A 71,845-nucleotide genomic window follows, 5' to 3' on the forward strand; every position below is an offset into this window, starting at 1 on the left:
ATGTAGTGGAGTCCCCCAAAGAAGGGGACGGAGAAACTGTATTAGGAAGGGAAGAAATAGAATCATACGTGAGAGATCCATTCTTGTGTCTTTATTTTCTGCAACCATACTGTCCATGCGTCAGACCGAATAGGCTCACTGAGGCCAAGTTCTTTGACCCATCCTCTACAAATAATATATTGTGGGTTGCGCTTTGGGCCAAGTCCTGATCAATAGAATTTGGGCCAGGAAAATCGTGCAACTACAATTGGCGCCGTCTGTGGGAAGAACTAGGGCATCAGCTAGCACGACGGTCAAGCATGGCAGAACTAGGTCCACACCAGGAGAATCCTCACCAGGCTAACTCCCAACAGACACAACCTGCCGAGTCCCAGAGGCAAAATAACCCCGTCAACCTAGGCCACAGGGGAAATCGTGAGGGAAGTGTGCATACTATCCGGACAAGCCAGAGTGACACTCAGATAGGTAGTCACGTGTCCTAGAGGCGAAATAGTCACCAGGCCATGCAGCGAGAGATAGATGATCTGAAGAGGAAGCTACGATGGGCACAGCGAAGACGATCTCCTTCAGACTCAGACGAGTCCTCTAATGCGGAAGATGTGAGTTACCGACGGAGGTCAATGACCCCCCCAAGTGAAACCTTTTCCTACGAAAAGGAACCACGCCCTGTGCGGAAGTATGAGAGCACATCCAGCAAAGGTTCAGGGAACGATGCCATGAAGAAGGCGTTGGACCAGGTTTCAAGGTCCCCCTTCACGTATAGAATTGAAGGGGCTAAGCTGCCTCGACGTTTCAACCAACCGGCATTCGCCATCTATAACGGTCGAGCAGACCCGGTAGAGCATGTGAGTCAATTTAACCAAAAGATGGCGATCTACTCGCAAAATGAAGCCCTTATGTGTAAAATCTTCCCGTCCAGCTTGGGATCAATGGCGATGAGGTGGTTCAACAGCCTGAAGACAAATTCCATAAGCTCATACAAGCAGCTCACTCGGGATTTCTGCTCCCGCTTTATCACCAACACCAGAGTCCCCAGGCCCCTCGGTTCGCTATTGTCCTTATCCATGCACGAGGGAGAGACTCTGAAAGCATACTCAGATAGGTACTGGGAAGTGTATAACGACCTGGATGACAACCATGATGCTGTCGCTATCAGCACATTCAAAAGCGGGCTCCCCACCGACCATGGCTTAAGGAAATCCCTCACTGGTAAACCGGTTGCCAACATTGATTAGTTGAGGGATAGGATCGACAAGTACAAAAGAGTGGAGGAAGATCAGCTGCAGGGGAGGGGAAAGGAGAAGGTTATCCCCCCCAAAGCAAATGATTTCAGGACGGAACGGCACAACCCTGGTCAGCCGAGGAGAGATTTTTCGCGGCAGGCTGGGCAGAGCAGCCCGCAAACAGTGAATGCCGTATTCAGAGAGCCAGTACAGCAGGTACTGGAGAAAGTAAGGGATGAGCCCTATTTCAGGTGGCCGGGAAAGATGGCTGGAGACCCTTCCAAACGTAACCAAAACCTGTACTGCCACTATCATCAGGACCATGGGCATACTACTGAGGACTGCAGGAATCTACGGAATCATTTAGATCAGTTGGTCTGAGAAGGAAAGTTACGTCACCTGCTGCACCCATCGAGTGGCCATCCCGGCCAAGCAACACAAGAGCCTCGAAAGGACGTGTCCTTAAGACCCCCCACTGGGACGATACATGTCATCCTCGCTGCACCAGGAAGAACGGGGCCGCCCATCCCCAGGGTGTTAGCTGTTGATCGGCTCCCCTCCGAGGGCAGGCAAAGGGAACCCAAAAGGTCAAAAAAGGGAAGCTCTTTGATACTGGGATTCTCGGATGAGGATAAGAGAGGAACTATTCAACCTCACGATGATGCCTTGGTGGTCACGCTGAGGATTGGGGGCTTCGACGTGAAAAGGGTGATGGTGGATTCGGGAAGTGCAGTAGAGATAATGTATCCTGATCTATACAAGGGGCTGAACCTGAAGCCAGAAGATTTGGCAGCTTATGACTCCCCCCTTCTCAGCTTCGAGGGAAGGATGGTTACGCCAAAGGGGCAAATCCGACTACCCGTACAGACTGGGGCGGAGGTGGTGGAGGTGAATTTTATCGTGGTTGACGCTTATTCACCCTACACCGCAATAGTTGCAAGGCCATGGATCCATGCCCTAGAGGCCGTGACCTCCACACTTCACCAAAAAGTAAAATACCCATCCAGAGGACGAGTAGAAGAGATCCGAGGAGATCAGGCCGTATCCAGGCAGTGTATGGTGGCCGCCGTCTTACATCGGCCCCATGCCGAGTCCTCGGCCCCTGAAAGTTTATAGCAATCAGCCGCCTCGGCAGAGCAAGGCGATGGGCTGGCCGAGGAGATAAGGTGTGAAAGTTTAGATCGGATCGCTGTGAACGACGACCCAGAGAAGTTCTTTCAGGTCGGCTCTGAATTACCTTCTCAGGAAAAAGAGGAGCTGGTCAGATTTCTCAGAGAAAATGTCGACGTGTTCGCATGGGACGCCTACGACGCCCCGGGAGTTGATCCCAGTCTTATTTGTCACCACCTGAACGTCAACCCCTCTTCAGCTCCGAAGAAACAGCCACCCCGACGTCCTTCGAAGGAACACGCTAGTGCCGTAAGAGACGAAGTGGCGAAATTGAAAAGGGCAGGGGCTATCAAAGAGGTCTTCTATCCCGAATGGTTGGCAAACACGGTGGTGGTAAGAAAGAAGACAGGGAAGTGGAGGGTCTGCGTGGACTTCACGGACCTAAACAAGGCGTGCCCGAAGGACCCATTCCCCCTACCCCGAATCGACCGATTGGTGGATGCAACCGTGGGCCACCCTCGAATGAGCTTCCTGGACGCCTTCCAGGGCTATCATCAGATACCCCTTGCGCTGGATGACCAAGAGAAAACGGCTTTCATGACGCCCATCGGAAACTATCATTATAAGGTGATGCCGTTTGGGCTGAAGAACGCAGGCTCAACTTACCAAAGGATGATGACTCGGATGTTCGAGCCACAGCTGGGCAAGATCATTGAGGTTTATATAGACGATATGGTTGTAAAGAGCAAAAGGGTTTCCGAGCACGTGAATGACCCCGGAGTAATCTTCGCTATCTTAAGAGAGCATCGGTTGCGGCTGAATGCTTCCAAATGTTCATTCGGGGTCGGGTCTGGGAAATTCCTGGGGTACATGGTCACCCACAGGGGAATAGAAATAAGCCCCGACCAAATCAAAGCCATTAACAGCCTACAGGTTCCTCGGAATCCGAAGGAAGTGCAGAAGCTCACTGGTATGATTGCAGCGTTAAACTGGTTCATATCGCGATCAGCGGACCGATGTCGACCTTTTTACCTCCTGATAAACAAATGGAAAGGATTTGAATGGTCGGAGGATTGCGTTCGTACTTTCCAGCAGCTTAAGGAATACTTGTCACGACCACCCATCATGTCCAGCCCTGAGGCAGATGAGGTGTTGTTTGCGTACATCGCTGTAGCTCCCCATGCTGTGAGCCTGGTACTGGTACGGGATGATAATGGGGTGCAGCGACCGGTTTACTATATGAGCAAATCCTTGCATGAGGCTGAGGTGAGATACCTACCTCTAGAAAAGGCAATTCTGGCGATAGTGCACGCAACCCGGAAGCTTCCTCATTACTTTCAGGCGCATACGGTCATCGTTCTAACTCAACTTCCCCTTCGAGCAGTACTTCGAAGCGCTGACTATACAGGAAGGATCGCCATGTGGAGTGCGCTCTTGGGAGCCTTTGATATTAAATATATGCCCAGATCCTCCGTCAAAGGACAGGTCCTCGCAGCCTTTGATATTAAATATATGCCCAGATCCTCCGTCAAAGGACAGGTCCTCGCAGACTTGGTGGCGGAGTTTGCTGAGCCCTCTATAGAAACAATAACCGAGAAGAAAGACGGGGATGAGGAAAAATAACCGAGAAGAAAGACGGGGATGGAAAATGGTGCGGTTTCAGCAGTTGGGACCATGCAATGGAAGGTCTACGTGGATGGCGCAGCTAACCAGAGAGGGTCAGGAGTGGGGATAGTTTTAACATCCCCGGACGGTGCTGTCATTGAAAAATCATTGAGGCTCGGATTTTCGGCCACGAACAATGAAGCCGAATACGAAGCCTTACTTCAAGGGATGACGATGGTTCAAAGATTGGGCGGTAGAATAATAGAAGCGTTCTCGGACTCCAGACTGGTGGTCGGACAAGTGATGGGTGATCTGGAAGCTGGAGACACCAGGATGCAAGAGTATCTGGGACAAGTCAAGCGGCTACAGGCGAATTTTGAATCCTTCAATCTGACGCATATCTCCAGGAGTGCAAACACCCATGTAGACTCGCTGGCCACTCTCGCCACGTCCTCGGAGCATAATCTGCCGCGAATGATCCTGGTTGAAGATCTAGCCCAGGCAAGCCCCATCAGCAGAAGCCTGGCCAGAGTCCATCAGATCAGAAAGAGTCACAGCTGGATGGACCCCATAAAGAACTTCCTTCAAAACGATGTCTTGCCGGAGGAAAAATTGGAAGCCGAGAAGATACGAAGGAATGCTTCTCGGTTTTGGCTATTAGAGGACCACAAACTATATCGACGTTCTTACTCTGGACCGTACCTACTTTGCGTACATCTAGAAGAATCAGAATCTCTACTTGAGGAGTTACACGAGGGGATTTGTGGAAGTCATACCGGAGGAAGGTCGCTGGCACACAGGGCACTCACTCAAGGGTATTGGTGGCCGAACATGCAAAGAGAGGCCCAAGAATACGCTAAGAAGTGCGACCAGTGCCAAAGATTCGCCCCGAATATCCACCAACCCGGAGGGGTTCTCAACCCCCTCTCTAGCCCATGGCCGTTCGCACAATGGGGCCTTGATATAGTTGGACCTTTCCCCAAAGCTGCGGGGAACAAACGATACATAATAGTTGGAACTGATTACTTCACTAAATGGGTGGAAACTGAACCCTTGGCCAACATTAGGGACGTGGATGCCCAAAAATTCATCTGGAAGAACATCATCACCCACTTCGGGACTCCGCGTACACTAGTTTCCGACAATGGTCTGCAGTTCGACAGTAAGAACTTTAGGGAGTATTGCCGCGAGCTTGGGATCATTAACTGATATTCCACCCCTGCCTATCCCCAAGGAAATGGGCAGGTTGAGGCCGTGAATAAGGTCATAGTAAACGGACTGAAGAAAAGGCTGGATGAGGCAAAGGGGAGATGGGTAGAAGAGTTCCCACACGTTCTATGGACCTATCGGACAATGCCACGGCGGTCAACCGGTGAGACCCCCTTTCATTGACTTATGGGGCAGAGGCCGTGCTCCCAATCGAGAACAACTTTCCCACGCTAAGATCTATCTCGTTTACCCCAGACGGTAACGATGAGTTGTTGGGAAGAAGTCTAGACTTAGCCGAGGAAAGAAGGGAAAAAGCAACAATTCATATGGCCTATTATCACCAGAAGCTGAGGCAGGGATATGATGCCAATGTTAAACTACGACCCCTCGGTCCAGGTGATCTCGTGATGAGGAAGGTTCTCGGCAGCGCAAGAACCCCTCTTGGGGCAAGTTGGGGCTCAATTGGGAAGGACCGTTCCGTATAACTTCCGTAGCCGGGATAGGCGCCTATTATCTAGAAGATTTGGATGAAAAAGCCGTACCTCGACCATGGAATGTAAATAACCTCAGAAGATATTATTATTAATGAAAATGGCTTCGCCCACATTTTGTTTCGTGACTATCCACTGCTTGCTGGTCTACATGACAATTTTTATAAGTTTTAAACAGAACCTAAGTCCTGCATGGCTCCTCGGACCACAGACTTAGGGGAAATTAATACTTAAGGCAACTATTCATAGTTTTAAACAGAACCTAAGTCCTACATGGCTCCTCGGACCACAGACTTAGGGGAAATTATTACTTATGATAGATTGGGAGATTATTACTTAAAGAAAATCATTTTAATGCATGCGCGCAGTCTGGCACCATCGCAAACCTCAAATGCGCAGCCCAAAAACCCATTTTATTTTGACCGTTTATCTGTATCTACATCGTTGCAAATGTTTAAAGAAGAGCGCTACTGACATGCATACATAATAGGCAAAACGAACATTTTATATTAATATTCCGAGTACATTAGAAAGAGATGTCCTTACAAAAGAATGGAAAAATAGGACGACTCTCAGTCAAAAAAAAAAAGAAAAAGGAAAGAGTACAAAGATCAAAAGCCTAGCAGGCTAAGCCTTAACAGAAGGATCTTCTTTCTGCTCGGGTTGAGGAGGAGGAACCTCGATGGTAGAGTCTGCGACGGGATCCTTCGCCATATCAGGCACAAGGACAGCATCAGGCACCGCCAGGTCTTGCTCTAAAGCCACTTGGGCGTCATCAGGCTTCTCTCGGATCTCCCGAGGATAGAAGATGTTCTCGGGCAGTCTTAGTGCCGAATCTGCAGGAACTCCTGCAGCATCGAGAGCATGAGCCCATGAAATACTTCAGTAATCCCTGCACACCTCGGGGATCTACTCGGATAGCCTGGCCTCCGTCTCTTCGGCCCCTAGCTGGCGAGCAGCATTCTTCTCAGCCTCTGTAGCCTCTCGGATCAGCTGGGCCTCCTTTTTGACCAGCCGCAGCTCATCCTCGACTTTTTGCAGAGCAGTCTTGAGATCTTGCACTGCCTGCCTCTCGGTGGCGAGGTTAATCTGTGTCAAGTACAGCTCTTTGCGCTGGTCCTCCGCCTGCGTCTCGGCACTCTTCAAACCAGCCTCTGCACTTTTGCGCCGTTTCTCCGACTCCTTGAACTCGTCCGTAAGTTTAAGGTGATCGTGCTGGAGGGACCCCAAGGTTTTCTCCATCTCCGCCCGAGCTTGGGTCTCGGCCTCAGCCCGATTACGGTTACCTCGGCAGAATTCCTCAGCCACGAATACCTGCTGAGTAATCTACGGGCGAAACGAGAGTGCTTTAAAAAAAAATCTAACAAGGTCAAATAAATTAATGAAACAGTAGAAGGATTACTTACCATCGCGAGATCCCTTTTAAGGGATAGGAAGATCTCGGGCTGAGAAAATCGCCTATAAGCCTCCATGTCCTGAGGAAGGAGTAGGGGTTGCTCTAAGGCCTCGGCCACGTACCCTGCCCGGCCTCGGTTGTACTCTCGGACCGAAGCATTGTAAGGGATGGCAACCCCATCCAGCTCCAACTTGGGGCTCTATATGTGTGGGGTAGCACGTACCTCCGCAAGGCTCTCCTCGTCCCGACTCTCCGAGGAATTGCCCCTTCTGCTCCTTGGTGCCCGAGTAGTCTTTTGCTACTTGGTCGGCTGCGCAACCACCTCACCCTCCTCAGGAGTGTCAACCGGCCTCTTTTTCTTCAGGTCCGGATTAGCCTTAAGGCCAGGTTCCGAAATGTCCTGAGGGACCACAGGAGGAAGGGTTTTGACTTGTGATGGAGGTGGTCCCTTCGATGACTGACCTTTCCCTCGGGAGGCCATCAGCTCCTTTAGAGATTTTCCCTTTCCTGCTATGGGCTCTGTCTCTTCGTCCGAAGTATCGTCCGAGCAGATAACGATGGAAGGAATGCCAACTGCAGAATGTCGGTCCCGCTCTCCTTCAGGATCGGAAAGTCCCACCAAAGGGGCTTGCTGAACTTCCTCCTCAAAATAAAACTCGTCTATCTCTTCTTCAAGGGAAAGACGAGATGATTCGGCTTCCTTTTCAACCTGAACGGCAACACCAGGCTCGTTTGGCGGAGGTAGCTGCTCTGCTAAGTAGGGATTTCTAACACCGGGCAACACAACTGGTGGCAGATCGTGTTCAGCTAGGAACCCGTCCTTGGACACGTCAATCCTAGCCAACCTCGGACTGCCCGCCCTTATAACGTGACCGATAGCCTGGAAAGAGCTGCTCAGGGGTTGGTAGCCCAGAACCAGATGGGCCGCACGTAACTGTCAGTCCTCGGAAATGTAAATCTCCGACCTAAGAAGGTAGTTCAACGCTGGCACGTTCACAAAGTTTAGCCGAGGAGCGACGTGAACTTTATCTGTAAACAATCAAGGAAAGTGGGGTTAGTTCACAAAATTTTCCAATTACAAAGAAAGCAAGAAAAATAAACCCTCAATACTAAATCCTTTCCCAAAAAGGACCGATCCTAAAAACGCCGCACCTGGGTTTCCTGCCCGAGTTGGACAATGAATACCGTCGAACCACTCCCCAGAAGCAATAAGGAAGTCATTCTTCACTGTCTTATTGGATATTGGGAGATAAGAGATCAACCTAACGTCCTCGTTCCGGGATTTAAGATAATACCCATCATCCCCGAGGCGGTGACATTCGTACAGATAAGCCACATCATGCCAAGTAAGGCCTAGGTTCATCCGCTCGTCTAAGATATCTACACAGCCTAGTATCTTGAACATATTCGGGGCACACTGATACGGCGTCAACCTATGGTTGAACAAGTATTCTCTTGTGATCCTACGCATAGGAAGTGTCATCCCTCCCTCTATGAAAGCAATCATGGGGATAACGACTTTTCCCTCACCTCTATCTGTCAATACTCTTTCAAGAGGACAGTACTGCAGCCCAACCCCCGGGGGAATGTGGTATTTAGCCCTAAAGGCCTCCATGGCGGCTGGAGTTTTTACTAATTCCTCAAATCTACCCATCTGAACTGAACTGAGGAAGCGAAAGTAAAGACTGAGAAGAAAAGTAGAGTTCGAGGAGGGAATTGAAACAGCGAGATGAACGAAATGTACTGGTACCTTCACAAAACGTTCAATGAGACGCCTGGGAATCTCTCATGGACGAAACGCTTCACAAAAACGGCTACGGTGGCGTAACGGACACAAGTGTTCGTATATCTCTGGGGTTCGATGGAGTTCTCTGGAAGCCTCTGAGGTTTATGAAATGCAGATAAAAAGAAGAAACTGAACCCCTATGACGTCTTATATAGCTAGGAGGAGAGAGAAAAGATCACCCTTGCCTAAAAATACGAGAAAAAACGATAGCCGTTCGATCTACGCCACACCATTGGATGAGGGAACATAACGCCTCCAGAAGTTAATGGCCGCGCCTCGTAAATTGTAGCGCGTCAAAAGTAACGGTCCGCACGCGCGCCGCACGCTTTCTTTATTTCCATCCTCTCCCAAACATCAAAACCCCGTTTTTCTCCTCGGAAAGAGATAGAAACCGGAGTTTTGAGGGGCTATTGTAGGGCCCGGCCCAGAAATAGTGGGCTATTCCAAATTCAGGCCCGTCCGAGGAGCGTCCTGTCCGAAGAGAAACCACATATGAAGCATTACCCAATCCCAATAAACGCCAAGGAAACCTGTTCGAGGAGTAACTCCTCCTCGGACATCACGAAGCCCAGACGAGGAACTCTCCCCAGCCATTTCAGTTTATCCTCCCAACATATAAAATGAATAAAATCCAAAAATATCTTATGGAGAGCTACCACCACATTAATTGCGCCCCAACCACCCTCTTGGCCGCATTAATGAGGAAAAGACCCCTGAACAGTACCGCCTTGGCCTCTGCAACTCACAAAAGGAGAGATGAGGGCGTCTGATGGGACAGGTACTCAAGTAGATGCTTAGATGATCAACAAGTGTAAGGTTGAGATGAGAGGAGGGGAACTATATAATGTAGTGGAGTCCCCCAAAGAAAGGGACGGAGAAACTGTATTAGGAAGGGAAGAAATAGAATCATACGTGAGAGATCCATTCTTGTGTCTTTATTTTCTGCAACCATACTGTCCATGCGTCAGACCGAATAGGCTCACTGAGGCCAAGTTCTTTGACCCATCCTCTACAAATAATATATTGTGGGTTGCGCTTTGGGCCAAGGCCTGATCAATAGAATTTGGGCCAGGAAAATCGTGCAACTACAATGCCCCTCTTGCCAAGATAAATATGCTATAGAAAAAGAGAAATGATATATCTATAAAATTTTCACAACATTTTTACAACAAATCCTAAGTGGCAAGTTATTACGGGTTGTTATTGTTTGGGTAAAAAGTAATCTTAGTGTTAAGTTCAAATTTGAACCAATAATAATAACCATCTATGATTTGTTGTAAAAATATTATGAACGTAGCACCTCTCATAAAAAAAATTGTCCAAAAAAGGGTCATCAAAGATGAGGAGCTTCAAACGCTTATATTCAAGAGAATAAAATAACCTACACATATATTTAACAAAAAATTTATAGCACGTTCTCTATTAAAAAGAACATAAACAAGCTCCATCAATTGATTAATCCTCAAATCTCAAAAACCCATTTATCTCACTTTTCTAACTTCAAAAATCAAACGAGACCTATGATGGCAGAATAACTCTCACAAATGAAGTTAGATCCTTTCCCTGAGCATCTTTCTCCCTCAATTGTTGAAGTCTCTTATCACGCTTGTAATTCCTCTTTTTTTTTTTTTTTTCCTTGCAGTAAAAGTTTTCAATATAAAAAAAGAAAAGAAAAAGAAAAATCATTTTGAGTAAAAACCATTTTCTAACTAGTTCTCTAATTAAGCTCCAAAACTAAATGGAACCTTCAATTCACACCAAGATAAGTATAAACCAGCCACTAACAAGCTGACACGTGGCATATATTATAACTAACTCATTTACACTAAACTACCTATAGTTTTATCCTATACAAGTAAGCTACTGTAGTTTAAAACTACTGTTGAGTGTTGACTAGTTTTGCTTAATTTCCTTATTCTTCTTTTCTTCTTGGCTGTGATCTAGAGCATGATTAAGCTTTCTCTTGCACGTTATTTTCAATTCTCTGATACAAAGCATTTATGATGTGTAATTTCTCTCTCTCTCTCCAGACTTTGGGCCGACTCTTTCTTTGTCGACCAAGGAACAAACTGGTAGCCACCAGTCATTCTTAGAGTTGGTGTCGAGTTCGGCTCCCAAGCTTAATTTGACATGTATCTTAAAGAGTTGTTGTGAATCTTGTTATTGAATAACATTACTTTTATTTGAATTTATCATTGACACACATTTTAGTATATATCAATCATAATAAGTCATGTCAACAATTGTGTAATAAATTGTAAAAAATATTGTATGCCTAGACTTATTTGTTAACATTCCGGATCTTGTCTAATAAAAATTCCAATTTCTCACATAAGAAAGAGACAAACACGGATAGAAAGAGGGGAAAAAAAAAAAATCAACCAATGGATCAAATTCAAGGGAGAAAAATTCTTAGAAATTCAACAAGATAGCGGAGGAGGGGAATAAAAGGTCAAAATTGAGTGCAACTCAAATGGAAGAGGTAAGGTAGTGTTCAACTACGACGGGGACACCAAGTCACACCATCAATATCCTCAATCATGTCCTCAAAATAACAAGATAATAGAACAAAAAAACCAACTATGATTCAACTACTTGCCACAAATATGATAATTCTCTACAAATTCAGAACAAACTAAAAAATATTCATGAACAATTTAATAAAAAAAATATTAATATAAGTAATAGTATCAACACATAATTGCTAATGATTCTAACCAAAATCAATTGGTTGGGTAAAATTGTGAAGTTTTCATTTTATATTGTTCTTAAGCAATGCTTTCCATTGCGTATAGTTGGAGACTTTTCCTCACACATTTATTTTTATTATGCCATAATATATTATTAGTTCCTTAAGTTTGCTAAGTTTGTGTTTTTGGTCTCTCAAGTTTCAAGTGAGTACTATTAGTCATTCTATAACTGTTGCTAATCTCAATGTTTACATGGCTAATCGAACAATGATGTGGCGTATTTTTAAGTGACATGACAATTTTTGATTAAAAATTTACACCTCTTTTAAAACATTCCTGTGGAAGAATGAAGCTACTTGGATGATTAGGATAAATTTGACAGGCATATTGAAAGAGATTTTCTTCATTAAGGTTTTACTTAATCCACATGTTTCTCTTGCTAACCAAATAGTGCCATTTCAATGCCAGAATTGTTGGGTGTACATGTGTGAGTAAAGTTCCATATTGAATAATAATGAAAAGAGTGAATGATTAATATAAGTTATATAACACATGAATTAAGCCCAAACTCACATAACATAGTGGTGTCCTATATGTTATATGCCTCTCTTGAATGCAGCTTGAATGTACTTCCACTACCTAGGATTCTCAAGGTGATGGTCATTTCGATGGTCTTTTTGCTTCCATTGTAAAATAAAGACTAAGGGTGCGTTTGATACACTGAATGTAGATTACATTAGGAATAGTAATCTTTATTACTGGGAATAGAAGACATTGTAATGGAATAAGTATTACTATTCATAAGTTTGGTTATTACATATGGAAAGCTTGTAAAAGATGATGTATAAGGAAACTTTATATTTTTTGAAATATATTAATTTTAAAACCTATTATATATACTAAGGAATAACTATTACGTCAATTTTAAAGAGGAATAGTTATTCTTCAATTTAAAGAATAGTTATTCCAATGTAATAACTAATCCATGTAATAAATATGCAATCAAATGACTGAATTGCTATTACACATGAATAACTATTCCATTATAGGAGTTATTACAGCATACCAAACGTACCCTAATACGAAAGGCAAATTTATAAATATATAAATATATATATATATATATATATATTTACATTTATTTATTTATATAAAAAAAACATGCACACTCAAACATAAATATAAACATTAATATATGCATATACGCATTACACAAACTAATTTACTAAATTCAACAATTGATAATTTTAGAAATAGAAAACAGCTAAATGAATAAATATTTATGTACGAAAATTCATGGAAAATAAAAAAGTTGTTGAACTTTGAAATGTAATTCTAATTTTTTTTTGAATTTGTGTATATTTCTTTTGTATGGCATATTTATGTCATTGGGTTGCGTATATGTAACAATTGAATTAATCTAAAAAATTTCAAATAACAACTTTTACGGAAATTTATTTTATTTTTTGATAAATCAAGTTGTGGTGTAAAATTATTTAGTATTTATAGAAAATTTTAGGTATTTTAATAGATTTTGTCTGAATCTTACAGATATAGTTACCCCAAAATCATTAATTTTTTTATTAGTATTTTATTAAAATTTAAAACCATTAATTCTTAATTATTTATTTAGACCTTTAGCTAGTCATATCTATGTAAGAATTAGGAAGCAGATTATTTAGGCATTTTGTTAGATTTTGTCCGGGTCTTATGGATATAGTTACCCCAAAACCATCTTTTTTTTTTTTTTTTTATTAGGCATTTTTTTATAATTTTTTTTATACTAGTATCTTTTGAAATTTAAAATTATCAATTCTTAGTTATTTATTCAAACTTATTAGCCAGCTATATCTATATAAGAACTGGGAAGAAAAAACAATACCAAAAGAATAAATCTCATTTTATGTTTTATTTGTATTAAAGTTGTCAATTTCTTAGGGGCAAGTACATTACGTTTTCTCTTCAAAAAAAAAAGTACATTATGTTTTACAGTTATTGTCTAATGAATGTTAGTGAAGGTGCAACTTACTAATAACATATGTATATACATTGACACATACAAGCACACCCAAACATAAACATAAATATTTACATATATATATATATATATATAAACTAACATACTAAATTCAACAATTAATAATTTTATAGAACATAGAATAGCTAAATGAACATATATTTATGTTATTAGCTTAAATTTAAAAGTTTATATACAAAAATTCATGAAGAACAACAAAGTTAATGAGTTTTAAAAGAAAATTCTAAAGATAATTTATTTTTTTATTTGAGTATTTTCTTTTGGATGGCATATTTATATCTTTGGGTTGTGTATGTAATAACAATTGAATGAATGTTATGAATTTTTACCCATCAAAATTTTATGGAAATTTATTTATTTGATATAAATCAATTGATGGTGGGAATTATTAGGTATTTATAGAAAATTATTATATTTTTTCCTGGCTCTTATAAACATTAACATAGATACCCTCCAAAACCATCAATCGTTTTTATTGATTTTTTGTTTCTTTTGAAATTTAAAATCATCAAATTTTAATTATTGATATAAACCTATTAGCTAGCTATACCTATATAGGAACTAAGAAGAAAATTATTTATGCTAAAAAATTACTAGGTATTTTGATTGATTTTATGCTTATGATATACCCAGAAATTCACATAAATTGTCATAGTGTAGAAATCACAATTGAATACCTGTAACTTGAGAATATTGGTCCTCCCCAAAAGGGGGAAAATTATAACTATACTCCAATTCAACACTAGTCCTACTTCATTTATAAGAATAAACATATGAACAAATTATATTGACAATGCAATGCATATACTTTCCTTGCACTGATATCTCATTATAGCTATGTCTTGTTGTAGTCATTTGAATCGGCAGGGCAACTCCAAATCTTTTCCACATCTAGAACTTCAAATGTTTTTATTGTTTTTATTTATTTTTTTATTATTATGAAGTTTCCCACTAGGTAGAAAAAATGCGTGTCAAAGATGACAACAATGCGCCTAGAATCTAGATTTTGTAATAAAGATGGATTCTTTTCAATTTGTTAGAGTCAAGTATAGTACCTTTTTATAATTCCTATCTAATTAATGCTAGTGTGAGTCCAACTTACCAATAACTTTTTTTTAGAGAAAGTTTCAATTTATGATGTCTACTTCAGATGATAACTCTTTATTATCAAATCAAGATACCAATCAATTTTTGATGTAGGCAGGGATTGAATCGCAGATATTTTATACAACTATCAGAGACTTTACCAGTTAAGCTAATTGGAACCCACAACTTACCAATAATTGTATACACACACATGCACATCCAAACACACACATAAACATTAACATATGTATATACATAAACTAAAACATTAAATTCAGAATTTAATAATTTTATAGAAATATAAAAAAGCTAAATGAATAAATATTTATGTTAATAAATTAAAATTAAAATTTTATATTAAAAATGTCACGAAGAAGAATAAATTTAAATGTATAACGTGTGTAACATCGGAAAACAACTTTAGCATGTTTAACAAGTTGCCAGAAAATTACCTGGTGGGAAGGTTAATTCAAACATAATTTAAGATTGAAAATTCTAAGTGTTGTTATAAGTTGTTGCTGCCTGGTAGTTTGAAGCTGTTGTCTCCCATATTTTAGGATTTTATGGATAACCATAAAATCAGAGAGAAAAACAGCTTGAAACTCTCTGGTAGCAATTGCTCATAACCAAAACTCAGAATTTCACCCTTAAGGACATGTCCATGGTGGCTTATGGTCTTCCCTGTGTCAAATTGAGGGGGTTGAGACACCAGATAACCCCTCAAAGCACACGCAGTTGGCTACATTATTAATTGAACCTAGAATTGCACAATGAAAATGCAAAAACAACTGAAACCACACCTATAAAAACAATCTTCATATTTGATATTCATTCATTGAAATTGTCAAAATAGCCTTGATGTTCTTCTAGAGCAGAAATGATGATCACCTTCTCTAGCAGTGGAATAAAGGGTCCAAACCTGGCTAATATCTAAAAGTAATTACAAATTAAGGACTTTGAATGGTACAGGAATAAATACTTGTCTAACTCCAAGAGACAGAGGAAGGGTGGAAAAAAAGAACTGGAGATAACAACATGCTCAAAGGCTTTGAAGTAGCTTTAAAGTCTCATCAATATGCTTTTCAGGTTGGAACTGATTGTTGTAGATAAGTTGAACCACCCCATTTTTGTCAAGAACATAAGTCTCTCTTCCGGGCAATGTTCCAAATAGATCTGATGGCACTCCCCAATCTTTCCTCACTTTGTTCCCCTCGTCACTTAGCAAAGTGTAAGGAAGCCTAAATTTCTTTGCAAAAGCCTACAAACATTAATTTAAACCTTCATTGTCAACTGCAGTCATGATTAGCTACGATTACAAGATTATAAATATCACAATAACTCAATGGTAGGATGAACTATATTTTCAAAAAGCTTAATTATTCTTGAAATTGCAAAAGCTTACTAAGACTAATTTATAAGTATCTGTGATTAAAAAAAAAAAATTACATCCATTGAAAAAGGAACCAAGCTTCAATATGATTACCCAATTATATGTTGAAAGAAAGAGTTGATAATTTGTACAATATCACAACATAAGTAGAGGTAGTCAAGTCCCGTTCCGCCACTTGCTGCATACATACATTACATGGCTAATAGATAAAAGGACATTGCATGAAGCATACCTATTATTGGTGGGCAAGATGCCAAGATAGTACATAAGTAAAACAAATACAGAGCTATAATGCCACCAAAATAAGAGTTACATATAATTAATTGGAGCTAAAAATTGTACAATTAGATTAAAGAAATTGGTGTAAGATTGCCTATCAAGACCTCTCCCAAATCTTCTGGCAAAAAATGAGAGCTTTGTGCACTGGGTAAGACGTCTAGGAATTGTACAATTAGATTAAAGAAGACTATACGCAAGGGTATCTAATATATATATATATACTATAGTAGAATTGAGGTGTATACATACCACATTAAATATGTATAGCAGCTGTAACTCATTCTGGCTAGAAGTACCAGAAAATACAGGCAAAAAGGATTCTTCTGCTGTTAAACTTAAAGCTATCGCTCTATGTGAGAAGGTTATTGTATTACCTTGTGAGATGATGGATCGTCGCCGCTAATCCCAACAACCTGAGCTCCTGCTTTCTTAAATTTCTCGTAAGAATCCCTGAAAGCACAAGCCTGTCGGAGTATAATAGTAATCTGTTAGTTCCTGCCTGCATAACCTTAAGGCCCTCTTTAATAGCAATTGGGTGACAAATATGTCTATGTGAAACTATTCCCATAAAAGTAACAACTCAAAAAACATATATCATAGTATGTAGTAATAATAATAATAGCTAGTAAGAAATGTAATACTAGCAGAGGAAAAAAAAAGGACCTGTTTGGTGCAGCCAGGGCTCTCATCAGCTGGGTAGAAATAGACCACAGTTGGCTTGCCTTTAAAGTTGGAGAGGCTCACATTTTTTCCATCCTGATCTTTCAATGTGAATGATGGTGGGGCCGTACCTTTGTTCACCTTTCAGGAAACACAAAAACTCATAGTCGTAGGTGATAATAAAGACAATAACTCTTAATTATTACAAATTGACTAGCTGTGGCATTGGCACCACAATTTTATATTGTAAATTAATGTACCTTGGCAAAAATGGATCCCTTCACTGAAGAAGAAGAAGATGGGATTGACAAGGATGAAGAATAAGAGACCTTTAGGCCATAGAACTGAGATTGTGATGAATTGGAGACAATTGGAAGGTTATGAGAGAACAATGAGTGTCTAGGACTAAGAGTTTGAGTGGAAAGTAGAGAGGGAATAGAGTGCTTTGGGAGAGTAAGTGAAGCCATGGATCGGATAGAGAAAGCAATGAATGAAGGGTTCTCTTATATATGAGTGAGCCACTCCCACTTCCTTTGCTCTTCTAGTTTAGTTTTGCGTTGGTGCTTATTTGGGAAAAATAGGGATTAGAAATAGATTGGCTTCTGCCTTCTGGGGTGGACAATTGCTAACCATTAACCGACATCCTTCTCAAAAAATTTGTTTGTCGGCCAAGCTGGTAATTAGCTTTTTATTTTTATTGGTTTAAAATCTAAACACACAACTATTTTGACACGACTTTGTTTGTCGGCCAAATTAGCTTTTTATTTTTATTGGTTTAAAATCTAAGCACACAATTGTTTTGACGCGACAACAGGTTTGACCGGAAAATATGAATAGTGAAAAAGTGATAATTGAGAAAGTAATAAGTAGCTAGTCATACTCATAATCTCTTATATTATAATTGTGACAAAAGTTGTGGTATTTGAAAAACTGTGTTTATTAATTGTTTTAATGGCTTCCTTGTTTCTTTATTTCACTGTTTTGTGAAAAATAATAAGATCAAAAATCAAAAAAGAAGGGTGTCATTGAGTAGATACAAGTCTCTTAGAAAATGGGATTTCAAAATCAAAATGGTTAAATTTAACCATAATTTAACAAATTAAGGACTTTGAATGGTACAAGAATAAATACTTGTCTAACTCCAAGAGACAGAGGAAGGGGGCATAAAAAGAATTGAATAGATAACAACTGGCTCAAAGGCTTTGAAGTAGCTTTAAAGTCTCATCAATGTGCTTTTCGGGTTGGAACTGATTGTTGTAGATAAGTTGAACCACTCCATTCTTGTCAAGAACATAAGTCTGTCTTCCGGGCAGTGTTCCAAATAGATCTGATGGCACTCCCCAATCTTTCCTCACCTTGTTCCCCTCGTCACTTAGCAAAGTGAAAGGAAGCCTATATTTCTTTGCAAAAGCCTACAAACATTAATTTAAACCTTCATTGTCAACTTCAATCATGATTAGCTACGATTACAAGATTATAAATACCACAATAACTCAATGGTATGATGAACTATATTTTCAAAAAGCTTAATTTGTCTTGAAATTGCAAAAGCTTACTAAGACTAATTTATAAGGATCTGTGATAAAAAAAATTACATCCATTGAAAAAGGAACCAAGCTTCAATATGATTACCCAATTATATGTTGGAAAAAAGAGTTGATAATTTGTACAATATCACGACATAACTAGAGGTAATTGTTGAATTGGGCCCGTGTGTGGCTTGAATTGCCACAAGCCCAAGTCAAGTCTAAATTCCCTTTAGTTGACCAAATCCTATTTGTAATAGGAAACCTTTTTTGCTTCTGCCGACTTTAACATATGCATATATATATTTTGTATTAAGTGCAGCCGTGAGAATATATGGAGAGAAATCCTAATTAACCTAGTGTGTAGCCACATGAGAGAAAATAGAGAAAAGAGAGACAGCAAACTTCTATTCTTATTTTTTATGTGAGAGAGTGTTAGGGTGTAATTGGGATTTGGGTTTCTTGAGAGTGTTCTTGTGCACTATTGTATTTTTCCTGATAATAGTGAAATCCCTGCAACTCCGTGGACGTAGGCAAATTGCCGAACCACGTAAATATTGTCTTGTGCATGTGATTATTTTCTTTGACGTGTGTTTTCTCTATTTGTTTTGTTTCTCACAGGTTGGGATTTTGGTTAAATTCCCTACAACTGGTATCAGAGCCTAGGGTTAGGTTTGAGTGGGAGCAATGGCAGAGGAAGCAGGAAAGGCGTCTGGAATAGAAAAGTTTGATGGCACAGACTTCGCATATTGGAGGATGCAGATTGAAGATTATCTCTATGGGAGGAAATTGCATCTGCCTCTTTTGGGGACAAAACCTGAGGCGATGAAGGCTGAGGAATGGGCTCTTCTTGACAGACAGGTACTAGGAGTTATCAGGTTAACTCTGTCTAGGTCTGTTGCACACAATGTTGTAAAGGAGAAGACCACAGCAGATCTGATGAAGGCTTTGTCTGGTATGTATGAAAAGCCGTCAGCAAACAATAAGGTGCACTTGATGAAGAAACTGTTCAATCTGAAGATGGCAGAGAATGCATCAGTAGCACAACATCTGAATGAATTTAATACTATCACAAATCAATTGTCGTCTGTAGAAATTGATTTTGATGATGAGATTCGTGCTCTGATCATCTTGGCTTCTTTGCCAAACAGTTGGGAGGCAATGAGGATGGCAGTAAGCAATTCTACAGGAAAGGAAAAACTCAAGTACAATGATATACGAGATTTAATTCTGGCTGAGGAGATTCGCAGAAGAGATGCAGGTGAATCCTCAGGATCTGGTTCTGCCCTAAACCTTGAGACAAGAGGCAGAGGTAATAACAGAAATTCAAATCGGGGCAGATCAAAATCCAGAAATTCTAATCGGAACAGAAGTAAATCTAGATCAGGTCAACAAGTACAATGCTGGAATTGTGGGAAAACAGGTCACTTTAGGAATCAATGCAAAAGTCCTAAGAAGAAGAATGAAGATGATTCTGCTAATGCTGTAACAGAAGAGGTACATGATGCATTACTTCTTGCAGTAGACAGTCCACTTGATGATTGGGTTTTGGATTCAGGAGCTTCGTTTCATACCACTCCACACCGAGAAATCATACAGAATTATGTTGCAGGTGATTTTGGTAAGGTGTATTTGGCTGATGGTTTAGCCTTGGATGTTGTGGGTATGGGAGATGTTCGAATATTGTTGCCCAATGGGTCTATTTGGTTACTTGAGAAGATTCGACATATTCCTGACCTGAGGAGGAATCTGATTTCTGTTGGACAACTTGATGATGAAGGACATGCAATACTATTTGTTGGTGGTACTTGGAAGGTTACAAAGGGAGCTAGGGTATTGGCTCGTGGAAAGAAGACTGGTACTCTGTACATGACCTCAAGTCCAAGAGACACAATTGCAGTTGCTAATGCAAGTATTGATACAAGCCTATGACACCGCAGACTTGGTCATATGAGTGAGAAAGGGATGAAGATGCTGCTGTCAAAAGGAAAACTACCAGAATTGAAGTCCATTGATTTTGACATGTGTGAAAGTTGCATCTTAGGAAAGCAGAAAAATGTGAGCTTCTTGAAAACTGGCAGGACACCGAAGGCTGGAAAATTGGAGTTAGTACACACTGATTTGTGGGGGCCTTCTCCAGTTGCATCCCTTGGAGGTTCAAGGTACTACATCACTTTTATTGATGACTCAAGCAGAAAGGTATGGGTTTATTTTTTGAAAAATAAATCTGATGTATTTGAAACCTTTAAGAAGTGGATGGCTATGGTTGAGACAGAAACAGGTTTAAAAGTAAAATGTTTGAGGTCAGATAATGGAGGAGAGTACATTGATGGAGGGTTTAGTGAGTATTGTGCTGCACAGGGAATTAGGATGGAGAAGACCATTCCTGGGACACCACAGCAGAATGGTGTGGCTGAGCGCATGAACAGAACTCTCAATGAGCGTGCTAGGAGTATGAGGTTGCATTCTGGACTGCCAAAAACTTTTTGGGCTGATGCTGTTAGCACTGCAGCTTACCTGATAAACCGAGGACCTTCAGTTCCCATGGAGTTCAGACTTCCTGAGGAGGTTTGGAGCGGTAAAGAGGTAAAGTTTTCACACTTAAAAGTTTTTGGTAGTGTTTCTTATGTTCATATTGATTCTGATGCTCGTAGTAAACTTGATGCAAAGTCTAAAATATGTTTTTTCATTGGCTATGGTGATGAGAAATTTGGCTATAGGTTTTGGGATGAACAAAACAGGAAAATCATCAGAAGTAGAAATGTGATATTTAATGAACAGGTTGTGTATAAGGACAGGTCAACCGTAGTGTCAGATATTACAGGGATAGATCAAAAGAAATCTGAGTTTGTCAACTTAGATGAATTGACTGAAGGTACTGTCCAGAAAAGGGGTGAAGAAGATAAGGAGAATGTAAATTCACAGGTAGATCTGAGTACACCTGTAGCTGAAGTCCGCAGATCTTCCAGGAACATTAGACCTCCACAACGTTATTCACCCACTTTAAATTATCTCCTGTTGATTGATGGTGGTGAGCCAGAGTGTTATAATGAAGCCTTGCAAGATGAGAATTCAAGCAAGTGGGAGTTAGCCATGAAGGATGAGATGGATTCCTTGTTGGGGAATCAGACATGGGAACTGACTGAATTGCCAGTAGGAAAGAAGGCTTTACACAACAAGTGGGTATACAGAATAAAAAATGAGCATGATGGTAGTAAACGTTATAAGGCCAGATTAGTTGTTAAAGGGTTTCAGCAGAAGGAAGGCATTGACTACACAGAGATATTTTCTCCAGTTGTGAAGATGTCAACAATCAGACTAGTACTGGGAATGATGGCTGCAGAAAACTTACATCTTGAGCAGTTAGATGTGAAGACAGCATTCCTTCATGGTGACTTGGAGGAAGATCTTTACATGATTCAGCCAGAAGGGTTCATTGCTCACGGACAAGAGAATTTAGTATGCAAACTGAAAAAGAGCTTGTATGGCCTAAAACAAGCTCCTAGACAGTGGTACAAGAAATTTGACAGTTTTATGCACAGAATTGGGTTTAAGAGATGTGAAACTGATCACTGTTGCTATGTTAAGTTTTTTGACAATTCTTACATCATATTACTGTTGTATGTGGATGATATGCTTATTGCAGGGTCTAGCATTGAGGAGATTAATAATATGAAGAAGTAATTGTCCAAACAGTTTGCAATGAAGGATTTGGGAGCTGCAAAGCAAATCCTTGGTATGAGAATCATTAGAGACAAGGCTAATGGTACATTGAAGCTTTCACAGTCAGAGTATGTGAAGAAAGTTCTCAGCAGGTTCAACATGAATGAAGCTAAACCAGTGAGTACACCCTTGGGTAGTCATTTCAAACTAAGCAAAGAACAATCACCGAAGACAGAAGAAGAAAGGGAACACATGAGCAAGGTGCCCTATGCCTCAGCTATTGGCAGCTTGATGTATGCTATGGTGTGTACAAGGCCAGACATTGCACATGCAGTGGGAGTTGTGAGCAGATTCATGAGTAGGCCTGGAAAGCAGTATTGGGAGGCAGTCAAGTGGATTCTGAGATATCTGAAGGTTTCATCAGATACATGTCTTTGCTTCACAGGTGCAAGTTTGAAACTGCAGGGTTATGTAGATGCTGATTTTGCTGGTGATATTGATAGTAGAAAGAGTACTACTGGGTTTGTTTTTACTCTGGGTGGTACAGCTATATCATGGGCTTCAAATCTACAGAAGATTGTTACTTTGTCTAGTACAGAAACTGAGTATGTTGCAGCAACTGAAGCTGGAAAGGAGATGATTTGGCTACATGGTTTCTTAAATGAATTGGGTAAGAAGCAGGAGATGGGCATTCTACACAGTGACAGTCAGAGTGCAATCTTTCTTGCCAAGAATTCGGTTTTTCATTCAAAGTCGAAGCACATACAGACAAAATACCACTTTATCCGTTACCTTGTTGAAGATAAGCTGGTAATGCTTGAGAAGATTTGTGGATCTAAGAACCCGGCAGACATGTTGACTAAGGGTGTCACTATTGAGAAGTTGAAGCTGTGCGCGGCTTCAATTGGTCTTCTAGCTTGAGGACAGGAGGATGAGTTGCAGGGATGAGGGATTGTGTTATGGAGGATTGTGGCTGATGTTTGCAGCTTGTGAGCCCTTAAGGGCTAAGGTGGAGCTGATGGAGGAGTTTGCTAGTGTAGCTTGATCAATTCAAGCCAATGTGGAGATTTGTTGAATTGGGCCCGTGTGTGGCTTGAATTGCCACAAGCCCAAGTCAAGTCTAAATTCCCTTTAGTTGACCAAATCCTATTTGTAATAGGAAACCTTTTTTGCTTCTGCTGACTTTCACATATGCATATATATATTTTGTATTAAGTGCAGCCGTGAGAATATATGGAGAGAAATCCTAATTAACCTAGTGTGTAGCCACATGAGAGAAAATAGAGAAAAGAGAGGCAGCCAACTTCTATTCTTATTTTTTATGTGAGAGAGTGCTAGGGTGTAATTGGGATTTGGATTTCTTGAGATTGTTCTTGTGCACTATTGTATTTTTCCTGATAATAGTGAAATCCCTGCAGTAATCACTAGTCAGGTCCCATTTTACATGGCTAATAAATAAGAGGACCTTGCATGAAGCATACTTATTATTGGTGGGCAAGATAGTACATAAGTAAAACAAATACAGAGCTATCATGCCACCAAATAAGAGTTACATATAATTAATTGAAGTTAAGAATTGTACAATTAGATTAAAGAAATTGGTGTAAGATTGTGTATCAAGACCTCTCCCAACTCCCGCAAAAAGTTGAGAGCTTTGTGCACTAGTTGCAACGTTTAGAAATTGTACAATTAGATTAAAGAAGACTATATGTGAGGCTATCTAAAATACATACTACAGTAGAATTGAGGTGTATACATATGTCATTAAATATGTTTAGCAGCTGTAATTCACTATGGCTAGAAGTAACAGAAAATACAGGCAAAAAGGATTCTTTTAAAACTCTGTGAGAAGGTTATTGTATTACCTTGTGAGATGATGGATCGTCACCGCTAATCCCAACAACCTGAGCTCCTGCTTTCTTAAATTTCTCGTAAGAATCCCTGAAAGCACAAGCCTGTCGGAGTATAATAGTAATCTGTTAGTTCCTGCCTGCATAACCTAAAGGTCCTCTTTAATTGCAATTGGGTGACAAATATGTCTGTGAAACTATTCCCATAAAAGTAACAACTTAAAAAACATTGATCATACTATGTACCATGTAGTAATAATAATAGCTAGTAAGAAATGTAATACTGGCAGAGGAAAAAAAAAAAGGACCTGTTTGGTGCAGCCAGGGGTTTCATCAGCTGGGTAGAAATAGACCACAGTTGGCTTGCCTTTAAATTTGGAGAGGCTCACATTTTTTCCATCCTGATCTTTCAATGTGAATGATGGTGGGACCGTACCTTTGTTCACCTTTCAAGAAACACAAAAATTCATAGTCGTAGGTGATAATAAAACCAATAACTCTTAATTATTACAAAACGACTAGCTGTGGCATTGGCACCACAATTTTATATTGTAAAGTAATGTACCTTGGCAAAAATGGAACCTTTCACTGAAGAAGAAGAAGAAGATGGGATTGACAAGGCAGAAGAATAAGAGACCTTAAGGCCATAGAACTGAGATTGTGATGAATTGGAGATAATTGGAAGGTTATGAGAGAACAATGAGTGTCTAGGACTAAGAGTTTGAGTGGGAAGTAGAGAGGGAAGAGTGTGCTTTGGGAGAGTGAGTGAAGCCATGGATCGGATAGAGAAAGCAATGAATGAAGGGTTCTCCTATGAGTAAGCCACTCCCACTCCTTATGCTCTTCTAGTTTAGTTTTGTGTTGGTGCTTACTTGGGAAAGATAGGGAATAGAAATAGATTGGCTTCTGCCTTCTAGCGTGGACAATTGCTAACCATTAACTGCCCTTTGTCTCTAACCCACATCCTTCCTCAAAAAATTTGTTTGTTGGCAAACTGGTAATTAGGCTTTTTTATTTTTATTGGTTTAAAATCTAAGCACACAGCTATTTTGAAATGACTTTTGCCACAATTTTTAGTGGAAAATTGTGAATAGTGAAGAAAAAGTGGTAAACTTATGTGAAAATGATAGGTAGCCAGTGACATTCACAATCTCCCACGTCATAATTGTAGCAAAAATTGTGGTATATGAAGAACTCTATTTATTAGATGTTTTAACTTTTAATTATGGGTTCCTTCTTTCACTGTTTCACTTGTGTGGTGAAAAATAATAAGATCAAAAATAAAAAAAGAAAGATGTCATTTGTGTAGATACAAGTCTCCTAGAAAATGGGATTTCAAAATCAAAATGGTTAAATTTAACCATAATTTAACAATTAGTAGTATACCTTTCTTAATTATTGACAATAGCCATGAACCCATATTCCTTTACAAGTATAATATCAATACTTTAGCTTAAGTGGTTTGTTTTTGGATTTCTAATTAGGCTAGACTTGAGAATAACTTTGAATTACATTTTCTAAAATTCAAACATTGATATTATCTAGATCTCTTCGAGTGTTTGACTATGCTTTCGGGTGTTGGAGTATTTAACTATTTCTTTTAGTGTACATAACCCTCTCGTCCCACACGTATCAAGTTATTATAAGAAAGAATATTATAGGGGTGACCCCAAGATATTGACAAGAGTTTTCGAACTTAGAATCTCATAGATTTTATGAGGTTTTAAAAATCACTAAACCAACCCTTCGTTCGAAATAGTTGACTCCTTTTTTTTTTTTTTTTTTGAGAAACAAACACACACACACACGAGGGAGAGAGAAATATGTTCTAACACAAAGGCACACCACAACTCTACTCAAAAGCCATGGTAACTTTTAAGGGAGGATGGAGCAAGTCGTATTACACACAACACACTCTCTTAAGCAATGTAAGACAATTATCCATTCTTTTTTTTTTGAAAAACAAATACACACACACACAAGGGAGAGGGAAATAGGTTCTAACATAAAGACACATCACAACTCCACTCAAAAGTCATGGAATAGAATGGAAATGAATAAAAAGAATAATTTTAGAATATTCTTCCCTTCTTTTATTTGAGAGTTTTTATGGAGGGAATGGAAAGTCCATTCTCTTGTTTGGGAGTTTAAGTGAGAAAGAATGGAATAGGTAGGAGGGAACGCTCATTCCTCTCTATTTCCTTAAAACCTCAAATTTTCATTCCTTCCAAAATTGAGAGGAATGTGAGGGAATGAAATTAGATTTAATGATTTTTTTTACTAAAATTCCTAAAATACCCCAATATATTTAACATTTTATTTTAAAATAGGGGTCTAATAGTAATATTGTCATAAGATGATTCCATTCCATTCTCTCTATGTTACTTCCAAACATGATTACTTACATTTCATTCATTTTCATTCCTTTTCATTCATTTATTTTAAAACATCCAATCAAGGTTACTTAATTCCATTTCATTCCATTTTTTTCCATTCCTTTCCATTCCTTTCCATTACTTATATACATTCCATTCATTTCTATTCCCTTATGACCATTTCATTCCATTCCATTCCATTCCCTTATTAACTCCTAAGCGAAGCCTTAAGGGAGGGTGAGGTAAGTTATATTACATACAACACACTCTCTTAAGTAATGTGGGACAATTTTTTTTTGAGAAACAAACACACACACGTATAAGGAAGAGAGAAAAAAATTCTAACACGAATACACGTTACAACAGTGTAATATAAATTCTAAGTTGACTCCTTGATTCTTAGGTTTTTTAAAAAAAAGGGTTGACTCAAATATATAAATTCTTCGTTAAAAGAAGAAAAAGAAAAAGAAAAAAAAGGTTTTGGATCAAATTAATGAGGCCAACTCCTCTTTAAATACTAAAAATAAAATCTTTAATCGTTAATTTTTAACTTGAAATGGAAAGGATTTCGGGGGATATCTAAAAGTTCGATGGGTTTATTCTAGCTAAGATTTCAAAGTCCACGACCTACCTTATTACATGGTACTGATTGTAGTATAGTACCACCGTAAAACCCTAAAACTCATTATTTTATAAGATCTGGTCGTATACTTTTCTTTCAAATTCAGCGGTGAAAATCGGTTACTGGGGTTAGTTGAATTGTTGGTTGGGTGGTTTCGGCCTTCTGGGTTTTTCATCTTGTCTTTGAAAAATGGAGGGGTTTCAGAAATTGATTCCTAAAATCTCTAAAGAGATTAAAAATGGGTCTGACACTCCCCTTTTGAGTGCTGCTAGAGGAGGAGGAGGAGTTTCTGCCGCTTTATCTTCGACTGATCAGTCTCATGTTTTGGTCACCAGGCCTCCACCTAGGTACTTCCATTACGCTTCCTCTCCTTTCTTTTCTTTTTTTGTTTTTTTGTTTTTTGTTTTTGTTTTTGTTTATGTTTTTTGGTTTTTTTGTTTAGTTTCCTCTTTGTTGAAATGCTCTTTTTTATTTGTTTATGCAACTTGTTTTTCTTTTTTAAAACTAAGGTTTGACGATTGACATGCTCTTATTTATTTATTTATTTATTATTATTATTATGATGATGATATAGTTTCTATGTTTTGGGGGGGATTGAGGACTGAGGAGTGCCCAGTGGAAATTCTGTAGAAGTTTATTGCTAGAAAGGGAACCACTGTCTCGTTTAGTGTTTAGTATTTGTCTTAATTTGTTAATGACATCTTTTACCAGCTATAATGGTTTTTGGGAATGTGGGAAAGTGTAAATCAGATGGAGAGTTTATAGTGGCATTTTGATCTGTTCTATTACAAGTTTACAACTGATCTTCTGAATTAGAATGTGGTAACTAATTAGCATGGTTTTCATGAGTTTTAGTTATCGAATTAGTCAATGAAAGGATTCATTATTTATGGGATTTTTTTGAAATTTGATGGTGAAAGGACTACCGTGAGGTGTTTTTGGTGGCTTCTAAGGCCATTAAATATAGCTTTTCATTTTTCCCCCCTGATATTGCATGGATGCAACCAATAGTGCTTAATTTAATTTCTTTAACAGATAAAATAGTCCACTAACCTTTGGGGCAATTGTACTTCCCAAACTGATTTTACAAGCAGTATAGGAGTTTAGGTTAGCTAGTTTGCAGTATGAATTATACAATTACAATCTTTGGGCTATAGTGCTTGTTGAAATAACTTTTTTTGAGTTTTTAGAAACTCTAGGGAAACCAGAGTCTGATCAGCAGTTCCTCATTTCTCTTTTACCACTGCACACCCTTGATGCGATGGTCACTCCACAAGTATAAATGCTTGTGGGGTGTAGGGGGCAAGGCCGGGGTTTAAGCCTTCAAGAGGAAGCTTCACACGTGTATACACTAACATTAAGTTAAAGTAGAATTTCTATCTTGCATTAAAAAATGGAAAAAAAGAGTCTGATCAGCAGGGTAGTGAGTTCAACAAGAAAGCTCCCATATATTGGAAATTTCTATAATGATCTTGTTTGTCTCTTATTGGGAACTAATTAAATGCAATTATCAAATTCTTTTTCAATCTTTTCAGTTTTCTCCTGTAAAATAACAAATATTGATTGCCTGATTGCAGACAAGTGGTATCGCTGTTGACTTGCTCAAAGCTGTGTGCAATTTCATTTGTTGTTGGAGTTGTGTTTGGTTTCACACTGAAGCGACGTGTCAAACGCTGGGCTTCCAACATTCTCAAGAGGTTGAAAGATAATTGATGCCACCCTGTCCTTTCCATCTTATGCCAATTTCAGTATAATCATTTACAACTAAGTGATTTTACTGATTTTTGTTGTTTACCTCAGAATGAGAGCAATATGATATTTTCATCTCCATGACAAACAATTAGTCTTGCTTGATCAAAATAGATAAATGATTTACTGATTTTTTTTTGTTTTTTAAAATTCGGTGGCCAACCCTTATTAGTCTATTGAGAATCCATACCCGACCTTAATTTTTGGGACTAAAATTTCTTGTTAGTTTTAAGGGTTGCGGGTAAAGCAATTTAGAGTCAGTGCAGCTAGAAATTGACTATCTGTATTTCCTCTCATTATATAAAATTCTCATTTGTGTTGGTCTGCACTGGTAATTTTGTAAGATATAGTGCTTGTATTTACATCTTGTGAGCTATTATAATGGATACATAAATATCTTTTCCTTTAGAATCATTAAAATGGTTACCCAAAAAAAAGGTCGGTATTTTGATGGTGATCCCTTTATTTTAGAAATACTCCTTGTGAAACTCGAATCGTGTAGAGGTCTTGTTACTGAGCTCGTGACATAGCTTCTTCAGCTCCTGTGCCAAAACTGGCAACCCACAGTAGAAAACCCCTGCAAATTAACAACACTTTCCCGTTAAACCATTTCTTCATATCTGGAATATTTTTCATGTTTATATTACCTACATGTCTAAACCATTGTGGATTGGTGAGTCATTTGATCATAATTTTAAAGTTGCCTGTTTAGACCACACAAGCCACCTTCGTTGATAAATTAAAAATTAAATAACATAAAATAAGAGAACCTACCGCATTCTAGATCATTAAAGTTCTAATCAATTGCTGATTTCTTTTATATATCATTTCTTATTTTTTTCACGCATTAAATTGTTTCACTTTTACTTATGACCCCTGAATAGAGCTGCACGGTGCAAAACATTTCAAGCAAGTCTGAGCCCAAGTTTTATTGAGAGCTAAGGTGTGTTTATATCTGTTTTGTTAGTCTGGCACAGCAGCTGTTAACTCAGATGGTTGCCAGTGAAGTTCTTTCTTAATGGTGTGAACCTGGTACGCATGCATGGTAGCATATTGCTTTGTTAATAAAAAATTATTTGATTTGGTAGAGTATCTTTACCTACTGTCGCGTGTGGATGCTTTGAAGCTATTTTAGTGAATACTTCTTTCCAATTAGGCCTAGCAAAGTGCGTCCTTACCTGCCAAAAAATAAAATATGACTGTTTCGAGTATAAGAGTGCTAAGGACCTTCTATTGCCCAGTATCTGTGGATTAGCAACGTGATGGGATGGTAGAGCTATTGAGTGTGTGGAAAAACCGTCTGTTGTAAAGGTAGTGCAAGATCTTACTCGGGTGCCAGATAGGATGTCAACGCCATGTTTAGCATGGTTCAGAGCTTGAACCATTGTGATCAGGGTTGATCTCGCATCCTGCTCTTCATAAACACTTGTAAGGTAGTTGTGCAGCTCAATTTGACCCTAGGTATATATATGAGAAGATTAGGATGACACTAATTCTCCAGTTCATATGTAATAATTCAAAATGCATATATTTCTGTTGGGGAAGGACTAAAAGTTATTATTCATTACTTTGTGATCCATTTCTGCTACTTGGTCCATGACTCCTTTAAACCATTCAAATGATCCAGGTTCCCTGGTAACCCAGTAGAAATGAGCACTTTTGACCCTCTGCAACTTCTTGTTTCCGCTTCCTGGTGTCACATTTGAAGATGTATAACTATTCAGTCTGTCATCTGATCTACTCGTTTCTGTGGTTGAATCCTAGGTCAACAGTGGGTCAAAAAATCAAATTCCTGAAGAAAAAAGTGTTGTAAAAATAATGAAAAGTGAAGTGATATGCTTGAGTATGAATTCTTACCTGCTGTTCTTCTGTGGTATTGTTTAGAAGATCTCTAAGGATGCTTATAAAAGGAGTAGCTCCAATTCCAAGTCCAACTAGGAGCAAGACATCATAATTTTTGTAGTCTTGTGCTGGAGCCCCATATGGTCCATCAACTAGCAGTCTTGGATGGCTGCATCAACATAACATGGTAAGTTGAGCCTTTTCACATGTATTCTGTATTACCATTCCAGTCTAAAAGAGTAAAATTAGAATGCAATACCCACCTTGTCTGATCCTTTTGCCTGAGTAGAGTCTGTGGAGTACTAAGTTCGGCTGGACCAATAATAGATGGTGGTAAATGAGTACCCTCTGTGAAAATTCGCTTCAATTCTTGTGTCCAGTCGCCTGCTATCCGGATGTGAACACTTAGGTAGTCATCTCCTGATGCTGAAGTGATGGAAAATGGATGCCTGGAAAGGAAAAGGGATTGATTATCAGAATGGACGGTCTGAGAGTGGTAGCTGAATGTATGTCACTATCAGCACCAATACTACTCACCATTCAAATGGAGAGATTGTTGGGCATTGTAGGAATATGTATTGCCCACTTTCGTACGTAAATCCCTGAGGCTTGGACATGACTAAACTAAAAACATTTCCTGGTAGTACTGAAACCTGCAGTGATCAAGAGGTAGAACTTGTTGAACACTTATAGGTTTTTTTTTTTCCTTTTTTTTTCTTTTTTTGTCACTTATATTATACCCTCTGCTTGAATCAATTGCTCTTTTTTTTGTCAATTTACCTTTAATACTTTGACTGAATAACGCACTGATCTACACCTTCGCACAGTCCGCTCTACTATGTAGAGCAACAATGGAACAGAGATGTACATCCATGACTGTAAAAGTTGGCAAAGCATTCAGTTCCAATACTAGCAATCTTCTTCTGTCAAAACTGATAAAAAGATCATCATATTCCTAAGTTTCTTACCGTTTTTTGATCCCACTTTTGCGCCAAGAACAAGCAACTTCCATGAACAATTAGCAAAATATAGACAAGACCAAGAAGGTGATGAGAGTACCAGAATGCATTAAACCCCGTCAATCTGTTAAATGGTGCAGGCAGCTTCACCAGATTTCTCCGGAAGCCTCTTATTGCTAATGTGAATGAGATGGCCATTAAGACCACCATAGCAATCCCAGTCACCCCTTCAACCCCACTCAAGAGGCCTTTGTATGTGGGTCGTGTGTTTCCGACATCGGAAGCTATCAAGGCAAAATCTTCTGGAGATGAGTTTATAATGCGAGGAAAGTCACATGCTAGATGGGTTCCCGCATGGGTGAAGATTCCAATGGCTATAGCACATGCAATCGTCTGTGAAGAGTGAATAACAAACGAAATGACAAAAATTACTTATAAACACACTTGAGAATAAGTGGCTTTTGGTAATTACCTGGTATCACACCCTTTATTTATTTTATTTTAGAAAGGAGGGAACAGGTTTTAAACATGGAATAGAAGTACTAAAATGGTAACATAGGTACCTTAGCTTGCGTTACACACCTGCCTTTTGAGCTATTAAGGCTTTTCCAGTATTTCATATATATATATATATATATGCAAATTCTTGCTTTAGTTATTTACAGCTTTTGATTTGGGTAGCTAGTAAGATTGAATAACGCTGGTGGTGGATCGAATTAGCCTAAATATAGAAATAGACTAGGTTAATTTCAACATCAAACACTTCGATCTCTCTCCCTCTACATATCTTGGAAGGTTTATTAGTAAAGCTAGACTGAATCAATCTCATCGAAAACTCAATCCATTTTTAATCTTTTTAAACCTTTTGTTGTGAAGAAATGCATCTATTTGTTTGAGGAAAGTAAGATCATTTTGACATTCTACTGTGTCAGCAGTGATTGCTTTGTAAGTTTTACCTTGTGGAAATTAATGTTGTCGTCAAAGGGGATAAGGGACCTGGCTCTTGTGGACCGAAGCCATGTGAGAGTGTTTCGACAAACTGGTAAGAGTATGAGAGCCATGTTGAGTTTCAGAGTCTCTGCAGCCCCTTTTGCAGTTGTCACGCAATAGCCCATGACTTGAAATGCTGCTCTATTTCTATATTGGTTGAATTTCAAGGCGAAAAGGCCAGCCATGACAAAGAACCACAACATCAAAATCCAGCCTCTCTGCCAATTCTCTAGTATGTGACCCTTTAGTGTTCCGGTAACTCTTCTCATCACATTCTTGGGTCTGAAGGAACCAAGGTTCTGACTCCAGCCTACACTTGCTGTGCTCAGTGGTCTGCTATAATTCATGTAAGTGTCTCTTTGTAGGAGCAGCGTTTCCAACTGCCATAACTGAGTAAAGGGTACAAATCAGACCGGAGCAGCAAATATGTTAAATTCTTTAAATCATTTAAGAACTCAAATGACTTATTTATAAAGTTGCAGCAATAAATAATTACTATCTAACAGTGGCATGATAGCAAGTTGAAAAGGTTTTATATACCTCAATGTATCCTAGTTTTTCCGGATCTAGTTCTTCCATTATTAACGAAGCGTAGTCTTCAGCCTGTTCTTTCAACTTGGATAGCTTGTTTGCAGAAGCACTGAGCATTATAAGCTGTAATTAAATGAGAGTAACATAGTAAAGCTTAACATGCTAAAATGTAAAACATGAACTTAACATGCCTTTTTTCAAGGCTTTCATCAACTCTAATTATTAATTACACGCCACTGAAAACACCACAAATGATGTCATTATTTAAGATCTATCACTTGAATGAAGAAAAATAAATAAAAGTCAAGTTTTTTTAAGAAAAATAAATCCAAGTTTTTTATTAAGTAATTTGCGTTTATATATATATATATATATATATATATATTTATATATATCAAGTAATTTACACGTTTTATGCCAGTTAATTTTACAAAGCCACGTGTATCAGTGTATGACATAACACAATCTTTTTACAACTAAAACAGTTTTTTTCTTTTTTTTGGTTTTTGTTTTTGTTTTTGTTTTTTGTTTTTTTGTTGTGTGTGTGTGTGTGTGGGGGTGGAGGTAACAACCAAAACAGTTCTCACCTCTTGAATCTCCTCCCTTGTAATTCTTCCGTCCTCATTGATATCCGCCCTGAAAAAACGGAAAAACGCATTGAATTTTTTTTTTTTTCTCTTTAATATTAAGTCTTGCGCTTGAATCAATAATGGTAGGAATGAATTTGACAATAACAACTTGGATAGAATTGTTTAATATACGTAACATGATAGAGACTATAATTGCCTAACTTATGCAAGGCAAGATAAAATTGTTTAATATAAACGTAACATGATTGCTTAACTTCTAAATAATATGATTGCTTAACTTTTGCAAAGCAAGTAGTATTATATGAATTTATTTTACCGCCATGTCCAGGTAACATTTAGGGCATGTTGGGTAGACTATAATAGGTACTGTAATATAATAGTTATTCCTATGATTTAGCTATTCAATAGTTTGGTTATGTTTTTATTACAGGGAATAGTCATTTGTTATGAATAGTTATTCTTTAAAATGAGGAATAATTATTCCTCTCTAAAAGGGTTGTAATAATTATTTCTTAGTAGATGTAATAATTTCTAACATTAATATATTTTCAAATGAATAACTTTCCATATCTACCTAACAACTATGGAAATAAAAAATCATCAAAAAATAACTCATCTCTCTAAAATTTAAAATATATTATTTTCTAGAAAATATATTTGTATGAATGAGATATTTCCTAAAATAGATCATAAGTTTTATTCTATTGTTACAATTCACAACCAAACTAATGAATAAGTTTAGTTATTTCATTACAACACATTTTATTTCTGGTAATAAAGATTATCATTCTTGTTGTATTCCACATTCAATATACCAAATATACACTTATATTTTCGAGGGCAATAACATCTCAGATATATTTAACTGTGGATTTCAGAATTTAAATTCTGTAAAAGTATTCTCAACAATTTAGTCTACCTTTCTTCGTAAAGAAAACCAAGATTTAAATCTTTTTTTGCTATTCATGCAATTATTAAATAATCACGGTTTATTTTACATTCACGGTCACATGCATAGCACACTCTTCAAAGTTTGAAATTGTGACTTGAAATCACTTTTTTCTTGTTTTTTGTGAATATATATACTCTATGTGTGATAGATTAATAGTATTTTTCCTTATAAAAAATGGAAAAGTTTTTTTTTTTTTTTTTTGAGATAAAATGAGAAAAGTTAATAGACTGATTTATGAATACTTTTAGAAACTTTTATGAAAAAAAAAAAATTTGAAACTGATTGTTTTTACAGTATTTTATATTTTTTTTTATGAAAGTAGTGTTTTAATTTTTCTAAAAGAGATCATTAACAAATGATTATGAATGTTCCTTGATTATGAATTATTTTTTGATAATATAATACAATTAAAATTCAATTTACCACCGCCTATGATTATGAACTCATGTGCCTGGAAGTTGAAGTCAGAAGGAAAATTTAAAAAAAAAAAAAAAATGAAACGGAAGCGAGTGCACATACATGTCAAAGAAAATCTGAAGTCGCGCGTCAAAACTCTGATCCGAAATCTGTAACCAGAAATCGCGTAGCTCTTCTTTCGTTATCCTCGCTGTCTTCTGTCTCCTCCTCCGTGCCAATGCATCGAATATCCCCACCGCAAACTCTTTCGAGTCAACCATTCCTACCAACCAAATCACACTCTTAACGATCAAATTTATGAACTCGATCGACCGAGCAAGAAAATAATAAAACAAACAATAAAATTTATTTGATAGCAAATATATATATATATATATATATATATATATATACCTATGCATTCACCGAAATCTTCTCGAGAAAGCAAACCGTCCTTAGCGAGTTTGTAAAACCTGGACTCAACTTTCCTCCATAACTCTTCGGAATCGCAAGCTCTAGTACTTGTACTTTTGCTGATGAATCTGAGTCCTTTGAGAGCTTGCTGCGCGTTCGATCGCGATCGTTGAAGACTCGCTTTCATTCTTCGAGCATCGCGAGCCGACATGATCGTATTCTCTTCTACTGCATCCTCCGAAGCAGTTTCCGACCCGTTAGACGAAGATCTCAGCCACGGGAATTTTCGGCGAATCCTCGACGTAATCGACAGGTTCCTCTCGAGTGACGGCGGCTGCAACTCGTCTCTCGTCGGACTTACGCTGTACCTGACGACTGAGTCGTCTTCGAGCTCTAGCGTGACTTCAACTAAGTCTTGCGAATTGCTCTGTCGTCCAAGGCCGTCGAAAAATATCGGCAGCATTTCTCCGCCGCCGCCACTGATGGTGGTGGAGTCGTCGAGATCGTCCGGTAGATCGAATGACCGGTTGTAATTGGATTGCTTCGACGACGATCCCGACGACGCCGATAACCTCATTCTCTCTCTATCAGGTAAATCCAAACTCTATCAGCTCCCTTAATTAAGACACATTACACAAAGAAAGAGAGGAGGTTTAGAGTCTATGCCTGGTTTGGTCGACAATGAAAAAAACCAACAAAACAGACCTCTCAACCAATCTCAGCACACGATTTCAACGCCTGATTATAGAGTAGTTACAGATTGATATATATTTTCTATTTTTAAAAAATAAAACATTTGCACCAATAATGAAACAAAGATAATGGAATATATAAACTGTGTTTGATATAATGATAACAAGAGACAGAGAAAGAGGAAGAGAGTGAGATTTACAGGTGTTATTTGCTAGTGAAACAATGGCAACGATACGTAGAGGTAGTGTTTGATTTTGTTTGTTGTTGTTGAAGAATTAAGACAATTTTGTATAGAAACAAAAAGAAAAGTGGAAATTAAACAAGAGCGGGGTTGTCATTGAATAAAATAGAAGGGTTGATAGAGTGAGTGAGTAAGGAACACCTAATTTATAAGCAGAGGTCAAGGGGTAAGGTGAGCCTTAACAATCGTTACTCTATTTAATTTTTTTCACTTACTGTTCTTATACTCTTTGTATTTGTTTTTTTTATGAATAGAATTGCATTTCTTGATGTCAAATTCATAGAGCCAATTTTTTTTTAAATTTTTTTATACTAATTTAATCATTGTATTTAGCCCTTAATTTCTGATCATAGTTGTAATAATTGCCTTTTTGTTTAGCAGATGGAAGTACCCACCTATAATATTTTGGTCCATTGACTAGCAAATATAAGTACTAACTTGCTAGATAACTCAACAAGAATAGGACAATCTTAATTGTACTTAATATATGTTAGATGAAAACTGATGATGTGTGAATTGTCAATCCTGTAAGTTCGTCCAGATAATACTAAATCCTCACCACTATTCTTGCAAACGTAGAACAAAGGAACTTCTAAGGTGGTCACCGATGTGGTACCTGCCACAATGTCTCCGATACCAAAGTTAGTGTATAGAAGCTTTCAGAGAGAAATAAGAAAGTTCTAAATATCAAAGATATTTGGGTTAAAGTATTCTTTGGGTGAAATTATGTACTTTCTTTGCCTTCGATGAGTGTGTATATATAGCTTCATAGTTTCTAGCTGTTGGGGCCTTAAAATGTGGTTTTAGTGCTCTTCTTGTAATGCCTTAGGGCTTATTAATACGAGTTTTGATGAGGCTCTAACGGTCTGACAACTAGTTGGTAACTGTCCGAGGTATTGAATCCTCTTATTAATGACTTGCCTGCCTTCATCCATGTTATGTCGAGGTGGACGAATGTATTTGATGAGGTCGTCCAAGGAAAGAGGGCCCGTCAGTCCCATCAACTGCCCCTCAGGTTCCATGGTCGTTGTGGTGTGTCAAGACGATCATCGGAAGGTGAAAGGTTTTTTGATCAAACATGGCTCTTGCGGTTTTGTTCTACATTTAATGCATAGTGGCAGCGCCACACATATCATGGTCACATGGCGTGTTTTGACCAGTGGAGTTAATGTCCCATTTGTGTGACTTTTGGGTTTCTCGCTGAATTTCAGTTTTTTAAGCCCAGTTTTTAAACTTCCTCTCTTTCCTCTTCACTTTTTCCAACTCTCAATCATTGCTTTGTGCTTCTTATTTTCCAATTTGTTGCGGTTTTCTTCAAGCTTTCGCATTTTGTGGTTGAGCTTTTGCATTCTGTGGTTGCTTCCTTTGAGGTATGTCTCTCTTTTCCCTTTTCCTTTGCTTTTATTTTTGGAATAGATAGATTGTTCTCAGTTTTTGATTTCTTTTCTGTTTTGGGGCTTTTAGGATTATCTTCTCTCTTCTTCTGTTTTCTGGTTTTCCATGGTTAGTAACACTAAAGTTAGGATAGCTTTCCCCTCAATTTCATTCCTCTTTGTGCATTTGGGGGTTTCTTTAGGTGTTTCCCATACCTTTCTCCCTTTAGTTGTAAACTTTGTCTTTGAGGGTAGTAGTTTAGGCGCTGTGTTGGCTGATTTGGTCCCCTTGCTATGTCAGTCAATTGATTGTTTCGAGGGTTTAGTGAGTGAGTGAGGAGCAATGTCTGAGGTGAGATCGAGTGAGCTTAAGACGGGGTGGTCATCTAGCAACAACCCTGTGGAGGTGGAGGAAGACATTGCAATCTCCATCCTTTAGGAGGTTACGACTTTCCATGCCCTTAGGTTGGCCAAGCTAGGGCTCACAGAACAAGCAACGGATGAAGTGTTAGCTCCCGATCCATAAGCAAGCCATTCCCGGAAGGAATTGAGGCAAGCGCTTACCATACCCAGGCTCTCCGCTCCTAGTCACTAAGTAGTGCTTGCTATTCTGTCCTCCGGGGAATTCAACCAAGAGGTTCTTTCTTTCTCTCATGTAATTTCGCCTGCCCGTTCCACTTCCGTGCCGGAGGAAATGGGATTCGAACCCATGATACAATCTTCTTGTATGTTGATTTAGGTGTGTAGTCTAAACGATGAGATGCTTTCCAAGTTCAAGGGTAGGTTCCAATTTCCTGATAGGGTTAGGGTTCCTTTTCCTCATAGGGAGGAACAAGCTTGTCACTTCTCGCCTGAGGAGGTATGCTTCTACGAGGTTGCTTTCTTGAGCGGGCTTAGATTCCCTGTCCACCCTTTTATTATGGAGCTTCTAGGCCATTTCGACATTACTCCTGGGCAACTTATGCCCAATTTGTGGAGGATAGTGGTCAGTTGTATGGAGATATGGTTGGCTACTGCTAAAGGAGATATGATTAAGGTGGATGAGCTTGTTTATTTGTACTATTTAAAGGAGTCCAAGGAACATGGGTACTACGAACTAGTGCCTTAGGAGAGGAAGACTAGGATCATTCAGAACTTGTCCTCATCATTCAGATACTGGAAGTCCTAATTCTTTTGTGTCCGAGGATGACTGGAAGACTCCTTTTGGCGAGGTTTGGGGTGATCTCCCTAGGTTGCTTCGTCAGTGGAGAATCCCGAGTCTAGGTACGTCGTTATTTCTATCAGTCCTTTGTCTTTCATTCTTTTTGTGTTCATTCTGTCAGTACTAATTCTTCTGTTCTTTGTCTCATGTGATTAAGAGACACCTCAAACTTAAGAGCAGGTACAAGCAACATGTTGAGGTTGTTATTAAGTACGCGAAGTCAATTGACGACTTCAACGATTTGGTCGATCCTCGCACTTTGGCTTTGTACTACCTTGGCCCGGAGCCTTCCGCTTTCATCCTGCGCATTATTGAGTTTGAAGAGAAGAAAAGTAAGTATTGATGATGTGTGAATTGTCAGTCCTGTAAATTTGTCTAAATGATACTGAATCCTCATCACTATTCCTGCAAACGTAGAACAAAGGCTCTCCTAAGGTGGTCACTAGTGTGGGGCTTGCCTCAACGTCTCTGATGCCAAAGTTAGTGTATAGAAGCTTTCTGAGAGAAATAAGAAAGTTCTAATATCAGAGATATTTGGGTTAGAGTACTCTTTGGGTGAAATTATGTACCTTCTTTGCCTCGGATGAGTGTGTATATCTATCTTCATAGTTTCTAGCCATTGTGGCCTTAAATGTGGTTTTAGTGCTCTTCTTGTAATGCCTTAGGGCTGATCAATGCGAGTTTTGCTCCAATGGTCTGACAACTAGTTGTTAACTGTTCGAGGTATTGAATCCTCTTATTAATGACTTGCCTGCCTTCGTCCATGCAGTGTTGAGGTGGACGAATGTATTTGACGAGGTCATCCAAGGAAGGAGGGCCCGTCAGTCCTATAAAAAAGTACGACAGGACAAAAGTTGAGAGGTTGATGATAAATTATCTTAATTGTATCCTAATATTATTTTATCTCTGGTTAATGATTAACCAAAATACACTAGAGAGAGTGTGTGTGTGTGTGTGGAGAAGTTTCCTTAATTTATTGTCTGCATAATGTTACTAGCTAGCCAATAGGACTTGATATTTTGGTTAAAGAAGTCAAGTGAAAGTTGTCATAACTTGCTTAGAGCATTCCCATTGAAGATGTTGAAAGTGTTAAAATGCTATTTTATAGTTCAAAACACTAATATGTGCTCTACATTAAAGGTGCCAAATCTTAAAAGTTTTAGCAACTTGCTACAGTTAGGTGCTACACCTAACACCTTACTGTATGTCACAGGGTCAATTTTTCTCTTAAATTTTCTACCTGTGATGGCACTAAGCCCACTGACTTAGTCTCAGCCAATGCTCCACACTCACACATTGCAGGAACAGTTTGAATAGAATTATCAAGGAAATGCACACATACAGAGCACACACAGTATTTACAGGGCACCAACCCCAACCTTTATTACTCAATAACAAGTACAAAGGAAGCTTGGAGAATACACACAGAATTCTCTAAGCAAATAATACACTCTCTGCTATTGACAACCTCAACAGCCTAGGATAAATATACAAAATAAACTGTCATAACAGTTACTACCAAGTAACTGCCCCTTGTCTAGGACTTGCTGCCACATGTAGTCTAACTTAGGACACCTTCACTGATGTTGTCTTGGCCTGCCTTACATGCTTCCAGCCCTTACACAGCATGTCTGAACATCCACAAAGCCTGGAAATGTTTGGTAACTGCCGATAACTGTTGCTGCACACTTTGCACATGCTAGCCCATTACTCAGCACATCATCATGAGGCTTCTGCCCATGTTCCAGCAGCCCACACATAATGGTTTCACCATGTTTTGGAAGTCTTAGCCCTCTGCCCAAGCCCTTCTCATCAGCATCACAACCCACATAACATGTTCATCTACAGCAAACAAAGTGACTGCCATCAGCCTACTCATACAAGTCCATGCATTTAGCCAGCACCAACTAGCCCAATGTCTTGCACAACATATCATCATCACAGTAGCCTAGCACTGCCTTGCACCCAAACCACCAAGTCCACATACAATGCAACCACTAACCAAGCCATCATGCCATGCACTACCACGTAGGGTCAGCACACCACCTACTGCTGCCCCTCATCATGCTCATCAATCTGAATCCAGTAGGGAGGCCAGGCTTATCCCCCTCAAAGAGCAACTAGGAACTTCACTAGATAGGCAGAATGAGCCATTAGTGTCTTAAGAAAACATTAAGCCATGTGATTGGCTTGATGTTGTCCAAGCACTCCAATTCCTTATGCCATCATCAGCAACTTGTAAAGATCCTAACAAACCACCCCCACCAGAAGAAGCCAACGTCCTCATCGAGAGGGTATCCTCAAATGCCTTCACCTTTTTCTCAAACTGCCACAATGTAGATGCTTTCTCCTAACTTACCTCTGATTCAGCCACCTCCTTCCATTTCACTAAGTAATAAGCTATCATATTTCTTCCCTTTCGATAACCTGTTACCTTCATATCAAGGATTCTGTCCATTTCTTTATCAAACTGAACCATGATAGTAGGCGGGGCACACTTTGCCTGATTCCTTGCAGGCTCTTCTGCACTATGATAAGGCTTCAAGACACTAACATGAATTGTTGGGTGAATCTGCAACCTTTCTGGCAGCTTCAATTTGTAAGCCATCGCACCAACTGTTTTTACTATCTCAAATGGACCATCATACTTAGGAATTAAGCCTTTGTGAATTTGCTCACTTCGAAACTTCCTCCAAATCTGTAGTGTCAATTTTAATAGCACCTTGTCCCCCACTTGGAACTCAAGAGGCCTTCTTCCTTTATCAGCATACTTCTTTATTCTTCTTTATTCTCCTCTGTACTTTCAACAAGTTGTCTTGTGCCTCATGCATTAGCTCTTGCTTGTTGACAGCAAATTTGTATGCTGCAGGACATTTGCCACTTAAACGCTGTTTAGCAATCTCATGAGGTGTGAGAGGCTGCTGCCCCATTGCCAACTTAAAGGGACTTATCCCAGTTGATGAAGATTTATGCAGATTGTAGACAAACTATGCCGAATCCAATAAGTCTAGCCAATTCTTCTGGCTGGCCATCACATAGTGCCTCAAATAATTCTCTAACAGTATTAATTCTTTCTGTTTGCCCATTTGTTTGTGGGTGATTAGCAGTAGAAAACTTCAACTCAGAACCCATCAAACCAAACATAACAGTCCAAAATCGACCAGTAAATCTAGAGTCTCAATCACTTACAATATCTTCAGGCAACCCAAAGTATTTCACCACATTCTTATAGAACAAATCAGCAGCTACCTCTGCTGTACATGTACTTGGTGCAGCCATAAAAACAACATACTTTGAGAATCTATCAACCATCATGAATATTGAACCTATCTCCTTAGTTTTTGGCAAACCAGTAATAAAATTCATTGAAATCGAAACCCATGGAATTTTTGGTATGGGAAGAGGCTGTAGCAAACCTGCTTCCTTTTGATTTAATCCCTTGTCTTGTTGGCAAACTAGACAGGTTCACATATAACTCAATATCTAACTCCATTTTAGGCCAAAAGGAAGAACAGGACAATAAGGCATACATCCTATTCTTACCTGGATGTCCTACCCACTATGGATCATGAATTACTTTTAGCAACTCCCTTCGGATCTTTCCACTTAGTACAAATAGTTTGCCACCCTTGGCATATAGCAACCCATCCTCTAGCCAATAACGCCTCACAAGGCCTGCAGTCACATCCTGCACCACCTTCTGATAGGTAGCATCAAGCTTCGCACTCTCCCTAATCCTATCCACAAAATCTGACTCCCCTTTAGTTAAGGCAGCCACATATTCTTGCACTTGTTTATGACTAAGTGTATCTGTTACTTTATTGTGCTTGCCTGGTTTGTGCTCCCACACAAAATCATATTCTTGTAGCAACTCTTGCCACCTAGCTTGCTTGGGTGACAGCTTCTTTTGTGTGTTAAAGAAGGTATTAGCCACATTGTTTGTTTTCACCACGAACTTTGGCCCAAGCAGATACACATGCCATGCCAACAAACAATGTACCACTGCAATCATCTCTTTTTCATGAGTTGAACACTTCTGCTCTGCTTTATTTAATTTCCAGCTCTCATAGGCAACATGATGTTTTTCTTGCACTAGAACACCACCAATTGCTTTGTAAGAAGCATCAGTATGGACTTCAAAAGGTAACCTAAAATCTGGCAAACGCAGCACAGGCTCACTCTATACGGCAACCTTTAACTTGTCAAAAGCTTCTTGACATGCATCTATCCACACCCATTTTTTGTCCTTCTTCAGCAAATCTGTGAGAGGAGCAACCTTCTTGGAATATCATTGGATAAACTTCCTATAGTAGTTAGCCAAACCAAGGAAGTATCTCAATTCCGTCACTTTACTTGGTGGAGGCCAATCAAGGATAGCTTGCACCTTCCCCTCATCCATCATCACCATACCTTTGCTAACTCTATGCCCTAGAAACATAATCTCTTGTTGGGCAAATTCACACTTCTCTTTCTTAACAAACAACTGATGTTCCCTCAATTTGGACAGCATCTTCCTAAGGTGTTCCAAGTGATCCTCCAAGGATTCACTATAAATCACTATGTCATCTAGATAAACCACAACAAAGCGATCCACATACTCATAAAAGACATCATTCATCAAATTACAAAATGTAGCAGGGGCATTTGTTAAACCAAAAGGCATAACTAAAAACTCATAAGAACCATACCAAGTCACACAAGTAGTCTTAGGCTCACCCCCTTCAGCAATCCTCACTTGCCAATATCCTAATCTCAAGTCCAGTTTTGTGAAGTAAACAATCTTGTTTAATCTATCAAAGAGGTCTTGAATCAAAGGGACTGGATACATGTTCTTCACAGTCACTTTGTTCAAGGCTCTATAATCCACACACATCTGTAATGAGCCATCATGCTTCTTTTGGAACAATACAGGAGCACCATAAGGAGCCTTGAAGGGCTGAATGTAGCCTGCATCAAGCAGTTCTATCAACTACTTCCTCATCTCAGCCAACTCCATAAGGGACATTCTGTATGGAGTCTTTGAAGGAGGCTTTGATCCAGGAACCAATTCGATTCTGTGATCAATAGCATGCCTTGGTAGAAGGGTCTTAGGCAGTTCTGGAGGCATCACATCAACAAACTCCCCCAGTAGTCCAACCAAAGCATCTGGAACTTCAACATACTTGTCCTGCTTCATCTTAATCAATGCAGCCAAGTAAGTTATCTCACCCTTCTTCAGCCCATGCTTAACCTGCATGGTTGAAACCATTGGTCCTTTCTCCTTGCTAGTCTTACTATTTCCTACCCCACGCCTCACAGGAACATAACATGGTTGCTTCTCATCAAGGATTAATAAAAATCCAATGAAAGGCAGCAAGGCAGCCTTTGCAGCCACTAAAAATTCGTCATCCATAATTACATCAAAGTCATCAAATTCCATGACTAGGAAATTCACCTTTCCTGTCCACTCACTTACCTTAAACTTCACTCCATAAGCAATTCCCAACACAAGTTTTGCCTCTGAGTTTATTGCCTTGATCTTACTTGGGCTCTTGCTCACTTTAAGACCAAGCCTTTGGACCATCCGATCAGTAACAAAATTTTGTGTAGCACCAGAATCAAGCATACCCTTAGCCCCATTTTCGTTCATCTCCACTTGAACATAAGACAAACCCCTAGAAGTGCCTTCTACATGTAGTGCATTCAGCAATTGCGAAGGGTTCACTCTGCTGGGAACTTCTTCATCGGACTACCCACTACCATCTTCAGCAATCATGGCATTAAGCTTCTCACGCTTTGGACAATCTCTTGCACGATGACGGCCATTGCAAATGAAGCAGCTAGCATTAAGCTTAGGTTGTTCTTTGCTTGGTTGAGAGGTAGAACTCTCTCCCTTGTTCTTGTTACCCCACGTTTTCTTCTATCCTTCTTCTTGCCATCCTTCTTCTGCTTGTCTTTACCTTTGTCCTTAGACTTTCGTTTCTCCTCATCCCCACAGGGCTTATTGAACTTATAGTTTACTAAGGCATCTGCAGCAGACATAACAATAGGCAGATCACGCACTACCTGCCTATTTAACTTCATCTGTGCCTAAGGCTACAAGCCAGACATGAAATTGAATAGTTTGCCCTCCTCTGAAATGTTCTTGATATCCAGCATCAAAGAACTGAACGTCTTGACATATTCTCTCACTGTACCAGTCTGTTTCAATTTCTTCAAGGCGTCTCTTGCAACCCAGGCAGTGTTGGTAGGCAAGAACTGGTCCTTTAATTCATTCTTTAAGGCTTCACACGAGTCAATTTTTCCTCTACCAGCATTTGCATCATCTTCCACACGGGTTCTCCACCATAACTTGGCATCTCCTGAAAGATACATGCTAGTAATTGTAACCATCTCTTGGCTAGACACCCTAGCAGCCTTAAAATACTGCTTCATATCCCACAATAAATTTTCCAAATCCTTGGCATTCCTGGCACCATTAAAAGGCTTCGGTTCAGGGAACAAAAAAGGTTCAATCTTGTGAAACCGTAGCGTAGGCGAAACCCAGCAGCCCGCCCAGAGTTTTACCTTCTCCGGTCCTGGAAGGAAGCCCTAGTACGATTATCTTTTTATGATTCTCTTTCCTTTAACATAACACTATACTTGTTGTGTAATATTTTCTTTCCAAAGGTGGAGTTAAGGCAACAAGCATAGATGCTTCGGTTTCCGGTAGCACTACACACAAGAATGAATTGTTATGCGGTCGGTAAACTCTTTTTGCAGGCAGCCTATTAAATCAGATCACGTATTTTTTAATATGTCGTTCCGTCATGTACATGTATTCGGTCTTAAATTTGGATGTTTCTGCTCGTGTCTGGAGAGAGAATGGGTTGAGCCTTGCAGCCAAACTTGAGTTTCATTCGATGCGCAAGGTCATGGGCTAAGGCTATGTTGTTCGTTATAGGCAGATAGTGGGAAAGGTGAGCAGCTATAGCTTGATTGTTCATCTTCCCCTCACTATCGGATGAGTGAACTCTACCCGTCTATGCTTGATGGGATTGGATTCAACCAACGGACTCCCTTTAGAAAGATTGCAAGGCGTTTAGGCTTTACTAATAACATAGAAAAGGCGTTTCCTTTCAAATGATAGCTACCTCTTCCTGCTGCAAGGGCGTTGCACGAAACCAAACCGCCCCCCCGCCCAATCAAGTACTAGGCTTCACTTTGGTGGCCATTTCCCCCTCTTAGGCAGGCCATTCATTGCTCTCTTCAACAGAGCAATTTCTGTTTCGAGTTGGCGTTGGGTCTCTCTTACTGCCTGGTTCTGGGCATTCATTGCAGTAGCCAACTCTTCAACAAGATTTAACAGCAATTCCCTTTGTTTTGCAAGATCATTCCTCACTACAGCAGTTTCTGCAGAGACAGCAGCCAGTTTGTCACATACAAATAGTTGTTCCTCATCTACAGGAACTCCAAGTATGTTCTCTACGACTGTCAATCTTGCCTTCGTGTCTGAAGACATTACAACCTGGCTCTGATACCAATTGTCATAGGGTCAATTTTTCTCTTAAATTTTTTTCCTGTGATGGCACTAAGCCCATTGACTTAGTCTTAGCCAACACTCCACACTCACACACTGCAGGAACACTTTGAATAGAATTATCAAGAATATGCACACACACATAGAGCACACACAATATTTACAGGGCACCAACTCCAACCTTTATTACTCAGTAATAAGTACAAACGAAGGCTGGAGAATAGACATGAAATTCTCTAAGCAAATAATAAATTCTCTGCTATTGACAACCCTAACAGCCTAGGATAAATATACAGAATAAATTGTCACAGTAGTTACTACCAAGTAACTGCCCCTTGTCCAGGATTTGCTGTCACATGTAGTCTGACTTAGGACACCTTCACTGATATCGTCTTGGCCTGCCTTACACGTTTCCAGCCCTTACACAGCATGTCTGAACATCTACAAAGCCTGGAAATGTTTGGTAACTGCCAATAACTGCTGCTGCACACTTAGCACATGCCAGCCCACTACTCAGCATATCATCATGGGGCTTCTACCCATGTTCCAACAGCCCACACATAATGGTTTCACCACGTTTTGGAAGTCTTGGCCCTCTGCCCAAGCCCTTCTCATCAGAATCACAGCCCACATAACATGTCCATCTACAGCACACAAAGTGACTGCCATCAGCCCACTCATACGAGTCCATGCATTTAACCAGCACCAACAAGCCCAATGTCTTGCACAACATATTATCATTGTAGCAGCCCAGCACTGTCTTACACCCAAGCCATCAAGCCCACACACAAAGCAACCACTAACCAAGCCATCATGACATGCACTATCACATAGGGTTAACACCACCTGCCGTTGCCCATCATCAACAATCCGTCTCTGCCCACCATGGCCCTCCTCTGCCATGGCCTTGGGGCATCATGTGGAGTAAGGTGCCTCCACATGTTGCCCCTCATCATGCTTATCAATCTGAATCTAGTAGGGGGACCAGACTTCTCCCCCTCAAAGAGCAACTAGGAGCTTCACTAGATAGGCATGAGGAGCCATTGGTGTCTTGAGAAAACATTGAGCCATGTGACTGGCCTGATGTTTTCCAAGCACTCCAATTCCTCATGCCATCATCAGCAACTTGTAAAGCTCCTAACATTGTAGCAAGTTGCTATATTTTTTTATATTATTTTCTCTTTCTTTCTCACACTCTCTCTCCGGGTCTCTTTCTTTCTTTTGTCTCCAAAATCTTCTTTTCTCTAGCTCTTGCTCTCTTTCCTCTCTTTGTCTCAAGCTCTTGCTCTCTTTCTCTCTTCCCACTCTCTAGTTCGTGTTATGTGTTATGGGTGAGGTTGAAGATTGTTAGAGCCATGGTGGTGTCCTATGAAGTGTAGATTGGCAGCTATGGTGGTGGTTATTTGTTGTTTTGGTCAGTGGTTTTGGATTTGGAATTGGGTTGGTGGTCTCTAGTCCTTTTTTTTTTTTTTTTCCTTCTAGGTAGAGGATTGGGCATTGGGTTGGAGGAGGTGATTGTCATTTGGGTAAGTGATTATTCCAATTTAGATCACAGTGGTTGTGATTTTTTCAAATAAGTTTGTGATGGGTTTGTGGGTGGTGGATGAGTTTGTTGTCTTGGGTTTTGGCAAATTTTGGTGAGTTTATGGCAAATTTTGTTGAGTTTATGGTTTTGGTGGTAGTTGTTGATTATGGTGTGTTGGTGGGTTGAGGCCATGCATTGCTGGGTGTTGAGGCTGTGGATTGATCGATCTCTCTTTGGTGAAATCTTTCTCTAGTGGGTGTGGGTTGATTGATTCAGTGGTTGGTTGTGGGTTTGTTGTGGGTGGTGGCTTGGGTGGTGAGGGTGGTGACATTGAATGGGTGGTGTCTAGTGGTGGCCATAAGGGGGTGGGTTTGTTGTTTTTGCTTGGAGAAGAGAAACACGTGCAGAGAAAGATAGAAAGATAGAATAAAAATGAATTATAAATAATAATAAATAATATTTTAATGAAGGGGTAAAAAAAAATAAAACCTTTGATGTATGGTGTATCATAAAGTGGAGTGTTAAAATTAATAAAGTAGTGTTTTGAGATGTTAATTGTTATATTTTTTGACATGTTTGATGTGAATATTGTTTTGTAAAATCATGTAAGTATTGATTGGATTTAGGTTCCTTCCTTAACGGCCTTCCCCCTAATTTAACTAAATGCTAGAATGGCCTTATTATTAGGCATCTTTTCGCTATGAAAGTGTTAAATTAGACAACCGTACTCGCACTTTTTTCTTTTCGCATTTTAAGCTTCCAAAACACTAATTGGATTTGTAATATATTCAAAATTGATCCATGTTCAAGTACCACTAAAAACCAAATTTGTTGTTATAATAAAACGACAAGGGTTGTGTTACCGGGCTCTATTAACATCAATTTTTTTTTTTTTTAAACTTTTCTTTGGCAGTTTTTCGTCTTTTTTGTAACTTTATTTATTTATTTATTTATTTATTTATAAGCTATGGGACCAACTTCATAAAGAGAAAAAATATTAAAATAAATTGTAAGACTACTTTTATGTCTTTTTTTTTTTCATTTATTTATTTTTTTATTAAGTAGGACCTACATTAGAGAAATCTTAACAAGCACCTGTGGTACTTGTTATTTCCCATAAAACAATTTGAAAATTTTCATAGCTATTCATGCTTGAGGAATCTGGCAAAACAACGACCTGCCCAAAGAAAAAGTACATGATCGGTAATGATCATCTATGTCTATAGTATAATATACAAGAGTTGTAAAATTATGCTATGTTTTTAAAAAAAAAAAAAAAAAATAGATATGATAGAACTTTAATTTACATTATCTGCTTCATGATACCAACTGGTTTTTATGTAATAGCATCTGAAAAACAATGATGAGCAGCTGGTTTTATTTGCCTATAAATAGGCTCAACAAATATATCTTTTAGAGAAATGATATTTTCATAATATTTTTACAACATTTAATTTGCTAGAAGCAATACACTTAGATATGTAAGACTAACTACAAGATCGATAGTAGTGCAAGTTGCTTTTGTTTAAGTAGCGTAAAATTAAACAAATAAGCTAATTTATCTAGTCATTGTGGCGTGTCTTCCACTTCTGCCGCCCATAATAGGTTGGTGGTGGTAGCTAGTCTCATAGTCTTTACACCCAAAAAAATAAAGAAAAAAAGAAAAAAGAAAGATGTGACTATAGACTATATAGTTCTAGAACACGGTTTGGTGTGTATATTATTATCAAGGTCGTCGAGGATCTGGAGAAGCAAGCCACAAGCCACACTGCCATGAGAAGGACTTGGTCTGGGTTTTCACGTACGTCCTTCTAGAATGTACTACGAGCAGTACAAGCAGTACATTACTCATTACTGCAATAGATATTTCGGGTTAAGTACTTCCATATCGATCTTTGGGACTCTTTGTCGAAACTTAGGTTGCTTACCAACTTTTGCTTTTTAATTACATCCAATATTTTGCCCTCTCTTTCTAAACGTAAAAGCGACGGTTGCCGTGTCTTTCTGGTCTGATCCATGACCCTTTATTTTTATTTATTTTATTTTATTTTTCTGAAACAGAAGAAATAGAATTTTTAAGGCTGTTGTTTAAGGCTGTAGTTTTTTGCTTCAATTTAGATATGCTTCTCATATGCACAAACGTTTAGATAAAATGGATTATCTATTTGGTGTGGAAAGGGAAACTACTATATCGATCACCACCACAACTATCACTACTTTCGAGCGTGGGTAGTGTCTATTTCAACCAAGCCATGGGTACTTTTGAGCACTAGAAGTTAAACATATGATAATTTGTGTGATGTATAATTTCACTCTTTCCCATCCCTCTCCCAGCTACAGAAGCAATAGCAGTTTAAAGATGGTACTTTTTGGTTCAGTGTAGATATAAGCTTCTCAGGTGCACAAAAGTTTAGATAATGGATTCTCTATTGGGTGTGAAAATTAACTCGTTTATCGCCACAACTATCACTTGTTTTGACCATTTTCCCTTGAAGTTAAAGCATGATTGTGTGATGTAAGCGCAGATGAAGTTCTTTGTTTTTTTCTTGAAATATCTATTAGAGATGGCTATAAAAATGGATGGGATCAAATCATAGTTGTCGTATCCCTTTTCATGGCGTGAAAATCTAATACAATAATTTTTAGAAATTTAATATGTATTTATATTAAATAAAATATGTTTATATATATATATATATATATATATATATATATATACACATTCGGACGGAACAAGGACGTATAAGGCAGGTTGAGGCAAGAAAATTTAGAAATCTAATATGCTTTCTCATTAAGATTTCCAAAAATTTGATGCATGGGAATTTGGATAGGTTAGAATGTAACTATCACCATGTGTGTTTTGACTAATAATATGATAAGATTTCTAGAAATATAAAATCTCATGGTTGGTGTATACTAGTCTTATAGTAATTATTTACTCCTATCAACTATCCTTCATTTATAAACAAATGTCAAGCTTATTACCTATTAATTTATGTCTATATAAATAAATAAAGAGAAAAATAATAAGAGTACAACTTCTATTAGCAAGACATGTATAGATATTAGGATGGAAAAAACTTCCTACCTACTTGATTAGCCTTGCCCTAAGATTGTTAAAATCGGGATTCTACGTAGGATCATGGAAGGTAGGTGGAATCATAGATCGTAGAATTGGATTGGGGATCGTAAGATTCTACATTATTTGATAAAAAAAAATAAAAAATACACATTGGTATGTTAAATAATCACATAAATTATACATTCATTCATAAAAACCCAAAAATTTGCATAAATTTGATGTTATTTTTAAGCATCATTTAAAGAGGCCAAAAATCTCAAAATGTGACACTCTATTGGGATGTTATTTTTATTTGGGTCCAACTGACACTCTATCTCTCTACATTAGAATAACAGAACTCGACCTATTAGAATGCTATTTTTCATTTGGATCCAATTGAGCCTTCTGTCAAGTTAAAAAAGATTACAAGAAACTAGAATCATTTGAGATCCTCAAAATCGTACAATCCTATCAATTCTGAACAATCATAAAGATTTTTGAAAGATTCGAATCGTTTTGGACAGGTGGGATTGTAAAATCGTGGAATCGTAGGATCCATATTGGAATTTTGACAACCATGTCTTGCCCTACTCAGTTCTGTTTGGATTTTTTGCACCTTAAAGAGATGAAAGGTCGGGAGAACAATTTATTAAAGATGGGTCTTCATCTTTAACTATACAACAGGAATAAAGATTATAAGGAATGGTTTTGCTACTTATGTTACCTTTAGTAGAGTAATATTTGTGACATAACATATTTGACAACTTTTTTTCACAACTTATTGAGGTGATAGGAAAAATGATTGTTATGCATTTGAATCCATTATAATCATTAGTTCATTACCATAAGCTTTTCAGCCTCCAATAACAATTTGTGATTTAAACATGTGTGAGACCAAGGGTGGAGCCAAGGAGGTTGGAGGGAATGGACCCCACCAAAACTTCCCATGCCCGCACTATATTTTTTATGTTTTCTGTTTTATTCTATACTAGCTTGCAACTCATCCATATGCCTGAATACGTTTAAAAATAAACACATTTTTTTAATTAAAATATAAATTGTAGGGCCGGGAAACTTATGATCCGGCCCACGCTCTATCCGGGGTCAGGGCCCGTGCCGAGGAGGTAGTGTGCCGAGGACGAGTGATCAAAGGCCGAGGGGTTAAGGGGAACAGCTGAGGACGACCCTGTCCTCGGCACTCCAAGACTTTGATGAGAAGAGTAACGCCTTAGTGAAGGCCATTCCCAAATAATCCCTTGAAGGGGATGTGAGTGGAATAGGGCCTACATGGAGGGCCAGTGCAAAATAGGTTCAAGGAAAATACGTCCCCTCCGCATTAAATGCACCGACCAACGTCCTGATCATGTTAATGAGAAAAGACACTTGGACGGTGTAACTTTGATCCTCGCGACTAAACAGAAAAGTAAGAGGGGACAGTTGATGGGACAGGTACAGAAGTAAGCACTTGCCTGACCAACAAGTGAAGGGCTAGGATCAACCAAGAAGGACTATATAATGTAAAAGTTAGTGCGCCAAAAGGGGGCTAGGAAAAATGGCCAAAAAATAGAGCCTCCCAGCTCGCCTCCAGGAGAAAGACTCTAGGGGCGAAGACGACTTAACCATGTATGGATATCACAAAAAACCCACCGACTGGTGACCAAAGCCTAGCCTTTCAAACCCACGCTCTACAAATGATATTGTTTGGACCTTTTTACTAGCGAGCCCAACACTGTTATGATTCGTTACGAATCGTGTCCTTACAATTGGCGCCGTCTGTGGGAAAGGCTTGTGTGTTGGCATAGGCGGTAGGTCGAGAGGGTTCCCTTGTCATTTCTAACAGTTGGTTATAGAGTTCTAGGGTAAAGTTCCGCTAGGGGCTATGGTTCTTGACTAGGGGTTACGCTTGGTAGCGTCAATCGCATAGATGGTTCTAGGGGCTTGGCCGAGGGGCTAATTCCCCTAGAGCCAAGGTCCCACGCCAAAAACTGAGTTTTGGACAAAACCAAGGTATTGTATGGTCCTCGGACTCAAACCTATGGGGAAACCAACTACTTGGATAAGAAAACTGAGTTTTGAACAGAACCAAGGTATTGTATGGTCCTCGGACTCAAACCTATGGGGAAACCAACTACTTGGATAAGAAAACTAAGTTTTGGACAGAACCAAGGTATTGTATAGTCCTCGGACTCAAACCTATGGGAAAACCAACTACTTGGATAAGAAAACTGAGTTTTGGACAGAACCAAGGTATTGTATGGTCCTCGGACTCAAACCTATGGGAAAACCAACTACTTAAATGAGAAAAGTGAGTTTTGGACAGAACCAAGGTATTGTATGGTCCTCGGACTCAAACCTATGGGGAAACCAACTACTTGGATAAGAAAACTGAGTTTTGGACAGAACCAAGGTATTGTATGGTCCTCGGACTCAAACCTATAGGGAAACCAACTATTTGGATAAGAAAACTGAGTTTTGGACAGAACCAAGGTATTGTATGGTCCTCGGACTCAAACCTATGGGGAAACTAACTACTTAGATGAGAAAACTGAGTTTTAGACAGAACCAAGGTATTGTATGGTCCTCGGACTCAAACCTATGGGGAAACCAACTACTTGGATGAGAAAACTGAATTTTGGACAGAATCAAGGTATTGTATGGTCCTCGGACTCAAACCTATGAGGAAACCAACTACTTGGATCAGAAAACTGAGTTTTGGACAAAATCAAGGTATTGTATAGTCCTCGAACTCAAACCTATGGGGAAACCAACTACTTGGATGAGAAAACTGAGTTTTGGATAGAACCAAGGTATTGAATGGTCCTCGAACTCAAACCTATGGGGAAACCAACTACTTCGATGAGAAAACTGAGTTTTGGACAGAACCAATGTATTGTATGGTCCTTGGACTCAAACCTATGGGGAAACCAACTACTTCGATGAGAAAACTGAGTTTTGGACAGAACCAAGGTATTGTATGGTCTTCGGACTCAAACCTATGGGGAAACCAACTACTTGGATGAGAAAACTGAGTTTTGGACAGAACCAATGCTTTGCATGGTCCTCGGACTCAAGCCTATGGGGAAACCAACAACTTATCAATATCAAAATCAAGTTTTGGACAGAACCGAGGCATTGCATGGTCCTCGGACTCAAGCCTATGGGGAAACCAACAACTTATCAATATCAAAATCAAGTTTTGGACAGAACCGAGGCATTGCATGGTCCTCGAACTCAAGCCTATGGGGAAATCAACAACTTATCAATATCAAAATCAAGTTTTGGACAAAACCGAGGCATTGCATGGTCCTCGGACTCAAGCCCATGGGAAAACCAACAACTTATCAATATCAAAATCAAGTTTTGGACAGAACCGAGGCATTGCATGGTCCTCGGACTCAAGCCTATGGGGAAACCAACTACTTGTCAATATCAAAATCAAGTTCTGGACAGAACCAAGGTATTGTATGGTCTTCGGACTCAAACCTATGGGGAAGCCAATTACTTTAAAGAAACCTGGTTCTCCTTCTACTATGGGGCACGGATTGCCATCGTGCCATTCACCAGAGACGATAAGAAAATCCTTGTTTAATCCCTTGTTGGAGTCAGGGAGGCATTGGATTAATCGAACCCTTTCGTCCCTTAACTTCAAGTAAAAGATTTTCCCCTTTAACTTTTGGAGATTATAGCACCAGTTCACATCATGGTGGGTCAGTCTTAACCCCATCTTCTCGTTCAAAGCGTCCACGCAACCCAGAATCCTAAAAATGTTGCCGGCGCACTGGGTGAGGGCTAATCGGAAGTGCCTGAGGTAACCTCTCGTTACCGGCCCCATAGGGATTCTCATACCCCCCTCTAGAAAGGCGAGGACGGGAATTACCACCGCGCCCGTTTCCCTCTTATAATGCCACTCCCCCCATCTTACAATGCTTCAGACTTACGTTGGGAGGAATCCTATAATCGACGATGAACTTATTCATCGCCTCTTCAATATCTACTAATTTCCTCAGTCTCAATTTAGCCATCTCTATGATTTACTAAACAAAACCAACCCGTGACGGGAGAAGAAAGGGAATCAACGAAAAACAAACCCAGAAAAGAAAAAGCACGAGTTAATGGAGGTAGGGAACTTACATAAAAGAGGAAAGGCGCTTCGGATAGGCTTTTTGTGCTGGAGATAGACTTGAATTTGGATGAAAATTCAGCTGAACCCAGAATATACGCGCTAGGACTCTTAGGTGCAAAACTGAAGAGACAGATCCGTTCTAAAAAATCCCTTATACTTTCTAGGGTAACTGCACAAATTTTCCCGCCCATAAAGACCAAGGGATCACGACCGTTTGATCTTCATCATACTGTAGAACGTGGGAAACACAAAGCCGCCCGTATTTAATGAGGCCACGTTTCGCCTTCCAAGGGCTCTAGGAACGTATCTAGGGCAGATAAAAAGTCTCGGGAACCGATAGGTGACAAGGATGGACAGGCATTGGTAGATATGTGATGTCATCAAAACCCTCCTATCCGTCTGAGGAGTCGGATAACAGGATTTTGAGGGGCTATTATAGGGCCGGGAAACTTATGATCCGGCCCACGCTCTATCCGGGCTCAAGGCCCGTGCCGAGGAGGTAGTGTGCCGAGGACGAGTGATCAAAGGCCGAGGGTTTAAGGGGAACAGCTGAGGACGACCCTGTCCTCGGTACTGCAAGACTTTGATGAGAAGAGCAACGCCTTAGTGAAGGCCATCCCCAAATAATCCCCTGAAGGGGATGTGAGAGGAATAGGGCCCACATGGAGGGCCGGTGCAAAATAGGTTCAAGGAAAATACGTCCCCTCCGCATTAAATGCACCGGCCAACGTCCTGATTATGTTAATGAGAAAAGACGCTTGGACGGTGTAACTTCGATCCTCGCGACTAAACAGAAAAGTAAGAGGGGACAACTGATGGGACAGGTACAGAAGTAAGCACCTGCCTGACCAACAAGTGGAGGGCTAGGATCAACCAAGAAGGACTATATAATGTAAAGTTAGTGCACCAAAAGGGGGCTGGGAAAAATGGCCAAAAACCAGAGCCTCCCAGCTCGCCTCCAGGAGAAAGACTCCAGGGGCGAAGACGACTTAACCATGTATGGATATCACGAAAAACCCACCGACTAGTGACCAAAGCCTAGCCTTTCAAACCCACGCTCTACAAATGATATTGTTTGGACCTTTTTACGAGCGAGCCCAACACTGTTATGGTTCGTTACGAATCGTGTCCTTACATAAATAATTAGACAAATTATAAGGAAAAAATAAACTTAATTAGTTACATTTTAAAATTCTTGTCTAAATTTAATACTACTTATGATCTTTTTTTTTCTAATTTTTAATAAGATAGAACGTGGGATGACCATTGTTGTGTGGTGATTTTTATTGAGTAGATATATGATTGGTTTTTTATTTTTATTTTATAATTTATTAATATTAGACTCTTAGTATTTTGCATTCATTAACTCACTTGACACAAAGATTAAAAAAATTAAATGGAAACATGGCACAAAATTAGCCCACAATTGAAATCTAATTTAGAATCTAATTAAATTTTCTCTAAGTTTTGGCTCTACATATGCGTGTGTGTGTATAGATTATCAAGTTTTATCAAGAAAAATAAAGAAGCAACAGTTTAATTTCAACAGAAAAAGTACAAATATTATCTCTTAAAATTATTATGAGCTTAAATCCTTTATATTGTAACTTATTGTTTTCCATAAAAATGTGTTTTTAAGTAATAAAACTTGGAAATAATGGTATAATAAAGTTCATAAATCGATGTTGTTTTTATTTTTTTTTGGATATTATTTTCTAAGTTAAACTCTAAAGTTTTAGAAGCACAAATGGGGTAACTATATGATTTAATTTTTTTATAGTTTAATCAATTTATGGGTTAAAAAATTTATTTAAAAAAAATTATCTAATTTGCACTTGAGGTTTATCTAATTACTCAAAAAAAGTTATAAGTGAATTATAAGTGAAATTTTGATTACCACATTGCTTAATAATAATAATAACAACAACAACAACAACAACAACAACAATAATAATAATAAATCAACATAAGACCATTCACATTGCTTTTCTAAATATTTTTCTCTATATAAGTATGAAAAATTGCTTGCTATATTAATTAGCTAACCACTTTTCAAAATAGTGACATTTGATTCTCTATCATATACTCTATGTTGGGTTAAAATAAATTGACCCCTTGCAAATTAATTAATTACCCAAGTTAATTAATTAGTCAAATTACATGCAATAGCGTGGTCGCACAAACAAATCATCAAATAACTAAATGCAGTGGAAATTAAATTTGACATAGGTAATTTGTTTACAAATGGGAAAAACCACCGAAACAAAACCCCACTGGGTGAATTTAAGGTTACCACTTTCGAGAATCTACTATTATCAATCATAAGCGGTTACAAATATAAGGAATCTTACCAAACCCTATGACCTATCCTGAAATACCAACTTATAGTTAAATACTTACTCCAATACATAATTGGACTTGTATTGTAGCGGCAATCTCTCCGTTCAGTGCACGAATCCCAGAATATGACTAACCAATGATGCACGGATCCCAATACGTGACTAACGCCACCAACTTGAAGAGGCTGTTAGCTGCAAAGTTATTCAGTTCATCAACAATGAAGATTAGGAAGCACCTTGGTCACAAAACCCTTGGCGTAAAGATGCAGTATCTTCCTCAGAGAGAATAATGAACTAGTTACAATCTACTTGTATTCTATTGGCATACACTTTGCATACTCTGTGCAAAATGTGACGACCTTTAAAATAAGCATTATATATGTCTAGGGTTGTGAGAAAAGAAACCCCACGCAAATACATAAGCATAAGCATGTAATCAGATCTGAAAAGTTTGATTTCGTAATTCTCAACAAATATAGCTTGTGTCAAGCTTATGTCGAGCTTCAACATTAAATCTTAATAGAAAGGACTCTGTCGAGATATTTGTCGAACTTTAATAAACATCACTTCCTTTACTTGTTTCTTGGCCAGACTTGCATGACTTCAATACTTAACTTGAACACTTGTTTCTTGAAGTACTAAACTCATCCTAGATCTAACCAATTACAAGTAAAGTGTGTTTTATCAAAGGATTAGCCAATTATATAAATTTGTCCCTAACACTCTATTTCATTAAATATTATTTCTTTATTTTTTTCAATTATTTCTTCTACCTTTCAAAACACCAATTTTTGTCTATTTTGGTTATTGAGACACAAAAAATAATAAAATAAGTATTTGGGAAATGAACGGTGCTTCCCTACATTTAGGGATACACGGTAACGAAATGATATTTTAAAGGATGACTTGGGAAGTCAATGTGTGAGTTTTTTTTTTTTTTGGATTTGGCTCTTATATTTTTTATAAGATGATGAATTATTGCAATAACTTAAAATGAAGAATTGTTACAATAAATTGAAACCAATTATTTTTGTAATCTATTACAATGAAAATTTCAAAGTAATATTTTATTGCAATGAAAATGTCATTTCAATAATTTGATATTAGCAGTGTTTTGTATGCCCTTAATTATATAACTTATTATCTACTTTCAGAGTGATATGTTCTATAAGCCATTTAGTTATTACTTCTCCTCTATGGAAAACATATTTGAAAACTGTTTTTGTGGGAAAGGCAAATATGGTGTTGCTGATGATGTAGAGTTTTATGTCATTAAGGTTCCATAACTGGACTAAAAGGGTATTTCTTCTTCTTTGGCAACAACAAACAAACAAAAAAAAATAAAAATAAAAAAAATAAAAAGAGAGAGAGAGAGAGAGAGAGAGAGAGAGAGAGAGAGAGAGAGAGAGAGGAAAAGGTGGAGCATCTCAAACCGATTTCTATACAAAAGATTTAGACATACAATTACTTTACTATCTTAGGCTCCAAACTATATTGTGTTGCCAACAATCTCACAAAGGATGCCCCAGTAAAAAACAATGAAAATCATTTCAATCGTGAAGGTGGAGCTTGGACTTCACCTGCCCTAATGAGGGTTGGAAGTGAGCTCCTTGAATGAAAATAGGCAGATGCAACCCTCACACCATCGTTCTAGGCGGTAAGCTTTTTGTTTTAGGTGGATTTCAGTTCAAACCGAATATGAAAAAACATTTTCACTCGATGAAGTTCTTGACCCCAACTAAAAAAAATGGGAACCTTTACCTAACCCCAAGTTTAATATTACAACGAGTTTGTAAGAATGTAAAGATGAAGGAAGGACAAGATGTGTGAACACAAAGAGAGAAATTGAGAGAGAAAAGATGAGGAATTTTCTCTAATTGATGTTATGAATGAATCTGTACACAATATAGAGTTATATACAGTTATCCCTAATCTCTGAACCTAAATGCCCAAAATAGAGCATAACTAACTAAACCAAACTATAAGGAAATTAGTTATTGCACGTGTAAAGATTAGTTACAACACATGTGTGATACAACCTAAATTAAATTAACATCTAAACTACTTGAAGTTTAGCTATTGATCTAAACTACTTGCAAATATTGTGTCTTTTTATCCTTCTTCCCTTTCTTTTTATTCTCTGCCCTCTGATCCTTGACTACCTGATACTCCCCCTCAAGATGAGACTCAATGCTGTGTATGTTTAATACACTCATCTTGGAAATTAAGAATCTCAACTATTGATTGCTAAGTGTTTTAGTAAACAAGTCTGCTAGATATGTATGTGTAGGAGTAAAGAACAAACGTATCACCTTTTCTTGCACCTTATCTCTAACCAAATGACAGTCTATTTCTATGTTCTTTGTCCTCTCATGGAAGACAGCATTCTTACCAATATAAACTGCTACCTAATTGTCACAGAAGAGCATGCTAGGTTGTGGGTGATTAACTTCTAAATCTTTCAATAGAGCCAGCAACCAAGTCATTTCACAAACTTTCAAAGCCATTGCTTTATACTCAACTTTAGCTGAGGATCTAGAAACTATAGATTGTTTCTTAGATTTCCATGAAACCAATGAATCTCCTAAGAACACTTAAAACCCTGTAGTGGATCTTCTAGTGTCTACACAAAAGGCCCAATCTGCATTTGTGTAAGCTTTTAAATGTAAATATGATTTTGATGATAGAAGAATGCCTTGACCAAGACAACCTTTAATGTACTGCAATACTTTGTAGGCTGCATCAAGATGTGGTTTTCTAGGCTTAGCCATGAATTGGCTTAGTTTGTGGACTAGATATGTGATGTCTGGTCTTGTTATAGTTAGATATAGCAACCTTCCAACTAACCTTCTATAAACACTAGGATTAGGCAATAAATCTCCTTGATACTTACTTAACTTCAAGTTTTGTTCCATTGGCACTTTACTGGGCTTACAACCTATCATACCAGCATCTTTAAGAAACCCCTGGTGCATACTTTCTTTGGCACAATGAAATCCCCTTTTCTGATCTAGCCACCTCAAGACTAGGAAAATATTTAAAATTACCAAGATCTTTCAACTTAAACTCATGATTCAAAGAGCTTTTGAGATCTTCAATAGCCTGAATATCATTACTTACAATAAGAATGTCATCAACATAAACTAGCAATGCTATGAAAGTCTGATTAAACCTCTTAGCGAACAAAGAGTAATCAGATTTCGATTGCTTGAATCCATACTTCAAAATGGTTATGGAAAACTTGGAGTACCATTGCCTTGATGCTTGCTTGAGACCATACAAAGACTTGTTAAGCTTGCAAACTAGGTTCCCCCCCCCCCCCCCCCTCCCCCCGGCGGATATGAAAGCCTTGAGACAATTGCATATATACCTCTTCATGAAGGTCACCATTAAGATAAGCATTGTTCACATCAAGCTGAACCAAATGCCAACCTCTCACAGCAAAAATAGCAAGCAAAGTTTTGATAGTGGTGAGTTTAGCAATGGGAGAAAAGGTGTCAATGAAGTCCAAACCAGCTTATTGAGTGGTACCCTTGGCAACAAGCCTAGCTTTGTATCTGTCCAAGGAGCCATTAGCATTATATGTAACCCTATAAACCCATTTACATCAAATAGCCCTTTTATGAATAGGTAATGGAGTAATGGTCTAGGTCTAATTTGCTTCCAAAGCAACAATTTCAAATGCCATAGCATCCTGCCAGTTAGGAACCTTAACTGCCTCATGGTAAGATGTAGGCTCAGGAATGGCAAAAATGAGAGAACAAAAATGGGCATAATTGGAGGACAATTTAGAGGAATTAAGGTAAGTGGATAAGGGATAGTGTATACCTGACTTGTTGGCAGAAAGAGAAGAAGTGAGGTTATCACTGACAATTGTGCTGCACTTAAAATCATTCAAGTATGCAGGTGGTTTAGAAACCCTGGAAGACTTCCTCAAAGGAGCAGATGGTACAATGGTGGAAGGAATGACATGTGGGATAGACGGAGATGGATTAAGGGCTGTTGAATCTGCAGAACTTTCAATAGGTAAATCTGCAGAAGCTTGAACAGAATGGGAAGAATCATCTAAAGGAAGATTAGGACTAGAAGGAATATCAAGATTAGAAAGACTATTAGGATTAGGAACTTGTGGAAGTGAAGTAGAAGGATTAGAAGTAGGAAAATCAAATTAGGAAGCATGTGGTTTTGCCACTAAAGGAAAAAGGTGAGGCAAAAGTATGCTAGTGTGAGAAGAGAAAGAATGATAAGGTGAAATAAAAGGAAACACAGTTTCAAGAAAATGAACATCCCTAGATATAAAAACCCTTTTGGTAGTTAAATTAAGTAACTTGTAGCCTTTAATACCAAAGGGGTAACCAAGAAAAGCACAAGAAGAGGATCTTGGGTCAAATTTAGACTTGTTATGGAACAAGGCAAAACAAAGGGAACCAAATACTTTCAAATAAGCAAAGGAAGGAGGTTTACCATAGAGTTTTTCAAAAGGAGTTTTGTGGTTCAAGATTTTAGAAGGTAACCTATTGATAATGTGGATAGCAGTTAACACACACTCACCCCAATAAGAAATAGGAACATTAGATTGAAACTTCAATGCCCTTGCAATGCTTAAAATGTGTTGGTGTTTCCTCTTCACAATCGAGTTTTGTTATGGAATGGCAACACTTGAATGTTGGTGAATAATGCCATGGTTGGCATAAAAATCATTTAAGAAAAATCCAAGAGCATTGTCAGTTCTAATGATCTTAATATTGGCATGAAATTATGTATTAATCATGTTATAAAATGAAATTAGCAAATATCTAGTATCAGATTTTAATTTCATGAGATTAACCCAAGTGGATCTTGTGGCATCATCTACAATGGTAAGAAAGTATTTGAAACCATCATGAGTGAACTTGGCAAAGGGTCCCCAAACATCACAATTGATCAAATCAAAAGCATTATCTGAAATATTATTATAAGAAGGAAATGGAAATCTTTTCTGTTTTGCAATTGGACAAAGAACATAGTTTTTATTACTATGAAAAGTATGTACATCAGGAATATAACTATGTAAAGCATGAAGCTTATTATCAGAGACATGACCTAACCTCATATGCCAAAGATATGGCTTAGTAACACTAGGAGTTGACACAGAATTTGACACAAAATTAACAAAAGATTGAAAAAACAGACTCAAGAGTTGAAGAAGCTTCTGAAATAGACTTGCAAGATGATGTAATGTGCAGCAATTACAAATTGTCATCCATTCACCCACTTCAATCGTTTTCCAACAAGTAAGGTCCTGTATAAAGCACAAATTTGAGAGAATAACAAGACAACATGATAGAGTTTTGGTTAATTGGCTGACAAAGATCAAATTGAAAGTGAAAGAGGGAACACATAGTACATTTTCTAGTTTCAAAGTTGAAGTAACTTGAATTGTACCTATATGTGTAACAGTGGCCTTTTCACCATTAGGCAATTGAACAAATGTTGAAATGGAACTAGTGATATGTGTAAACAGAAATAAGGAATAGACTATGTGGTCTGTGGCCCCAGTATCAAGAATCCATACATCATTACCATAAGTAGTTTTATTAACAGGATTAACAGCAAAAACTGAATGATGCAAGTCTAAGGAAACAAAATCTGACCAAGCATTACACACATTACCTGAAAGAGTAGAATTGGCTGAGTGTAAGGCATCACTAGCACCACCAGATGTGGATGCATGAGAGCTAAGCATTGAAATCAGTTGCTGATACTGCTCTAAAGTGAAAGGGAAGGAATTGACCTGTTGAACACCATAATTGCCAGAATTGCCTTGATCATCTTCAACCAAGACTTGATTGGCCATAGCCACTCTACCTTTCTGCTTGTAACCAGGAGGAAAACCTATTAAATTGTAGCATTTCTCCATAACATGACCAAGCTTCCCATAGTGACTACACACAAGCCTCCCTTTTGCATTGTTTCCTTTGATATTCTTGTTGTTGTTCCCTGGAAATAAATTTCCTTGATTGAACCCTTGATTCTTGACTCCAAGAGCAGTTGATTCAATTGAAGGAGCAATAGTAAAACCCAAACACCTTTGCCTTTCCTCTTGAATCACTAAGGAAAATGCCTTATCAATGGAAGGACTAGGCTCCATCATGAGGATTTGTGTTCTGACTTGAGAATAAGAATCATTCAAGCCATTTAGGAATTGCATGAGAGAATCTTGATGCTGAAAGGCTGTGATTTTATCATTCACACCAAAGGTGCACTTACCACATGAGCAACATGGTAGAGGCCTGAAATTCAATAGTTGATCCCAAGCAGCTTGAAGATCAGTGAAGAAACTTGTTACCATAGCAGCACCTTGCATTATAGTTGAGATTTGCTTCTGAAGCTAAGAGATCCTTAGTCCATTGGCTTGAGAGAATTGTTTCTTGAGAGTATTCCACACTTCGAATGCAGTGTCTCTATAAATCACACTAGCAGGAAGATGAGGAGAAACTAAATTCAAGATCCAAGAGGAGATCATTGAATTGCACTTGGACTAAGCTTGCTTCCTTAAAAGTGTTGTGACTGCCATTGAAGCGTTGACAGAACCATCAATAAATCCAAGCTTGCTTTTGGCATCCAAAGCCATTCTTATTGCTCTGGACCACATATGGTAGTTATCCTCAATTAAAGGTTGAGTAACCAAAATTGCACCTGGTGTTTCACCATGATGCAAGAAAAATGGACTTCATGGATCTTCCATTGGAGTCAATTCTCTCTAAGAAGAGAAAGATGAACCAGTCTGAGTAGCCTGAGTATTTGACACCATTGATGAAGGCTCATGCTCTAATCCCATGTAAGAATGTAAAAATGAAGGAAGGAAAAGATGTGTGAACATAGAGAGAGAAATTGAGAAAGAAAAGATGAGGAATTTTCTCTAATTGAGGTTATGAATGAATCTGTACACAATATAGAGTTATATACTGTTATCCCCAATCTCTGAACCTAAACACCCAAAACAAAGCATAACTAACCAGACCAAACTATTAGGAAATTAGTTACTGCATAAAAATGAGTTACAATGGACGTGTGATAAAACCTGAAGTAAATTAACATCTAAACTACTTGTAGTTTAGCTACTGATCTAAACTACTTGCAGCTATTGTGTCGTTTTATCCTTCTTCCCTTTCTTCTAATTCTCTGCCCTGTGATCCTTGACTGCCTGATAAAGTCTTATATTTATTGTTGCTCTCGAGGACAAACAAGAAATTCTTGTAGCTAAAATTTTTTGTGAAGATAATACTGCAAAAATCTATAGTTATAATGTTGTAACAAGTAGTTGGACAAATCTTCTGTCTACGAAGTGTATGCTAGGTTTTCATTATAGGGTTATAAAATCAGTACGATCCATTGGTACTACCTTTTTGAATTTGGAAGTGCGATTACTGTTGGTAGTACTTTATAATGGGCTTATATTCTAGAGAAGGATGAATGTATTTGTCATATAAATGCATTTGATTTAGTTTATGAAAATTGTTTTGAAGAAAGTCTGTACATCACTAGTATTTTTGGGAACCATAACTATACTAAAATAAGTTTATTACATTAAGTAGTATTAGACACAATATCATAGTAACTTAAAAGTGGTAAATTATTGCATTAACAATTATTAGTTGCATTAGCTTATAATTATTGGTTGCAATAAAGGTTTTAATACTTTATTAACGTGCATTTTATTATTTGGGAAGTGCTAAAGCTACAACCATTTAGCCACCAGATATAACCGCACCAATAATGCCAAATTGTAAGACATAATTTGTTGGCAACAATGCAATTTACACTCGTTAATTTTGCCTAAACATATTCAGTTTAGTCTTTTAAGTTTGAATTTGGTTATTTTAGTTTTGTAACTTTATTCCAAAATCATTTTAATCATTTTAATTTTGAAGTTAGTCATTTTAGTTTGATAACTTTACCCAAAAATCATTTTAGTTCTTTGATTATTTGTTTTGAGTGATTTTTAGGCAAAGTTACACTAAGTGAATCCTTAAAATGACTAAATGATTTTTGTGCAAAGTTATAGCTTGACTAAAATGACCAACTTCAAACTTAAAGAACTAAAATGATTTTTGGGTAGAGTTATAGTATTAAATTGACCAACTTCAGACTTAAAGAACCAAAATGATTTTTGGGCTAGGGATGACAATTTTTGCCCAACCCGCGGGTACCCAGACTGGCTCGACCCTAATGGGTCAGGTTTTACCCAGCATTATAAAGAATAGGGTCGGGTTTGGGTTTAAAAAAAAAAAAAAAAACTCGAAGCAGGTTCGGGTTTTGGTAAAAACTGGCCCGAAGCCGAATTCAACTCAACCCGATTATATCCCTAATTACTAAAATACCCTCATATATATATATATATATATATATAGTTATAAACCCTAATTTCAACTCACACTCACACCTCATTTTAGCTCACTGCTTACAGCCTCACGCCTCACTCACAATCTTCAACTCACACTCACAATCACAAATTCACAGTCACAATCACTCCTCGCATCTCTCATCTCTTCAGCTCACCACTCTCACTCACTCACTCACTCTCAATCTCATCACCGGCCCATCTGCCCAACTCTCACCATCGGCTCTAGTTCTTATTGTCGTCTGAAGCTCTCACTGCCATCCAATCTAAGTTTTGTCACCCGCCACTAGTCTCGGTCTGTTCTGTTCTCTACCTCTCTTCAATTTATTTATTTATTTTTTAAATTGATGAATTCTTTGGTCTGTTGCTTTGTTCTTTAGCTAAATCAAACATTTTGATTTTTCTTTGCATTTGCCAAAGTCTCTGAGAGGGGTTTTGTGAGTTAACTGCTTGGTTTCGTATTTGGTAGGGGTTTTGGGAATTTGCTGAGCAAAGGTATGTTTTCTAATTTTTTTTTCCAAAACTCATCAATTTCTATTTTGTTGATTCATATTATTTTTGTGCCCAACCCAAGTCCCTGAATTCATCAAAGAAGGGTTTTGTTATTGATATTTATTATTTTTTTAAAAAAATATTAAACAATGAGTGGACATTTCATTTTAGCTATTTGTTAAAGCCTTGATATGTTAGCTATGAAAAAGTGAGCGGACATTTCATTTTTGATGAGTGAATAATTGAGTGTAGTTTAATGGAAAAATAAATTCTATGAGAAAATGTTTTTCAAAGATAGTGTAATTGTTTAATGAAAGAAATTACATTTATTGTTTTTTGTGTTTGTTGTGAATGTAGTGCTTAAAACGGAGATGGGAGACTAAAAAAAAAAAAATCTGGTTCTCCCTCGCCAAGCGGCTCTCCCTTGAGAACCGAATGTTGTCCCTTGCTAGCTATGCAGTCTCCTTCACCATTTTCACGATCACCCTCTCCATTGTCACCTTCTGGTAGCTCACCCTCAGGATCACCATCACCTTTATGCCCATTAAACAATGAGTAAGTGTTTGAATTTATAGTTAATCATGTTTAATTATGATGGGATTGATAGAATTTGTGAATATTTGTGAATTGGTGTAATTATGAATTTGTGCCCATTAATCAATGAGTATGTGTAATAATGAATTTGTGAATATTTGTTTTGATTGATAGAATTTCTAACTCCCAAACTTCTGAACCAATTGGGAGTCCGAAATCCCCAATGGTGGACTTAGTGGGAGAAGACTTAGAGGTAGAGGAACGAGAAGGGACAAAGGAAGAGGGAGAGGAAGAGGGTACAAATGAGGAGACAAGTAGAAAAAAAGAGACTACCTCAGATGTTTGGGAGCATTTTACAAGGAAGAAAGCTTGTGGAAAATTTAAAGCTCAATGCCATCATTATGGCAAGCTTTACTTGGGTGACTCTAGCCAAGGTACAACTCATTTGCATAATCATTTAGCATGATGTCCATGGTTAAAGTTTAAAGATATAAGGGATTAGACAAAAAAATAAGGTGGATGGATTGATGGGTTTAAATGCTTACCAATTTGATCAAGTCAAAGTGAGGAATAATCTTGCTCGTACGGTCATCCTACATGAATACCCACTTTCAATGCTTGACCACATTGGGTTTAGAGAATTTGTGAGCTCTCTTCAACCCTTGTTCAAGCTTATCTCAAGAAACACTTTGAAGAGTGACATTATTAAAATTTATGATAACAAGAGGGAGAAAGCTTTGAAGATGATAGACAAGAATGGAAGTTGGATGGCAATTACAACTGATATGTGGACTTCGAGTAACAAAAAGAGAGGGTTCATGGCGATTACCACTCACTTTATCGATCAAAATTGGATGTTACAAAGCCGGGTTTCAAGTTAATTTTTTTTATCTATGAATGTTAAATCTATTAAACCATATGAATTGAGTTTATGATATTGGGTTAAATTGAATGTTAAAAACTTTATGTTTAAAATGTTGATTGAGTTATGTTAAATTGAATGTTTAGACTTTATGTTAAATTGAATGTTTATTGAGTAATGTTATAATTATTCTTATTATTTTTCTAGGTTTGTTTATGTTCCTTCTCCACACACGAAAGATGTCCTTGCTAAACTCCTTGTTGATTGTTTTTTAGAGTGGAACATTGATAGGAAGTTGTCCACAATAATTGTTGATAATTGTAGTACTAATGATGCCATGATAAGATTTCTCTTGAACAAGCTTGATACTAGTTCTCTTATGTTAGGTGGGTCTATGTTGCATATAAGGAGTGCTGCACATATTTTGAATTTGATTGTTCAAGATGTGTTCTCTTATTGGTGATGATATTGAAATGATTCGTGATAGTGTGATTTATTGGACTGGATCACCAAAAAGGAGGAAGAAATTTGATGAAAATGCATGTCAATTGTGTGTTCAATGCACCAAAGAGTTGGTCTTAGATTGTAAGACACATTGGAATTCAACTTACTTAATGCTTTCTACTACATTGATTTATAAAGATGTTTTCTCTCATTTAGCTAAACGTGAAACATCTTATACTTGTTTGCCACATGACTATGATTGGGAGGTAGCCAAAGATATTTGTGGTAGGTTGGAGTTTTTTTATAGTGTGACTGAGTTTTTCTCTATTCATAAGTAACCCACAACTAATATGTATTTTACTTTGATGTGTGAGTTGAAAATAACATTGAATGAATGAAGTTTGTCTTCAAATGAGATGATAAGTAAGGTGACAGAAAGCATGCTTGCTAAATTTAATCTTATTGGGCTAATGTTAATGTTGTTATGACTGTTGTTGCTATCTTGGATCCAAGATATAAGATGAAGTTGTTGGAGTTTTATTATCCTAACATTTATGGTGATAATTTTGATTTGGATATTGAAAAAATTAAGAATCTTTGTTATGATTTACTTGATGAGTATGATGAATCTCCTATAGATAACAAAGGAAGTTCTCATATGCCTACAATTACTTCAAATTATGCGGCATAAATGAAATGTAGGTTGAGTGGGGCAATGTTATCTTTTGATTTGTTTGTGAACAATAACTCAAGTAGTTCAAAGAAACATGGGAGTGCTAGAATGGAATTTGATCATTTCATTGATAAGGGAGTGTTGAAGAGAAATGAAGATTTTGATATTTTGTCATGGTAGAAAAGTAATGGTCTCAAGTATCCTACTTTACAAAGGATTGCAAGAGATATTTTAACCATTCCTATAATGACTGTTGCTTCAAAATCTGCCTCTAGCACTAATGGGAGATTGCTAAGTCCACACTATAATAGACTTCATCCCAAGACTATAGAGGCAATGATGTATGCTCAGAATTGGTTATGGAGTGAAATCAACGGTTAACAATTGACTAATTTGTTTTTATAAAATGAAATCAAAATTATATTTTTATATTTGCTAGTTATAATTTGATAAAGTTTATTCCATTTTTTAATTCATTGTTGTTGTAGGTTCTTCAACTATGTTTGGAAATTGCACATTTCAATCAATTCTTGATGATGGGGAGCCTAATGAAAAGGATGGGAGTTGTGTCACAGCTATGGAGGATCAGACTTCACTTTTTGTATTAATTTAGTAGTCTTTTTAATTTCTTAGACTTGTTGAATTAATTTGTAGGTTTGTAATTATTCTAAACTTGTGGGATTTATTTTTTAGCTTTTTAATTTCTTGGACTTGTTGGACTTGTGATACTTATTTCTTGGACTTGTTGGATTTATTTTATTTTTATATTTAGCAGGTGATTTTAGCTATGATTTATGATTAAATGGTTATCTTAGCTAGGTGATTTATTGATTTATAATCTGAGCTATGATTTATTGATGTATAGATTTATAATTAACAGGTAATTTATTGATTTATGATATTAGTTATGATTTATAAATTTATAATTAATAGGTGATTTTATTGATTTATGATTAATAGCCTATGATTTGGCATTTGGGCCACGTTCTACGGGCTTGAAATTAGGCAAAAATGAATTTGGGCTTCAATTCAAAAAAAAAAAAAAAAAATTTGATTGGGCTGCGAATTGAGCCCAAATCTAGTTGGGCTAAATGGGGCCTATAGGGCGAGTCTAGGCCCCGAATAAAAAATCCGTTTAGTAAATGGGTCGGGTCCAGATAATGGGTCCGAGCCCACAGGGTGGGTCTGGGTATAAAAAACCTGGCCCGAACACAGCCCGTTGCCATTCCTATTTTGGACAAAATTAGAAGGTATAGATTGTATGCCTAAATTGTTGCTCTTCTACTAGCAGTTCATTTAGTGCGTGCTGATGTACGGTAATTTTTATAAAGTGAAAGTACGATCAGTTTGCTTAAACAAAGAAATCAACATCAATTGTTACCTCAGAAATTTGGGAAGTGAAAGAGTACTAGTAAAATTTTGTTTCTATTATAGCTCCCATTTTAAAAGTCAAAATAAGTCTCATTGATTCTAGGGCGTTTTCTAGAATTTCATGCTAAAAATGAATTAGGGTTTCTATTCATCTAGAGTTTTTTTAACATTTTTTTATATAAATTGGAAGTTGTAGTTCATTAAGCATTAAGTTATTTCATTGGAGGTTGCATACTTAAAAGGAGATAATTTAATGGAACTAAACGAAATGCCTAAATTGAATAAATTTGAAACTTAGAATATTTAATTGAATGAAAATAAAGTTAGAGTAAATTTTAGTCAAATAGTGCAATTTGCATTTTAGCCTAAGTTCTTTTAAACTCAAGTAAAGCAGCCAATCCTAATCATGTAAAGTGTGGGGGAACGAGGACGCAAAGTAATGAACTAAATGGGAAAGAACATTCCTGAGGAAATAATACTTCGAGAAATATCCTTAACAAAGAGCTTACATAACTTATGAAGAAGTTGAAATATCTCAGTTGATAAAGGCTTCGAGGACACCTTCTAACCTCGGAAGGTCGAGAACCAGTGATAAAGGGAACATGGCCCAAACCGAAGAAAGAAAGGAGTGAGATGGTGCTGAACTAGAATGAGAAGTAGAAGTCATCACCTTTGCATTAAATGCAATGCAACCACTTATCTGGCCGCATTGATGGGGAAGTGAACATGAACACTAACTGCACAGTTAAAACCATAATGAAAAGCCTACTAGTAAGGTCCTGATGGGACAAGTATCCAAGGAATGTGATCCCAACCCTCCAAGTGTAGAGTCCAGATGCATTGAGGCTAATTATATAAAGCCAAGAAACATCTGGATTAGGGGGTGGTGAAAAATTCTGGGAGAGAGAGAGAGAGAGAATGTGTGTGTTTTTCTTTGTAACCCCTTCCCCAGACCAAATCCGAGGATGAACACTTAGCCATTTCAAAGTTCTTCCTCCTTCAAGTACAATTTCTTCGTTATATAAACTGTTCTGATTGTATTTCATCATACTAGAACTGGGTACTCAAAGGTTAACTTGACTTCCTACCTCTAAATTATTGTATGGGCATATAATAACATGTGAATATCCCTTTGGTTTGTGAATTGTCTATTTGGGCTAGCCACAATTGGTGCCGTTTGTGGGAAGTCTTCTAGGATACCCCGGTAAAAAAAAAAAAAACCCACGATGATGGCCAGTCCTAGGCGTAGCAGATTGTTAGAGTCTGTGGGTCCTTAACGCAGAGACCATTTTGTTAATCTCGAGCAAAGGAGGGACCATCACGTAGCTTACACCCCAAGCGAAACGGGGCCCTTCATTCATTTTAAGCGAACTGGCCAGCATGAGGCCAATCACCTTTCTCGTGATGAGGAGGTGCACAACCTGGAGAAAAAGGTGGAACAATTACGTTGACGTCTTCATCTTAAAACTTGAATGAGGGAGGACTGAACACCTTTCCCAGATCAATACTCGAGCACAGGAAGTGACAAAAGTTACCTACCTTGAAGCAGAACTCTACCCAATGAATCGTTCATGTCGTCATCCCATTGGACTTTTGGACGAAAGCAATAG

At 38.2% G+C, this 71,845-nt stretch overlaps 4 protein-coding genes across 5 annotated transcripts; 1 reads left to right on the top strand and 3 right to left on the bottom strand.

Moving 5' to 3' along the window:
• Positions 1–15,435: 15,435 nt before the first annotated feature.
• LOC115968362 (peroxiredoxin Q, chloroplastic-like) lies at positions 15,436–17,549 on the bottom strand. Its single transcript, XM_031087745.1, has 4 exons — positions 17,224–17,549; positions 16,967–17,104; positions 16,678–16,767; positions 15,436–15,892 (listed from the first exon to the last, which is right to left on the bottom strand). Exons 1-4 carry the CDS (start codon positions 17,428–17,430, stop codon positions 15,674–15,676), a joined length of 654 nt encoding a protein of 217 aa, XP_030943605.1. The 5' UTR covers positions 17,431–17,549; the 3' UTR covers positions 15,436–15,673.
• A 420-nt stretch (positions 17,550–17,969) lies between these two features.
• LOC115968361 (peroxiredoxin Q, chloroplastic) lies at positions 17,970–24,918 on the bottom strand. The gene is made up of 4 exons (XM_031087744.1): positions 24,568–24,918; positions 24,311–24,448; positions 24,018–24,107; positions 17,970–18,375 (listed from the first exon to the last, which is right to left on the bottom strand). The coding sequence occupies exons 1-4, from the start codon at positions 24,775–24,777 to the stop codon at positions 18,157–18,159; spliced, it is 657 nt and encodes a 218-aa protein (XP_030943604.1). The 5' UTR covers positions 24,778–24,918; the 3' UTR covers positions 17,970–18,156.
• Positions 24,919–26,900: 1,982 nt separating this feature from the next.
• On the top strand, positions 26,901–29,068 carry LOC115969554. The gene is made up of 2 exons (XM_031089230.1): positions 26,901–27,346; positions 28,577–29,068. The coding sequence occupies exons 1-2, from the start codon at positions 27,189–27,191 to the stop codon at positions 28,710–28,712; spliced, it is 294 nt and encodes a 97-aa protein (XP_030945090.1). The 5' UTR covers positions 26,901–27,188; the 3' UTR covers positions 28,713–29,068.
• LOC115969552 (respiratory burst oxidase homolog protein E-like) lies at positions 29,022–36,457 on the bottom strand. Of its 2 annotated transcripts, XM_031089227.1 has the most exons (15): positions 36,315–36,457; positions 35,423–36,037; positions 35,132–35,291; positions 33,658–33,706; positions 33,080–33,193; positions 32,506–32,928; positions 31,559–31,942; positions 31,371–31,466; positions 31,128–31,243; positions 30,854–31,039; positions 30,606–30,759; positions 30,317–30,508; positions 30,077–30,205; positions 29,848–29,926; positions 29,022–29,325 (listed from the first exon to the last, which is right to left on the bottom strand). In XM_031089227.1, the coding sequence occupies exons 2-15, from the start codon at positions 35,997–35,999 to the stop codon at positions 29,216–29,218; spliced, it is 2,769 nt and encodes a 922-aa protein (XP_030945087.1). In that variant the 5' UTR covers positions 36,000–36,037; positions 36,315–36,457; the 3' UTR covers positions 29,022–29,215. The 2 variants fall into 2 exon arrangements, with proteins under 2 accessions (XP_030945087.1, XP_030945086.1); XM_031089226.1 differs by having other exon boundaries at positions 35,423–36,457.
• Positions 36,458–71,845: the final 35,388 nt, after the last annotated feature.

Source organism: Quercus lobata, chromosome 11, assembly GCF_001633185.2.
Source record: "Quercus lobata isolate SW786 chromosome 11, ValleyOak3.0 Primary Assembly, whole genome shotgun sequence".
In the NCBI taxonomy this organism is placed as follows: Eukaryota; Viridiplantae; Streptophyta; class Magnoliopsida; order Fagales; family Fagaceae; genus Quercus; species Quercus lobata.

What these genes read in the sequence shown, in the direction of transcription:
- LOC115968362 (XM_031087745.1), bottom strand. Translation starts at nt 17,430, where the DNA reads ATGGCTTCACTTACTCTCCCAAAGCACTCTATTCCCTCTCTACTTTCC. An exon ending in GCCCTGGCTGCACCAAACAG is followed by an intron (nt 16,768 to 16,966) that starts GTCCTTTTTTTT and finishes ATACTCCGACAG; the next exon opens with GCTTGTGCTTTCAGGGATTC. An exon ending in ACGATCCATCATCTCACAAG is followed by an intron (nt 15,893 to 16,677) that starts GTAATACAATAA and finishes TAATGTTTGTAG; the next exon opens with GCTTTTGCAAAGAAATTTAG.
- LOC115968361 (XM_031087744.1), bottom strand. Translation starts at nt 24,777, where the DNA reads ATGGCTTCACTCACTCTCCCAAAGCACACTCTTCCCTCTCTACTTCCC. An exon ending in CCCCTGGCTGCACCAAACAG is followed by an intron (nt 24,108 to 24,310) that starts GTCCTTTTTTTT and finishes ATACTCCGACAG; the next exon opens with GCTTGTGCTTTCAGGGATTC. An exon ending in ACGATCCATCATCTCACAAG is followed by an intron (nt 18,376 to 24,017) that starts GTAATACAATAA and finishes TAATGTTTGTAG; the next exon opens with GCTTTTGCAAAGAAATATAG.
- LOC115969554 (XM_031089230.1), top strand. Translation starts at nt 27,189, where the DNA reads ATGGAGGGGTTTCAGAAATTGATTCCTAAAATCTCTAAAGAGATTAAA. An exon ending in GTCACCAGGCCTCCACCTAG is followed by an intron (nt 27,347 to 28,576) that starts GTACTTCCATTA and finishes GCCTGATTGCAG; the next exon opens with ACAAGTGGTATCGCTGTTGA.
- LOC115969552 (XM_031089227.1), bottom strand. Translation starts at nt 35,999, where the DNA reads ATGAGGTTATCGGCGTCGTCGGGATCGTCGTCGAAGCAATCCAATTAC. An exon ending in CTTCAGATTTTCTTTGACAT is followed by an intron (nt 33,707 to 35,131) that starts GTATGTGCACTC and finishes CCGTTTTTTCAG; the next exon opens with GGCGGATATCAATGAGGACG. An exon ending in ACAATCTCTCCATTTGAATG is followed by an intron (nt 31,040 to 31,127) that starts GTGAGTAGTATT and finishes TTTCCTTTCCAG; the next exon opens with GCATCCATTTTCCATCACTT.